The following is a 72,089-nucleotide window of genomic DNA, read 5'->3' as shown; positions in this document are numbered from 1 at the left end:
AATTAAAAAGCCTAGGTTTTTAAAAAAATTATTAGGTAGAACAAATTTTATGTTGCTGGTATGACAGGAGGACACCCACTGACCCTGGCTCAGTTACAGCCCTGCACAAATACTATGTATGCTGTTAACTTTTAAAGAGATTCTCTTTCCTTACGCTATTTGAAATAACCAGTCTTGCTTCCTGAAAATGTTCTATTGCTCCCTTATTGGCAGTTGGGATAGAATTCTGGATGATTAGCCCCCACCAGGGCTTTTTTTCTGGGAAAAGAGGTGGTGGAACTCAGTGGGTTGCCCTTGGAGAAAATGGTTGCATGGCTGGTGGCCCCACCCCCTGATCTCCAGACAGGAGGGAGTTTAGATTACCCTCCGCGCCACCGAGCAGCGCAGAGGGCAATCTAGACTCCCCTCTGTCTGGAGATCAGGGGGCGGGGCCACCAGCCATGTGACCATTTTCAAGAGGTTCCAGAACTCCGTTCCACCATATTCCAGCTGAAAAAAAGCCCTGGCCCCCACCCCAATTAAATTGTTAATAAATTTTTGGTGTATGCAGGAAGGAAAAAGACAATGGTGAAGTTAAAAAGAGGATAATCGGTGTGTGAATTTAATTTGTTCCATTTATAAATAAAAAGTTCCAAATAATAAACTGGAAATTTTGTGCTCCAGTCTCAATCTACTTATTGTTATTCATCTGGCAGAATTTAAATCATCATTTCAGTTCCTTGACAAATTATCTGATATGGTCAGTGATTAATAAGGATATTACAACTGGGCAATTAGAACATGCAACAAAGGCTGAGATGCATACTTCGCCAGAAAATGAAAAAGAAACTGTTCAACAAATTTTAAAACATGAAGGCATGACTTTTGACTTGCCAACCTCTTGGTGAGGCCTGGTGATCTCCTGGAATTACAACTGATCTCCAGGTTACAAAGATAAGTACCTCTTGAGAAAACAACAGCTTTGGAGGATGGACTCTATGGCATTAGAGCTCAGTTAAGTCACTACCCTCCCCATACCACACCCTCCCCAGGCTCCACCCCAAATCTCCAGTAATTTCCCAGCCTGGAGGTGGTAACCCTACTTGTCTTTCATGTTTGCATTGTGTCAGAAATTGAGCCAAGGTTTTAATGTTCCAGGGGTTCACTGAATCATTATTGTATTATGTGTTTACAAGCAGGGGATCTGAAAGAACTTTTAGGGAACATCTCATTTTCCTGTTTCCCTTTCTTCACTTTTCCATCTTTCTCCCTTTTTCTTGCTTCCTTTTTTTCTTCTCACCCATCAGCAAACCTATCTTTTTCTGTGTCCCTGTCTTCAGCTTTCCTTTCTCGCCTCCCCCAGCAACTCTCTCCAGGTAAAGTCTGGCCTTGTTGTGCAGTAGTCATTGCCAGGCCCAGTTGTGATGTTGCCTCTACTGGTGCCAGGCCCAGTAGTGCAGTGGCTGCTGCTGCTAGGCCAGACCCAGTTGCATGGTGGCTGCCTCCAGGCCAAGCCCAGTTCTGTAGGAGTGCCATCACCAGCCCAGGCCATGGTCTGTTGAGCAGTGGCCACTGTCAGGCTATGTTAAATTGTGTGGTGGTTGCTACCACCAGGCCTGGTCCAGTTGCATGGGAGCAACTGCTGCTAGTTGCAGCACTGCCATTGGCATTACACTATCACCAGAGATGTGCTGAAGTCACTCCCCAGGCACCAGGAAGTAACATCAGTAGATCCCCAGAATACTCTGGTATTTCTTTAAAACAAGCAGGGGTAGTTCTTTTAGTAGTTCTTTTAGAACTACCAGAACATCCCTTGCCACTTTCATTTTAAACCAGGTGACACCAGTGCTTTAGTGCAACACAAGCTCCAAGCTTCCCCCTCTTTCCCTTACCCAATTTCTCGCACCAATGCCTGAGCACAGGCAGGCATTGAAACCAATCACCAGGTGACCTCCCACCATAAGTGGGCACCTGGCAATCCTCATCCCTTGTTATATTTTTCTGATCTATTAATCCACATTCTGTGTCCCAGTTAAAAATTAGATATATATTACAGATACAGTATGGAGTTTTAAAGATAGCATAAGAGTATAGGAAATTCTGCCATACACAGCTTCTAAAGGTACCAGAACTCCACCTCTTCCCAAAAAAGAATTTTTAATTGAAAATTAATAAAACAACCTAAGACAAACTCAGAAGATCACACAGTTACAGTTTAATACCCTTAACAATTCTTTCTAGTCCATTTTATCCTACCAAAGATTCAAAGTCGCATTCATGGTTCTCTCTTCCCCATTTTTACTTTATAGTGGGTCAGTAGATTAGGCTAAATTACTGTGTTTGGCCCCAAGATCTCCAACCAAGCTTCATGGTAGTGTGTGGGATTTAAACCTAGGTCTCTCGCATCCAAGGCTGTTTCCACACGCTGTTAAAGAGACAGCCCACTCACTGAACTCTGACCTTTTTTTTTCACTCACTCCATACGTCTCCGATTTCAAAGTGGAAGTAGGCAGTTTGGCTTCCAGTTTTTCAGCATCTTTTCTGAGAATGGTATTTCCCACACTTTCCTGTGCCAGCTGAAAGAAGCTGAAAAAACAGAAGCCAAACTGCCTGCTTCCACTTTGAAATCGGAGATGTATGGAGTGAGTGGGAAAAAAGGTCAGAGTTCAGTAAGTGGGCTGTCTCTTTAACAGCATGTGGAAATGGCCCAAGTCTGACATGCTAACCATAGCATCACACACGCTGTCTCAAGTCCAAGCAAGCATTTTGTCCCTTTGTAGTTCCGATTCAATAAAACCATACTTGCAAGCATGAGCACTTATAGGCATAAAGAATCTCAGTTTAGTGGAGTACTTCTTACTCCACCATTATCATCATTAAATGGGGATTAAATTCCTGGTTATCAGATCCAATTTCTATTGGAATTTTATACATGATCCCTATTAAATCTGTTTTTTCAAAGATTTGCTTTTCAAATTTCTCAGGTGATTTTCTTGGAGTACTACATGTGAAAAGGATCTAGAGGTCTTAGGAGACTTTATGTTGAACATGAGTCAACATTGTGGCAGCTTAAAAGATAAAGTGATTTTGAGCTGTGTCAATAGACGTACGGTGTTCAGATCACATGATCACTTTGCTTAGACCTCTTTTGGAGTAGTGTGTTCACTTTTGGGCACTGCGGTGTAAGGATGTTTACAAGCTGGAAAGTGTTCAAAAGATGGTTGAGGGGTCTGGAGACCAAGTCCTATGAGAAAAGATTGAAGGAGTTGGATGTGTGTAGTCTGGAGAGGAGGCAACTGAAAGGTGATATGATAGTCCTCTTCAAATATTTGAAGGGTTGTCACATAGAGGATGGAGCAGAGTTGTTTTTTGTTTCCTCAGGGGGTTGGACCAGAACCTAATCATTAGGAAGAACTTCTTGAAGTTCCTTAGTGGAACAGGCTTCCTTGAGAGGTGGTGGGCTGTTTTCGGAGGTTTTTAAGCAGAGGCTAGATAACCATCTGTCAGCAATGTTCATTCTGTGACTCAGTATGAACTTAGATTGTGAGAGGGAGGGCAAGAAGGGGTGAGCCAGAGCTCTCATGACCCTTTCTTATGTGCTCAGGATTATGCCAATTGCCACTTTGGAGTAAGCAAGTAATTTTCCTCCAAGCAAGATTGGCCAGGGATCCAGGAGGGTTTTTGCCTTCATTTGGGCATTTGAGCAGGGGTTATTGGGGAGGGGCAGGTAGCTGTGAATATTCTGCATTATATAGGAGTTGGACTAGATGACCTTTGGGAGTTCCTTCCAGTTCTATGTTTCTATGGTTCTATAATGTCTCAACTTAAAAAAAATAGAAAGAGGAGAAATCTATTCCCTTTTTTGTCCAATGATTGTTCATTATAATTGTTTTAAATTTTTGGCTTTCTGATTAGTAATCAATTTATTCATGTGAGCTAAAGTAACTATAATGCCATCCTGGTTAATATGTCTCAAATAAGATAAAGAGACAAGTGATGAAAGAGAATAAATGCCAATTTAAATGTGTTCTTTCCTCTTAACACATTTAGAAAGCTAACGTATTTATCATTATCAAGCGTGTTCTGTTCTGAAGATAATAACGTGACGTTCAAAGGAGTTTTCAGATATATCCTTGTTCAAATCATGTCCATTAAATATCCCCTTCAGAAACCTATTGTGACAATAAGTATAATTGACAAGCATAATAATACTGTGCAAAAGAAGAGAGAGCTCAACTGTCTTCTCTAAAACATTTTTGAAGTTTATGTCTTACAACCCCTAGCTGCTTATTTTCCCAAACAAAAGCTAATACCATATGTGATAAAATAACTTCTCAACCTGCTGGTAACCTTTGTAAATTCACAGCTTTAGTGTGAAATGTCTAATCCGCCTTCTGTTTATGTTCAAAGGTTAGCCGAAAACTGCCTCTCCAGGTAAGACTAGCTGTTGTGAAACCATGGGGGGAAAGCAATTGATATGTAGATTCGGGCTTCTCTGAGAGGCAGCTGAATGTCACATCCACAGCAAAAAAAAAAATTAAAAAATCCAGATGCTTTTGGCAAAGGAAACCATTAGAGTCTTCTGGAAAATTTCAGCATGTGCTTGGGAAGAATTTGATTAAAAATAAAGGAGGAGTGTTTCCTTTGTTCAAATCAGAATGAGCAGAAACTTTGGGGATGATAAAAGGGAAATTCCATAATGGACCTGATGAAAGAAAACCAGTTACTATGAAGAAGCTCTACATAGCTACATAGCTATGGGGTATATAGCTACAAAGGTATACAACTTAGGAATTAACCTTTTCCCATCTTTAGGACATATTTACAGTATAAGAAAAGAGGATGCAGGCATTTCATTTTTTTATTTTCTTCCTCCACTCAATTCTTGTAAGTAGATATTTACTGCCAGTAAAGTATGAAGCAGCAGTTACTTTTATGTGCTAAGTAAGGACTGAAAATAGCCTACTTAATCCATGCTCACAAAGGAATTAATAGATGGGGGGACATTCTCTTTTTGGACATCAAATTGCCAAAACTGGCTGGAGTCCCAGAAATGTCCCTATACTAGGGTTGCCAGCCTATAGCTTGCAAACAGCAGGAGATGGGGGATGGGACCACTGCCATTGCACATGATGTAAAACCATAGAGTTTCTGGAGATTCCTAGATCAACATGATGTCATTTCTGTGTTTTCCATGGAAGTGAGATCACATCAAGTGCAGCCAGTGATGATTTTTTTTAAAAAAAAAAATTCTCTTGCTGCCTGAAGAAGCAGTGGCAAGAAGATCAAGTTACCAGTGGGAGGTCTTCCATTTGGCAACCTCAGTAAATGCTCTCAGTAAATGCTCAATATAATGCTAAATGACAGAGAAAGAATATATTCTAGAGGTCAGGAAGTCTCCATTCCATATTCCTTAAGTGTTTGTATTGTTTCACAGTAATGTCTGTTTTTAAAAGAGAAAGGGATTCATGTCATGGCCCTGCTCATTACTAACCTCAGCAGTCTGCAGCACGGATTTAGGACACTGAGAGTGTCCTCCAACATCTGTTCTCTAACAAAGGGAAAGGGCAGGACACATCTGAGTTCACATCCTAAGCTATACAGGATACATTGTGGAGAGAAGTGATGAAGGACAAAAGCTGCTGGGATGAATTGCAGCAGGCAGTGAGGATGAATCTTATTCATGTAGTGGAAGGGTGGCCACATAGGAGAATGCTAAGCAAAGTGATTAACAGTGCAATTCTAACCAAGGTTTTAGCCCATAGCTTTAGAAGCGTGTAACTCCGCCTAGGTTTGTGCTGTAAAATTGCTTTGGAACGATCAACACAATGGTCTAAAATCTGTGCAGGGTTGATTCTAGCCCTGACTATTCCTTCTGTTTTGCTTTATCTTAATTTCCCCTTGGTGGGATTTTGACCCTCTCTCTCAATTGCTTTGAGATGCTTATATTCTGGCTCACAAATATGCTTGAGGTTGTACAGTGAGCCTCTTGTGTTCTGCTGAGCTAGAAATAAGATGCAGCCCAGGATGCCTTCAGCAGAAATTGGGCTGCTCTTGCTATTTTGTGCTAGACGCCTGGATCTCTACCTTTCAGAGGACGAGGACCCCTTTTTAACATCTAACAATTTTGCTAAACCTCCCCCCACATGATAGTAGTTGTACTATTAGTACTATCAGTATCCGTTGACTGAGGAAATACAAAATGACAAAAAGATCAAACTGACAATGCTTAGTACACATATGATTCACAGACCCTGCACAAACACTCTGCAGTCCCCCCCAATGGTCCCTGGACCCCAAGCTGGAAACTTCCATGCTAGACTAAGTCTATGGTATTCTTCATTAATATCTGTAGGAAACACAGCCCACATTTGCACCAACTAATTGCAAGGGAACGCATAACCAGTACACTGATACCAACCTACTCTCCTGGCTTTCCGCAAACAATGCAAAACTTAATTATTCAAAAAGGCTTTTTGCTCGAATGTGAAGGATGTATTGTAGGGATGGGTCTCAGATGCTTCGCTAATGAGTTAGGGACCATAGACTTCACCACTATGTTGCCTTACATATTATCTGCTTTTAATATGTACTCCTACATGCTACCTGTGCTTTATGTTGTCTAATGTCAATCCTAGAAGTGATTATGTTCTGTTCCAGTATTTTCTTCTACTTTGTATTGGATTCTTGCTAACGCTATGTCTTTTAAATTTGTATCTATTTACCCTATGGCATTGTTTATGGAAATGTCCTTGACACTATATGGAAATGTACTTGATTCTGTATGGAAATGATATACTGTATGGAAATGTACTTGATACTGATTGTACTAAGCTCATACTCATACTCAGTGAGAAAAGTGGACTATAAATGACATACATACATACATACATACATACATACATACATACATACATACATACATACATACATACATACATACATACATACATACATACATACATACATACATACATACATATGAATGCATCGTGCTTAGATTTCATTCTTGAAGTCAATATTAAATCTAAGAGATGCTATAATGGGGAGGGAGGGAGAGAGGGGGAGAGAGAGTGAGAGAGAAAGAAAGAAGCTTGCCCTTTGCTAGAACTTCTGTTGCCTGACATCTATGATATTTTATCCCCAGTCTTCAGTGATATGAAATCAAAAGTATATATGCTCTGTTCAAGCCCCATTCTTTCTCTGTGTGTAGCAATAAAATCTAGGCTGCTTTTCCCTCTGGCAATAATTCTCAAGTAGAAAGTTTTCTCCTTTATTTCTCTTAGAAATATAGCACAACATAGTACTGGAAGAGAGAAGGAAAGTTATTATAAAGGCAACCTTGCTTATTTTCAGCTCCATGAAAATTGCAGTGCAGGAAACAAGATTTACCAAAGCCATTCTCTTTGCAGGGATATGCCAAATATTTGTGGATCAATCTGAAAAGAGGAAGCACTACACCAAAATCAAGCAGGATGTCAATCTGTGGGAGAAAGCTAAAGAGTCTGGGTCTTTTCTGTTTAGAAGAAAGATAGCTAAGAGTGGACATGAAAGAGAATTATAAAATGATGCATGTAACAGAAAAAATAGACAGAAAAAAGCCTCCGTCTTATAAGATTAGAATTCATTGGGACCTAGTGTGCAAGATGCCTGTTAGATTCAAGACAGACAAAAGAAAATATTTCTTCACATGGTGTGTTATTACTTTGTGGAACTCATTTCACATGATGTTGTAATGACCACTGGTTTACATGACTTTAAAAGTAAATTAGGCAAATTCATGGAGAATAGGTCCTTTAATGGTTTTTTGCTATGATAAGTAAATGGAACCTCCATGTTCAGAAGCAGTATACCTCAGCATATTAAGTGCTAGGAGGTGATAACAGCAGGGCCGAATCTACGGTTGCCGGCGCCCAGGGCAGCCAAAGATTGGCCACATGTGTGCGCTCCCAGCACTGTGATGACATCACTTCCATGATGTCATCACGCAGGGCGGCGCGTACCGCCCCGCGGCAAGCCAGCTGTCCTGGTGCACAGTGGAGCTGGCGGTGGCAGTGCAAGTGGCTGGGAGGCCACCCGTGCTATTTGCCTTCCCTGCAGGACAGGGGGTGGCTGGCTTGCTGCATGATCCTGTCCTGCGGGGCAGGCGAATGGTGCGGGCGGCCTCCCAGCTGCTGCCTTTTGCCTGCCCCGCAGGACAGGGGGCATGTGGCAAGCATGCCCCCTATCCTGCCACCTGCACGCTCCTGGTGCTGGCAGCTGCACCCGGCGCCCCCTCTTTGGTGGTGCCGGGGACAGACTACCACCCCTGCCCCCCCCCCATCGATCCGGCCCTGGATAACAGGGAGAGGATTTGGCCTCCATGCCCTGCATACAAGCCTTACTGGGAAGAGAAAGCCACCCTCCTGTTCCTCTTCCCACCACTGCCCCCTCGCCAAGCAAGGGGCAAGAGAAGGAAGAAAGTGTGCGGCTGGCTGGAGGTGACGCAAAGGAGCAGCCTGCTGGTCTATATAGACCTGCTGAACCAGCAGGATTTTATTGGTTTTGTGGTCATTTGTTTATTTATTTAGGATATTGCTTCTTCAGAGTAAAACAGCATAATATAAAAACAAGCTGTTAACAAAAAATTATAAACAAGCCATTGATCATCAATAACATAAAAACTGTCCATTAAATAGAATAGGCCATTTAAAAAAACTGGTAAGATAAACCCCCTAATTAAAAGCCCGAGTAAAAAAGATGTATTTTGTTTTGAGTACATGCTGAAGGTCACATAGCATAGTGGCACTGATCATATTAATGCTCTACAAATGGGGTTGCCAGCTTTAGCCTGAGAAATTCTGGAGATTTGGGGGTGATGCCTGTAGAGAGGGGTATTTGGGAAGAGTTTTCAACTAGCATCTATAATATATAGAGATTCTGCCCTTTAAACTTGCCATTTTCTCCAGGGGAATGGATCTTTGCAGGCTAGAGGATCAGTTCTAATTCCAGGGGAACTCCAAGCCCCTCCTGGAAGTTGGCAACCCCACCTACAAATAGAATTGGCAAGTTGTAAAATAGACAGCTCAAGACATTCTTTACTCAGCAAGTAATTAAATTGTAGAATAATAAACTGCTAGTGGGCGTAGTAATAGCCACTAGTATAGATTGTTTTTTTTAAAGAATTTTTATTGGATGGGTTTACAAACATAAACATAAAAATCATTATCATTTTCCACCCCATTGCATTTTCCCCATTCTTCCCCCCCTTTTCTAGTGACTCCCAACAGTTTTCCATACCCAACTTAATCTAAAGAATATATCATATAGATTCTTAAAGTCTATAATAATATATATAATATATATCTATATAATACATACTAATCTAATCTATTTACTTGTATTAACTATCTTAATAGCCACTAGTATAGATTGTTTTAAAGTGGATTAGTTAGATTCATGGAAGAGAGGTCCCACGATAGAGCCATGATGACAGATTCAAAGTCAGTAAACCTCTAAATACTAGCACTAGGAGCAGGGCTCATTTTGAGGGGGAATGTGCCGGAATGCAGTTCCAGCAGTTCTCCCAAGAGATCCGTGTCAGGTGGCCCCGCCCACCTGATTTCCGGCCACTTTGGGCCCATTTCAGCTTGGACTGGGGCCAAAATACCCCGGATCGGGCCTCTGACAGGCGGTGGATCACTCTCCTGCTCAGCAGCGGCTTGATCTTGACCATTTGGGGCCCCTTTTCCACCATTTTCAGCCCCTCTTTTTTGGCCCAATTTCGGCCCTGAATGGCCAGGATAGGGTACAAAACAGCCAGATTAGTTGATGTCAGGGGGTGTGGCATATGCAAATGAGTTCCTGCAGCTCTTTTTCTAGGAGTTGATCCCTGACTAGGAGACAACATCAGAGGAAGGCCTTAGCTTCTATGTCCTCTCCAGGGAAACTGGTTAGCCAGACACTTTCTGCCAGAGGAAGAGCCCCTTGTTCTGCTGCAACTGCACACTGGTGAGCAAAAATGGCCTCGGCATTGGTTTGGGTCAGGTTGCAATTTTCACTGATGGAAGGGGATTTCTTTCATGGCCATCAACAAAGACTGCTTTCATACTGTACATGAAACTGACAAACAAAATCAGCCGTTCCTGTATCAAGCTGTCGAACACAGAGGGAAACCACACCCACCGGAAACAGGTTGACAATTAATAGAAAATTTGTAATTATTAAGTGCAATTGAAAGTGCAAAGTGCTACTAATTCATAAATACTTCCATAAATCCATTCATAAATACAGTGTCTCCTGTATTTATGAATGGATTTATGGAAGTATTTATGAATTAGTAGCACTTTGCACTTTCAATTGCACTTAATAATTACAAATTTTCTATTAATTGTCAACCTGTTTCCTGTGGGTGTGGTTTCATACTATACATGGCAGCCTCAGGTGTCCACCCATGTCATTTGTCCAAAGCATGCATCTGTCTATTGCAATGATTATTGTAGGTATCCTCTACTTTTTACTGCATAGTCCTATGCCTTGTAATTCACTTTTTGTATTGTTTATAATATAGTTTGTTGTTCTCGTTCACTAGTTCCGTAATCCAAATCCCAAGAACACATTAAGATGCCTTGTACCAAATCAGACCCTTGGTACATCAAGGTTAGTTTTGTCTACTCTGACTGGCAGTGGCTTTCCAGTGTCCAAGGTCACGTCACCTACTACCTGGTCCTTTCAACTGGAGATGCCAGGGATTGAACCTGGGATCTTCTGCATGCAAGGCAGATGCTCTACCACTGAGCTATGGCCCATCCCTGTCCAATTGAGTTGTTCATTAGTTATCTTATGCTTTCTGATTGCACTGTTTTATACCCTGTAATTCACCTTGAGATCCAGCAGGAAATGCAGAGAATAAATAAAATAAAGAGTAATGCTAAACATAATTCTAAATTCATTGAAATGAATGGGATTAGGAAGGTGTAACTCTGTTTAGGATTGCATTGCTGTCATCTTTGCTTTTGCAGCGCTGGTCTCCTCCTCAATAGGGGCTGTGTTTTTCAAGCATTCTGAAGATTAGGCACTGCACTTCTATGTCTCATCATCACGCATTTAAGACAAAATAGTTCTGGCACTTAGAAGAATTGGAGTAAGAGTTTAACATTCACTTCCTCAATTTCAGCCTAAGAAACAGATCGAGGAAGACTGTTGAATACTCCAAGCAGAAGCTGTTCCAGCAACCATCAGGCAAGACAGAATCAAATTGAAAAATATCTTCCTGATCCAAATGAATTATACATTCCCTCATTAGAAGAAAATTCTGCTTAGATGAAAAGGAGCTGAAAACATGACCCCAGACATTTCAGCTGCTGCAGTGAGAGGTTGTTCCTTTAAGGCGAACTGTTCTCCCACCCACATGGGACTAATTGGCTGCCTTCCCAGTTGTGGGGCTGGATCAGATGGCTGGTTGCAACCAGCAAGAAGTCAAAGTTGGAATTTCAGTAGAAAGTTGCAAAGCAGGAAAGGGTTCTTCTTGTTTTCTGCAACCTCAGATGAGCCCTGGAACAGTTTGATTAGGAGTTTTGTGTTTGAAACTTGAGAAGGGGCCATAACTCAATGGTAGAGCACTTGGTGTTCCTGCAGAAGGTCCCAGGATCAAGTCTCTGACATCTCTAATTAAGAAGATCTGGTAGGGAGTTATAGAAAAGATCTCCAAGCACAGAAGAACTGCTGCCAGTCAGAGAGGACAATACTGGGCTACTTAGGTCAATGGTCTGACCCAATACAAGACAAATCTGTATTTTTAAACATGAAGCAAAGCTGGCAAGAAACATTGACTAACCTGCTCAGTATTGCAGGCTATTAGTCAACACTCAAGGCAATCCTACGCAGAATTACTCCAGCCTAAGTCCACTGAAATAAATTTGCATAGGATTGCATTGTTTGTTGCTTATGAGAAAAATGCAGAGTATGCAAGAGTGTGTTTTAGTCTTTCAAAATTCTGGACACCAGCTTTCACATTAAAAAAACATTTCTTCAGAACAAAACAGGCTACCTATATATCTCTCAGAAGTTCAGAACAAAGTTTTCTTTCTCAGTGGGTGCAGGACCTCAGTCACATTTCTCCGTTTATTCTTCCATTTAAAACTTGCCTTCCAGAGGCCACTAGGTCAGGAGATCTGTCAAGTGTTTTAAAATGAGTCTCCAGAGTAACGTTGAGAGCCATGGTCTTTGTTCATCTCAACACCATGCCACTGATATGGGGTGGAATTGCCTCTTTACCTGGTGTGTTTTCCAAGTTTGTCTCCATAGGATTGTTACTATAATTGCTAGAATTTTTCATCTTGCTTATTCTCTAAGAATAAGCCTAAGAAACAGTCCTCAGAAACCAGAATCACACTGGGTCCTTACAGTCTAGGGTCGCTTTGTCTCTAAAAGCAAAAAGAGTCCAGTAGCACCTTTAAGACTAACCAATTTTATTGTAGCATAAGCTTTCGAGAATCAAGTTCTCTTAGATGCATGATACAAACTATCATGCATTTGATGAAGAGAACTTGATTCTCGAAAGCTTATGCTACAATAAAATTGGTTAGTCTTAAAGGTGCTACTGGACTCTTTTTGATTTTGCTACTACAGACTAACACGGCTAACTCCTCTGGATCTTTGTCTCTAAGAATGTATGTAACCCATTTCCTGTGAATGAAACCAGATTTAATTCGTTTACTAAAAATTCCTCTCAGAAGCCTTTCTGCCTCGTTGTTCTAAAGATCACTACCAGCCGGCTCCAACCATGCTTAGAACCGTAACATGCACATCTGTTTTAGTTTTGATTTTTGACCTGCATGCCTAATCCTTTGCAGTTCAACATTTCAAAGCTGCTGATTCAATGAACAACCACTTGTTCTGTGTTTCTGTTTAACAGCTCTAACCACTGGGCGAGGAAGATCAAGAATAGTAAGAAGAAATGTATGTCTTGCATCAGTGTTAAAGGGAAATTTTTTTCCTAGGCAGTTGGAAACCATACCCCCAGCTAATAGGCACTGCCTAAAAAGCAACTGATTCAAGTAAGAAGCTGCTCCATATTGAATCAGATCTATGGTCTAGTTCAGCATTGTCTACTCTGACTGGAAGCAGCTCTCCTCTTTAATAGGCACAGAGACGTCTTTCCTAGTTACCTTACTGGAGGCCCCATGGATCAAACCAGGGAACTTCTGTGTGCAATGCAAGTACCTTTCCATTAAGCCACTGCTGTAGTTTTTTTTACTTCTTTGTGTGAGAGAAGGGATTAAATCCACACACCCCACCAGCCAGCTAGACCCCAAAATTCCATTTCTTTTACAAAGAAATTGAAATGACCTTTGGGTGAAGTGAAAAACAATACGGGGATTCTCATGGCCAGCTTTTAAGAGGTGGCATGCTGCTCTTTTCCATATAGCTGCTGCTGTCATTTGATTGCTTGAATTTGCGATGCTTAGTGCCCTGGTAGTGCTGCCCTTTCAGATTATTTTCTCTTACAGTATCCCCATTTATCAGTTCTTGTTAAGTAGCCAGGCCGACATGATTGTACAAAGTGATCCATGGTAGCAATTTCACCTATCCAAGTATTACGAATAGAACTGCAATATGCTATCATTTAAAGTGATCGTGTGAGACCAATACTCTCATACATCTCTCATTTCAGAGAGGAAAGGCAGGTTGAGATGGGAAAATATATAGTAGTCATGTACTATTTTGTGTTGTTTGTGTTAGACAAAGTGGATTATAGTCCCTGAAAATTCATGCCATAAGAAAATTGTGAGAGAACAATCCAGCCTAAATTTAGCTTATTAATTAGTTTGAACGTGTATCTCAGAGTGGGAACACTGATTAATGGTCCCATGATTTCAAAAGAAAAGTTGATACAGCTCCAAAATGTCTACTTGTTTCCTGTTAATGGTGGTGGAGAGTGCCCTCAAGTCACAGCTGACTTATGGCAACTCTTGGTGGGGTTTTCATGGCAAGATGCTAACAGAGGTGGTTTTCTCTTATCTGCCTCTGCAGCCCTGGTCTTCATTGGAGGTCTCCCATCCAATTACTAACCAAGGCCCACCCTGCTTAGCTTCTAAGATCTGATGAGATCAGGCTCAGCTGGTCCTGATCACGGTATTTCCTGTGAAATGGCTGTTTAAAAACTGTCATATTATTTCCTTCTCTTGCCCACCCCAATGTGTTTAGTAGCAGGTAGCCACCAGCTGTCAAAACATTTCAGGAAGTATTTTTAAATTATGTAGATAAAGATATAAATTATAAATTGTTCTTCCTCAGCTTGATATGATCCAGTAGTATTCTCCCAGTCCTTCTCTGAATAGAAGCAGTTGTCCTTGGACTTCCGGTTTGGGATTAATGGCAATCTGAAGTAGCCTAGGGAGCTGGGCTATCTGAAATACTGTTTTTGGGAAGCGAGGCGCTCGAACGCCTGCTACCATCCCCCCTTCAGGGAGAAGGGGGTCCTGAACGCTACGCGGCCCCGAGAGTGTGTGATCTCGGTGATGGGGAGGGTTCTGAATCAAGGATTATTCCCACCACCTTGAGGTCCCCTCGGAGAAGGGCGAGCTACTAACTCTGCAGTACCTCTGGAGTCATTGAATTGGCATAAGATCATCAGAAACCAAGCCTCAGTACCAGATTTGACCAACTAGAAACGGAGGAAACAGCATAGACAACCCGAGAAAGCAGCACAAGGTAAAGATTGCTATCAGACTTTTGAACAGAAAAAGCAGGAAAAAGACCAAATATTAAAGTAACAAAAATACTTAATTAAATAGAGGAAACAATAAGGAACAATATTTGAGTAAGAAATCCCAAATTTGGCAAGTTTTTAAGGACAAAAAGAGCAATATAAAGGATTGTTTACACATACTTGCGGTTTGAAGAGAGATAACCGGTGTGAGAGAGGAGGAGGGAGCTGGGAAATAGCATTGAAATATTGAGAGAGGAGAAGAGACTGGGAGAGGAGGAGACAACGCGTGTCTAGAGAGGACAAGAACAAGCGGGAAGCAGGAAGAACAGCAAGAAGAAAGAAGACCCAGAAGCAAAACAAAGCAAGCATCACGAGAAATTGGGACTAAAGGAACAGGAAACACGCCATTGTAGCTGAGGGAAGAAGCAATTCGAGTTACCATAGAGAAATTGCGCCCAACATTTTGGATCCAAATTGGATTTTTTTTCTTTTATCGAGACCAGCAAAGTGAGTAATATTAAGGGGGAAACAATAAAAAAGCAAAACGGATTTAAGAAAGAGAGTGGACACATGGGGGGGGGGGCTCTAAGCCAAGTCCAAGTATGACAAAAAAATTAGATAAAGAGTGGCAAGCCTCAGTAGATGCAGCGATTGAAGGATTGGAGAAGAAAGTTACAGAAGGTTATAAAGAACTGAACCAATTGATACAAAAGATGCACGAAACATTGATAAAACACTTGAAAGAGGTAATTAAAACGGAGGTGGCAGAATTGGCTAAGAATATGAATGGAATTAGAAATGAACTACAAGCAACAAACAAGGTGCAAGAAGTAGAACAGAAGACTAATGATTTAGCTACAGATGTGAAGATGGAAAATCAAGTGATGCAGGAGAGGATGGCAGTGATGGAACGTAAGGCAACGGAAAGACAACTAAGATTTAGGGGCGTTCCAGAATCGATGGCACAAAATGTACAAGACCAAATGACGGATATTTTAGTAGAATTTCTGAATAAACAACCAGAAGAAATTACTGCAAATTTGGATCTAGTATATAGGGTCAATTCTGCATATGCACAACAAAAGAACCTACCAAGAGACATTATTGTGCAGTTAATAACGAAAAGAATGAGAGAAGAGATTATCCAAAGACATTTTGTGAATCTCCTATTACTGGAGGGAAGTAGGATCAAGATAATGAGAGAGGTACCTAGAAGAATTCTCCAAGAGAGGAAAAAATATAGACAATTGACCCAGAAGTTGAGAGAGAAAGACTTCAGATACAGATGGGAAATACCAGAAAGGTTGAGCTTCTACTTTAATGGTTTGAGAGTCATAATTAAATCAAGACAACAAATGGAGGAGTTTCTCTCTGAGAATGCAAATGACTTTTCTAGATCAGTAAGAAAATAGAATGATGGAATACAAATTAATATCATGGACTGTAAATGGACTAAATTCACCACAGAAGAGAAGAACTATTTTTCATTGGCTAAAAAAACAAAATTGCAATATAATTTGTCTACAAGAAACACATATTAAGGATCAAGATGTTAAGTTTTTAAAAAATAGACAACTAGGAATAGAATGTATTGCATTGGCAAAACAAAAGAAAAGAGGAATAGTGATGTATATTAAAGATTTGGACTCAAAATTAGTATTTCAAGATCAAAATGGGAGATATCTCGCTGTGGAAATTAATCTGTGTGACAAGAAGACTTTAATAATAGGTATATATGCACCCAATGGAGCTAAAGACCAATTCTATAGGGAGTTAATGGAAAAATTAGATCAAGATGTATATGACCAGACAATAATGATGGGAGACTTCAACGGGGTTGTAGATTTGCAACTGGACAGAAAAATAAGAGGAGGAAAACAGAAATCCAGGAAGTTACCAAAATCATTTTTTGAACTAGTAGAACAAGAAAAACTGGAGGATATATGGAGGAAAGAAAATCCAAAAGGCAAAGATTATACATACTATTCGGCTAGACATCAGTCATTTTCAAGAATTGATATGATTTGGACAACGAAAGAATTGGCATTACAGACAAAAAAAGTTGAAATAATGCCAAGAGTGAGTTCGGACCATAATCCATTGTTTTGGAAAGCTGTATTGGGACAGAAGAAACTACAATGGAGAATAAATGAAGATTTACTATATAATCAAGAAAATATAGAATACCTACAGAAACAAACAAAATATTTCTTTCAAACTAACAAAAATAATGAAGTCTCAAACTGGTGGTATGGGATACATACAAAGCAGTAATAAGGGGAATATTAATTACTTTAAACAACAGAGATAAAAAAGGAAGCAGGAGAAAGCTCAAGAAATTCAAGAGAAACTACATAAAAAAGAGCAAGAATTAAAGAAGAAACCAGGGAAAAAATCAATAGTACAAGAAATTAAAATATTGCAGGAGCAAGTAAGAGCAATGGAAAATAAAGAATTAGAATGGAAATTGAGGACATTACAACAAAAATCATTTGAAGGAGCGAATAAGCCTGGAAGGTATTTAGCCTGGCAATTAAAGAAAAAAAGAGAAAAGAAAATGATTAGTTGAATAATTGAAAAAGGGGAAGAAATTAAAGAACACTATAGAATTAAATGAGTGTTTTATAAGTATTATGCAAAATTATTTCAAAGGAAAGCAATACCACAAGAGAATATAGATCAATATTTGCAGAGAATAGATTTACCAACCATATCAACTACTATGAAAGAGAAACTGAAATTAAAGAAACTAAATAGGGACAAACAAGACTATGCTAATGGCAATATTTATAACTGGAAGGAACGGGTTACCAAAAAACGGGTTACCTGGGCTCCCTCAATTCCAGGCACAAGCGAATTCGACACCACTGACCCCTCGGATACTGACCAATCGGGTGATGAGGGGCGGACCCTCAGGAGCCGTACTGTGCCTTTCCAACCGCCCAGACGAGCTTTTTTAGGGAAGGGCCGCCTCTCACGCAGGGGCAGATACCGAACATAGTATTTAATTTATCCAGTCGGATACTTTCGGATTTGGAGGTACAGGTTTTGAATAAGGGACTAGGGTTTGTCCCCTGCCCAAAATATAATGCTCTTAATACCAGGATTGACTTGTATAAGTTATTCCGACAACTTAAATTAAAGAAGTTTTTTGGCAACACTACTTCGGTCTCTTTATGCGCTGGTCTTAAAAGTAGGTGGACATGTAAGAAAGCACAAAAATATTGGATAAAGATACATGAAGAGATGCAGAAGATTCTCAAGCTCAGGTTTGAGCTAACCCCGAAAAGTATGCTACTAAACATTTTACCAAATAATGTTACAAAAGAAAAGGGAGATCTTTTCCAGAACATGGTGACAGCTGCAAGAGTACTATATGTAGCTAAATGGAAAATAGATTTGTGCCCTGACATGGTAGAGTGGATAGACAAGATGTGTGAATATGCATCAATGGTTAACTTCCTATGTGCACAATAGACCAATAGTGGAATTCTGGAAAAATGGAAAGATTTCTTTGATTATTTAGGTTAAAACTAAGATAAATTAAGGTAATTATGTTGCAAAGATAAAACACAGGAGAAATGACATTAAAAATTATTTACATTAAGTTTGGGTATAAGCAACTAAGGAGAGGGGATGAGAGCTATTATACACTTTAGTTGTGCTGTTATATATTCTGAATATATCTTTCCATTGGCTTAAATTAAATTCAAATTTAGTGATTGTATAAGTTTCTATGCACTTTCTATTGTTACATCTTTTCTTTTTAAATAAAATCTTTACTTTAAAAAAATGGTCTCACTTGCTGAATCAGGATGTTGACATGTAACAAGCCTTTTATACACATTAACATGATCATATATTATAATACATATTATCTGTTATTAGTTTACTTGAAAAAGAAGTGCATAGTACTCTATGCTTAAAACAAACTAGGATTTGATCAGTATGCCACAAGACTCCTGGCAGATACTATCCAAAAACATCTCTCCTCTGTTGTGAAAAAACTGCACAGGTTGCTTGTTACTTTCTGGGTGCAATTCAAAGTGCTGGTTGTTACTTTTAAATCACTGACAGTGCAATCCTAAGTCTGAAGAAGGGAGCTCTGAGTTTCGAAAGCTTACACTCTGAAAATCTTGTTGGTCTGTAAGGTGCCAATGGACTCAAATCCTGCTGTTCTAGTGAAGACCAATACGGCTGCCCACCTAACTATCCTCAGCTGAGTTAGTCCCATTGAAATCAATGCATGAAGTGTTATCCTCCTTAACAAATATATACATGGGCAAAAGTAGGTCTAAAATGAGTCCGGAAGATCTTGCAATCCATAATGTAAGATTGTTCCATTACTATGCAGAGAAAACAAGATCTATTTGAGTAAATGATTCAACCAGATTTGCCATGGACCAGTCCCAGCAGACAATGAATTGGCAAAGCAAAATGAATATTGTACAGACGTGTGTAAAGAGGAACAATAATGCCCCTCTCCATGTTTCCTTTTTAAAAAATATTTGATTTGAACACATGAAGCTGGCTTACACTGAGTCAGTCCACTGATCTATCAAGGTTGCTATTGTCCACTTTGACTGGCAGCAACTCTCCAGGTATCTAGAGGTATTTCACGCCTGCTTACTGCTTGATCCTTTTAAATGATAGAGACTGAAGCTGGGACCTTCTACGTGTGCAGCAGATGCTCTACCACTGAACTGTGGCTATGGGAGACCAAGGTAAGATTTGCCTTGTACAGAGGCATTCCAGTTTGGTCAAGATAGATTGCATATGGTGTTCCTGGCGTAAGGTGATGCATATCACAGCTGAGATGAATAGGTGAATGAGCCCATGATGGTGGTTCGTGTTAGTGCTCCTGGAATAGATATGGGGAGAGAGTTGGCCCTAGAGCTTGTCTTTAGGTTTGTGTCCCTATTGGGTGATTCACTCTTGTTGATGAATAGTTGATTTAGATTGAATAACTGTAAGCAAGGGCAGGTCTTAATCTATTCCTAATTTATTAATGTATTTATTACAGGGGGGAGAGTTAGCACAAAATAAAAACCCTCTGGTCTAGACACATTCTGGCACAGAACATCTTATTCTTCGGAGCTGCTCTGCATCATTTAATTAAAACAGTGAACCCTCGAATAATGAGATTTCTCTGTTGTCTATACATTGTCAGGTCTGTTCAGCTACAGGCACATTTTCCTCTTAGCCTCTGCCTCATTAGTCATTCTGCATGCCCACAGGTTTCCATGACAGCAAGCCAAAGGAACACAGTAGAATCGAGCTGTTCTGCTGTTAGAAAATGACACCCTTTTTTGTTGACACTGAACTTGATTCTTTCATTGATATTTTCAATGAAATCTTCTAGCTGTCTAAAAATAAAAGCTATATTATTTGTTCGTGAGTTATAGAATAAATGAATGGGTGAATGAATGGATGGAAGGACGGGATGGTATTTTTACTTCAACCTTGCCAAACAGTGTGCACTCTACTGAACACAAGGAAATGTACTGAAGTTCTCCAATGCCTGAGTCTCCAGAGGTAGCTTTTCTCCTCTGGGAAGAAGTTGTTTTTGTATTAAAGAATACAAGGCGTGGTTTCTTCAAGGGATGTTAGGTAGGATGAGCTTACTGTGGACACCTTGTGCAATACAAAACACAGTGAAATCTCCTGAATTACAAAATAAATTTCATAGCAAGGGGCACAGTACCCTACAAAGGGTGCAGGAATTTTGATCTCACCTCCAAGTCACAGGAGTAGATATTAGCTCAAGCATATTCATATTCATGGCTGTCACCAATATGCTGATGACACCCAACTTTATCTGTTGATGGACAGATGGCCAGATACTGACCCTAGTTTGGCTAGGGTTTTGGAGGCTGTGACAGGATGGTTGAAACAGAGCCGACTGAAATTGAATCCTACGAAGACAGAGGTCCTGTACACGGGCCGTGGGCTCTTAGGCTCTGTGATTTGACTCCTAGACCTTGATGAGGTGCCACTTGCACCAGTGCAGGTGGTGAGGAGTCTCAGTGTGACCTTGGATGCCTCTTTGTCAATGGAGTCCTGGGTCGCAGCAGTTGCTAGGTCTGCATTTTTCCTCCTTTGTCAGATCAGGCAACTGGTCCTTTACCTGTCAGCCCCTGACCTTGCTACAGTGATCCATGTGATGGTCACCTCCAGACTAGATTACTGCAACTCACTCTACACTGGGCTGCCCTTGGGCCTGCTCCAGAAGCTGCAACTGGTCCAGAGTGCAGTGGCACAGGTCTTGACCAGAACCCCATTCCAGTCACATATAACGCCAATACTGCGCCAGCTGCACTGGCTTTCAGTGGAGTTCCGGATCTGGTTCAAGGTTTTGTTTGTAACCTTTAAAGCCCTTAGCAGACTGGGACTGACATACCTACGGGACCGCCTCTCACCACAAGTTTCACAGAGGGCCCTTTGTTTGGCAAATCAACATCTGCTGGTGATTCCCGGCCCCAGGGAGGTCTGTCTTGCCTTGACCAGGGCCAGGGCCTTCTCAGCCCTGGCACCAACCTGGTGGAACTCTCTGTCTGTGGAAACACAAGTTGGGCAGGATTTACTATGTTTTCACCTGGTCTGTAAGATGGAGATGTTCCTCCATGGGTATGGTGGTTGAGGTGGGAGGACCCCTTTTCGACTAGCCTCCTGCCGGGGGGTATACTGCCCCAGTCTGTATAACATCTGTTAGTTTTCAACCCTCCCCCATGAGTTCTAGAGAGGCTTTGTGAGGGAAGGACAATGTGAATGCCACTAGATTTTTATAAACTGAAATTAGTTTTATTATGCTACCTGTTTTACAATGTGATGTAATCTGCTCTGAGCCTGCTCTGCAGGGAGAGCAGAATATAAATATAATAAATAAATAAAAGCCTCAAAACAAAAGTATTTTATGTATCTGTGGAGAGCATAAGAACTGAATACTGTGCATGTTCTGATTTTACCTCATAAATTTTCAACCCCTGATTTCACCTGAGTTTTCTCTTCTAAAATAAATAAACTAGTTAGTCTTTTTGAATTTTAAAAATGCCTTAGGTGCCATTTCTACTTTTTAAGGATGAGGAAATATGCTATTATTTTTTTAACCAAGTGTAACAACACAACTATGGCTTGGATCCCACAATAAATCTCCATGGACAGGAGGGATTTGTGTCAGAGGAGTGACTTCCTTACCTCTACTTTTCCCAATGAAGCCCAAAACTTCACCACAAAGGCTGCTTCTGTGGGACAGGGAACACCCAGGAACAGCATGAGGGTCCAGTCAAAGGACTGCAGTGAGAGGAGGAAACTGGGCAGGGGAGCAGCAGGGGCGGCATTTTGAGCTTCAACATGGGTGGAGCAGAGGAGATGAGAAAGTCATATTCCATGGGAAGAAATCCTTCTACCCACAGAAACTCTTCACTGGATTCAAGACAGCTTTGAATTTGTGTAAACTCACGGTTATTAATGTTTGCTTCACAATTAAACCATACTTGATTTGTTTTCTTTTCCCTAATCAAATATTTCAGTTCAAGCATTTGTTGCTATTACCACATGAATTTAACATGAAATACTTCCAACTTTTGTTTTCTAAGTAAGTCAAAACAAAACATGCTGTATCAGGGCATTATATGTGTCGTGACTACTATCTTTTAATCATGTGGTTAGATATGGTGTGTCTTTAACTTTCTTGTTAGTTCTCTCTCTCACTGGGTATGTAACGCTGCCACCAGGAATTTAATTCCAATCCAATTAATTAACCTTTTCTATAGTATTGTGCCCAAGCTCTTAGGCTCCTTCGTTGGACTATGTGGTCCTGAGGATGAGATTGTTTTATGGGAATAGCATATGACTCTAAGTTTTACCATAAACAAAATAAAACTTTATTTGTAGAAGAAGCATATTGGTTTCAGGATGTTTAGCAACTTTTCTTCAGTAAATAAACCGTGTATTTTAATAACTTTGGACTGAGTTGTTGCAATCTTTTATTTCACAATCACCCTTCTCTCTCAAATCCTCCTTTCTCCTCAGAATGTACTTTGTTCAATCACAGAATCACAGAGTTGGAAGGGGCCATACAGACCTTCTAGTCCAATCCCCTGCCCAGTGCAGGATCAGCCTAAAGCATCCCTGACAAATATTCATCCAGCCTCTTCTTGAAAACTGTCAGTGAAGGGGAGCTCACCACCTCCCTAGGCAGCTGATTCCACCTTTGAACTACTCTGACCATGACAAAGTCTTTCCTAATATCCAGCTGATACATTTCGGCATGTAATTTAACCCCATTGCTTCGAGTTCTATCCTCTGCTGCCAACTGGAACTGCTCCTTGCCCTCCTCCACATGACAGCCTTTCAAATATTTAAAGAGAGCAATCATGTCCCCCCTCAATCTCCTTTTGTCCAAACTAAACATTCCCAAGGCCCTCAGCCTTTCCTCGTAGGGCTCAGTCTCCAGACCCCTGAACATTCTCGTTGCTTTCTTTTGCACCCTCTCAATTTTGTCCACATCCTTTTTGAAGTGAGGCCTCCAGAACTGCACACAGTACTCCAGGTGCGGCCTGACCAAGGCAGTATAGAGAGGGACTATGACCTCCTGCGATTTTGATGCAATGGCCCTTTTGATACAACCGAAGACTGAGTTTGCCTTTTTTGCCACCACATCACACTGACTGCTCATATTTAGTTTACCGTCCACTCTTACCCCAAGATCTCTTTCGCATACACTACTACCCAGAAGTGTATCCCCCATCCTGTATTTGTGCTTCACATTTTTGTGGCCCAGATGTAATACTGTGAACTTATCTATGTTGAATTGCAACCTGTTCACAACCACCCACTTCTCCAGAGTATTCAGGTCTTGTTGAATTTTAACTCTATCTTCTTGGGTGTTTGCCACTTGTCAAATTTAATGAGTAGCCAATTTACCCCTTCATCCAGATCATTGATAAAAATATTGAAAAGTATCGGGCTCAGTTAATCTCTCCCTTTTAAATTCAGGTTTCTGTCAGCTTCTTCCCCTCACATTCTTACAATGCCCTGACAATATTATGATTTGACTCTCTCCTGCCCCTAATATGTCCTCTATAAGTATTCTACTTTCTTCTTGGAATCTTAATGCTTTTCACAGCATTACATGGGATTCTAATCAGAAAACTGCTTTCTGGGTTCTGTTGACTGCTGACTCTCCAACTGGAAACTAAGGACTCTCTCTCCTCACACACTTCTTAGCTCCATCCATACACTCTCAGTCACGAACTAATCACCTCAGTCACACATCCTCCTCTTTCACCCCCCTTGTTCTTCTGAAACTTATTAAGTATTTAAAGAAACACACTTTAAATCATTACAATATGCTATTGTGGCCATTAGAAAATATTGTCATTTTTCCAAAAAAATTACTCATCATTACATACACAGTAGTACCACAAATGAGACTTGAGTCCATTTCCATTTGTTCTATCCACCAATACCAATATGGTGATTTTATTGCAAAGGAAGATGCTCGAGTTCAGCTCTGGATTTGTAAACTAGATGAGATGTGAAACATATTAATCCCAGAATCAATCTAATTCTCAACATGGCGAAATCTGGGGATATTTAAATCTGGAGACTAAAGCTCTGAGAAGGCAAGACATATCTTTCTACAAACCAGAAAATTCCAGGTTTTCAGAAAAATCTGAAATCTAAACACACACACAGACACACACACACATGGGGGAATTTAAACCCCTCCTCCAATGATTAATGGAGCGCTTGGAGCTTTAAGAAACTAATGTATTTGATGGCTATTGTTAGGCAACCACAACAGTATTGCTAGCCTTTCTCACTTGGTTTCTGTTAGGAGGATGGGCAGACCCTTTCGGGTTTATTTTGACTTTTGAGGGGGTACTTTTTGATGCCAGGGTTTGCAGCAACCACTAGGCTATTTGCTATCACCCAGCTTGCATGACTTGCTCAGGCCTGGCTGCTTGCTACTGTTCAGTAGCAGCCACTCCACAAAAAACAGTGTGGTATATTGGTTAGCGCTTCAGACCAAGATCTGGGAAACCCTGGTTTGACTCACTAATCTGCCATGGAAGCTCACTAGATGACCTTAGGTCAGTCACATATTCTCATATTAACCTACAGGGTTGTTGTGAGGATAAAATGGAAAAGAGAATGAATAATAAACATTGCTGAAGATGGGGAGCAGATAAAAGGTCTGTTGGTGGATGTCTAAGAAGAAGGCAAGGAAAAGGGCAATAATGCTGGGAGGGGGTACAAGGAAAATTGACGTGCCCCTCACAAATCCTTGCAGGTTCCCTACTGTGCAACTGGGCCCAGCTCAGTGGCTGGCACAAGACAACTGGGCCATAGTTTTCCTGGGGGAGCTGAAGATGGGGGGGGGGAAATAAAGGTAAGTTGGTTGTTGGGTGGGAAAGAGTAAACGTAGCAGAAAAAGGAGAGAGGCTATGGGATCTCTCAGGGAAGGGAAAAAGCAAGTGGTGGGGGAGGGGGAAATGAGATGCTCCTCGCAAGTCCTTTCCGGTCCCCCACTTGCAGAAGTAATTCTCCATAGGTACAGCAGAACCAGCATCTCAGTCTTCAGGAAGTTCTTCTGTAACAGCCACAACTGTTTCTGGCGACCAAGAACGCAAATTCCATACTTGCGATCTCCTGAGCCCAGCAAGTATATTCCAGCCCACACTCCCACATTTTGAACAAAATGCTAAAGGCAAAAATATCCACTAAAAATAGATGCTGCAATCCTACATTTTGCTTAATCATTCCAGTGTCAATGATTTCATGCTTCCAGCTTCCGTTTTTACTTAAGTTAATTCCAAAGTCATGATGAATAAGCATCTACAAAGTTTACATGCTAAATGTTTAAAAACAATCTATTTATAAAAGCTACTCTGTACCTTAATTAGTTCCAAAGCTCTGGAAGTATTATTTTGACATCAATATGGCAAAAACAGATGGGAGAATTTTTTTCAAAAAAAGAGCAGTGTTACATTAAAGCCACTTATCAGGCTCTACCATGAATGTAGTCGATGTGAAAAGAGATGGTCTGGTCCTTGGTAAAGTTGTACAATGCTTAGAGAAACTACAAACAGGGCTAACACAATGTGAAGAAAAGGCTTTTAAAGGGGCCAAGGTCACTACCAAGAGAACAAAGATGGTAAATGATTAGACATTTCAAACCATGTATTTTATTAACCTTTGTTGCAGAACAATACCAAGATCATCTAAAGGGATAGAAAAGTTGTCCAGAAAGTACCAAATTTCCCCATCTCAAAGATGCAAAAGCCCTCGATGTAGAGACAACATGCACATTTCCTAGATGGAGAGATGCAAAGGCAATAGGGTGCCTCCAACTATCCTCCTAATAGCTGTCCTTCAAGCTTAAGAAGGCTTCCTCCAGCTTAAATAGTGACTTCCTCCAATGGAGGAGCTACTTAAGTAGTTAGAGAAAGGCTCCAGCTAGTCTGCCTTTGGTACATGCCCCCTGCTCACACCACACTAAGAAGGACTGTGCTGCTCTCCCTTTACAGGGCTGCCAAGGAGCATGTGAAGGCACAGTTGTCTTGCACTTCATGTCAGACATCTGAACCTACCCTCAGTCACAGCACGCGCACCTCTCAGTGTGCACTGGTGGCAACACAAAGACCTTCAGAGTGGGTGTTGGATGAGTTGTAACAGTGTCCCTTGCTTCAGTTTGGATGGTTGGAATGGATGTGATTCCCTGGTGTTGTTGGTCCCCTTATTTCACTTTGTTCTGGAGGAGATTCCATTTCATTGCTTCAGTTTGTTTTTGTTGGTCTTTCTTTGGGATTAGCTCAGCTTGCATTTCGATGTGTGCCTTGGCCATGGCAGCCTTGACCCAGTGTGTTTCTTCAATGGGAGTTAGCTTTGACTTTTTCCCCATAGGAAGGAATGGAGTAGTTGAGGCACCTTGACAGAATTGGTCCCCACAGTCCAATCTTCCTGAAAACTGGGGTGAGGTGTCTTTAGAGGACAGTCAGGAGTAGCACTTGACTGATTTGGTAGAGTTTTCTTGAAAAATGACACCCCCAGTCCCCTGGATAGCCCAGATATTTTCTGCTGTAGGGAGTAATGGAGAGTGGATGAGGGCACCTTCTTTGGGGACCCATAAAATTGGCCTCCAGTGTCCAATCTTCATGAAATTTGGGGGTATTTAAAGGTCAGTCAGGAGTAGGTTACGTCCAAATTTAGGAGGTAAATTTAGTAAAGTTTGATTGAAACTTCACAGAGTGATTTTCCCATTAAAAACAATGGCCAAATTTTTTGGAAATAGTCAAACCAAATTAGAGAATCAGTTTGGAATTCTAGGAATTCCAATTTTTTTCTCAGATTCAGTAAAAAAAAACATCAGATTTACCAAATTTCTTTTTGGTGCAGACCTCTACTGAGAGGGGAAAACCTGGTTTTTATTCAGCCAAAGCATAATTAATGAAAGTAATTGATGTGGCTCTCAGAATTAGTCAATTTCATAAGTCTCTCCATTGGCTATGAAAAAGAAAGAGTGGAACTTCTGCATGAAGAACAATCACTCACTGGGACTGTACGCTCAGGAAAAACCACCATGCATGTTTCTGTCAAGTTCTGTTTGTGAGCTTTCTGAAGATACTTTTTTTGGCTGCTGTTGAATGCAGAATGTTGTACTCAGGGGTCATTTTGTAGAAAAAGAGCTGCAGGAACTCAGTAGCATAACTCATTAGCATATGCCACACCCCTTGACATCACCAGAATTGTGTCATTTACATAACTGATTTGCATATGCCACACACCCTGACATCACCTATCCTGGCTGTTTTGGATCCAATCCTGGCCATTCAGGGCCGAAACTGGGCCCAAAATGGCAAAAAGGGGCTGAAAATGACTGAAAAGGGGTGCAAAATGGTCTGCATCAGGCCACTGCTGAGTGGGAGAGTGATCCACCACCTGTCAGAAGCCCAATCTGGGCCATTTCAGCCCCAATCCAGGCTGAAACGGGCTCAAAATGGCTGAGAGACAGGTGGGCGGGGCCACCTGACATGTGATCTCTTTGGAGAACTGCCGGAACTGCGTTCCTGTGCATTCCCCCTCGAAATGAGCCCTGGTTGTACTAGATGAAACTTTGTTGCCAGTATCAGTCTTATGTCCTGTTATTTACTTGTGTGGAAAGCACTTCACATATTTTATCTAATAAATCCATTAAAAGCAACTGACAAAGTTGGTCACTATGACTCCTACTTTAAAGTAAGAACAAAGGCTGAAAGTAATGTATCCAAAGCCACCCAGAAAATCACAGATCAACTTTGCTTTCTTTGGTCTCCCAATCACCATATCAAATTGGCTTTCCCATTTGTTTTCTGCAATATTTCTCTTATCTGTGATTTTTAGCCAACAGTTTTGTTGTCTGATTTATCAGCAGGTTTGTCAACCCTATGGAGCACGGCCTGTTTGGCAGAGAACAGAGTTATAGTCTTAGACCGCTGTGTGGAGATTTGCAGAGCAATCCTATGTATATTTTTACTGAGAAGTAGGTCCCACTTTATTCAATGAGGCTCATTCTCAGGTAACCTTAGTTACATTGCAAAAACTAAGGTAACATTGTAACCTTAGTTTTTTTTGCAAAATCCATTCTAAAGCGGTAACACACTTCTGCATCTGCTAAAAGCACAGCATACGTAAAAGCCGGGGAAAGAAGAGCTGGCAAGACACCAGATTCTCCGCTGCCTGTGTGAACTAGCTGCTCTGTCCAGAAGTATTGTGAGGTGGAAGTCCCACCTCTGGTATAGGGCTCCTTTACACAAACGAGTCAGTCAGCATGGTGTAGTACTTAAAGAGTTCTGGATTAGAGATCCTGATCACTGTGAAAATTGTTGGGTGACCTCAGACCAGTTGCTCAGACTAACACACCTCAGCTGGTTCTTGAAGGATAAAACAGAGGAACTGAGAACTGTGTACACTGCCCTGAGCTCCTTGGAAGATGCTAGGAATGAAAATGTTGCACATAAAAGTAATCTTGACACTTGTGTAGGTTAGTCTGAGAATTCAACAGGCACTGATGATTAACCACCAACTGGAAAACGACATTTTGACACCACATTTGTAGGATATACTCCAATTGGCAAGTGCATGTAACTTTCAAAACAGATTCACACAAATACATTTAAGAGTATAGCGCAGTCAGTAGCATGCCTCTTGATGCTACTTGAATTGTCATCCCCCTGTCTCATTATCAGTACTAGATAATGACAGAATGAAAAGTTGAGTAGAAAAGGGTTTAGGGAAAGAATCTCCAAACCAAAGAGTATGTCAAGATAGCAAAGGATGCTAAAAGACAAAGAGAAATTCTTTAAAGTACAAAAAGGCCATACAGTCTCTTTGGAATAAAACCATTCAAAGCCTTCTCTGACCTGGAGCTCACCTGTTTTACTTTCTTGTCATACTGTACTTGTGCCCAGCAAAATGAAAGCAGAGCCCATTTAAGGGAGGAACAAGTGTTTTAACAGACTAGCTTGTGTGCATAAGGCCCAAGCAATTGGCTGGGATGACACAATAAAAACAGCTATTATTTGGTTTTAGTCATACAGTTGCAAAAACAGATGTGGTAAGGAAAAACTCAGCAATAGTAGTGTCTCCCATTGCTGAAGAAGATCAAAACCAAAACTGTTTGGAACAGGACTCAATTACTCAGCTTATGTGTTAAAATATTGTCCTAGATGGATTTAACAAAATTTACCTAATGTAAATCTCAGTTCAATCTTACTTGTGCAAGGCTTGGGGTGTATATTTTAGGACTATAGTACATTAATGCTCTTGATATAAATATGTATCAGTTCATGGAGTATCAAACTGTCTTCAAAGCAATCTTAAAACTAGAAATAATAAACAACTCAAGTTTTTGCAAAATCATTATTATTAGTCCAGAAAAATGATCACATTGAAAATAAATGGCTTCTTTTTTTACAAAATTATACCGAACTCGTCAGAAACTGACCCAAAAGTCATATAAATATATCCTTCGATTTCTTAGAATGAAAAATTGGGTAGCTAAGAAATGCCCTAACGACAAATGTTCAGTCTAGACAGCCAAAAATATTAGATTATAGGAAATTAGTATAAAGTATAATACACGCACACTTCTGTAGATGCGCTACTGCAGCTGATCTCCATCTTGGCTCCTGCAAGGGTTTGGGGGTTTTGCGTTTCTCAAACAATCTGGCACCTAGAAACAGCAGCCTTTACATGTACATTGACTGCAGCATCTTTTCCTGCCTGTGGGAGTTCCAGTTAAAAGGCAGGCTTGCTCATGTATTCTTCCATTGTCTGCAACAAAGAACAAATCGTGCGATTAGTTTTAGTTGTAACGAAGCGCAGAGACTTTATAATTTATTTAGATACTTATGCCATGTTTTTCTCCACATTGCGGACCCAAAGTGGCTTACAAAATCTTCCTCCTTCCCTCCATTTTCCCCTCATAAACAGACCTTATGTGGCACGTTAGGGGTGCGTGCATGCAAGTGTGCGAGAGAGAGAGAGAGAGAGATTCAATGGCAAAGTGGGGGATTCAAGCCTTCATCCCCCAGATCCTAGCCCAACATTCTAAGCGTTGCACCATACTGGCTCTCCCACTATACCACCCTGGCAATGCCAGAGCATGTAAGTGGTTCAGTACCAAGAGGCACCTTTAGTAGCTCCATAAAATTCAAGAGGGTTGAAGCTAATTGGCATATTTAATTGAAGATCATTAACACAGCATTCATGGCTGCAGTAGATTAGTCTAATCAGTCTTCTAATCTGGCAAGAGTAGCCACGATTCCCAACATTATTCCCAAATATTCAAACACATTCCTCACTTTTATTAAAAAGTTATAATAGTTTTGAAATAACAAGGTGAAGGAGGATTATGAATACAAAGTTCTTATTTGTCTTCTGAATTCAGAACCTTTTCCAAAATACTCCCCTCAAATTTTCATGCTTATGTCTACAATAACAAAGGCCAACAATTTATCATTAAAAAGGAAGTTCAAATTCCGAAAATACTAACTGGTCATTGGATGCACAATTAACCACCATAGGGTAGGGTTGCCATGTTCCCATAGCAGTGTGATGTTTCCTACTCCCAGTGGGCCTTGCCTGATGGCTTTCCAGCAGTTGGAAGGAGAAACCATAGAGGTTTTGGCTATTCCTAGAGTGGCGTGACATCATTTCCAAGGTAATACTTGGCCCATTGTTATGACTTACTAATCACAATAACCTAGTTTGCAATTTTTAGATACTTATATTAATGCTATTAATGCAACATTCTTTGGCTCCTCCACCCCTATGTCACAGTTTAACATTCCAGCAATATATGACTACCCTTGTAGCATCCAAGCCCCACTAATGTCAAGGTTACTGTGCCATATGCTCAGCTTACACCAACTTCCCATAAGGCTGGCTTGCAAAATATCCTTCATATTATCACAAGTAGGGTTCCCTGGCCTCCTGTTATCTGCTCCAAGTGGCAGTGGGGAAAACATAAAATGAAAAATGGCAACATCCTCCATATTAGCAATCACTTCCAGGTACAATCCAGAAGTGGTGGTGAATAGCACTAGGTATCATTGTAAAAATCTATGGTAAAATCACAGAATTTACCATTACTATAGAATTTCCAGCAATTCCTGGAGCTACCCACTGTCACTCCCAGGTTGTACCCAGAAGTGACACAGTAATGTTGGTGCCAATGCCAAGGGCAGCCCAGCCCCTGTCCCTGATCCCCAACCATCCCACTAGTTGCCAGGCTTAGCCTGTAACCAATCATGAGTCATTCTACCTGTTCTTGAATACATGCTCATGTGGATAAATGTAATACATGATTAGGAAATCAGAGGTAGGACTGGCAACAGTTCCTATGGTCATTTCGGTTAGAGGCACAGAAAACCCAGTTCTAGATGTTGCTAATTTAGCATTGCCTCCTCTATCTCTATTGATATATCTGACCAGTTTCTTCTTACCCTCCATGCATCTGACGAAGAGAACTGTGATTCTCGAAAGCTTGTGCTACAGTAAAGTTAGTTAGTCTTAAAGGTGCTACTGGACTCTTTTCTATTTTGCTACTACAGACTAACACGGCTAACTCCTCTGTCTCTATCTCTATCGCCTTTGTTCATCCAAGCATATATCTGGGACTGGTGAGTACAGTGAACAAGAACTATTGCTTGAACTAGTCCTTAGGGTACATAATATTTTCTGATGTATTCTTTTCTTTAACAGACCATTTGCACCTTACTCATATAATTTCTGTAGCTATCTAGGGCAAGTTTGGGAGAGGGATTAGTCCAGCATCAGTTTCTACACAGGCCCCATTAGTGAGGCATTAGCTATCATTGGCTTAACTGTATCATGTACCCCTAGCCTTGACCCAAAAAAGCATGAGATTCGAGGGGGGAGCAAATGTTCTTAGTATTTACTTGTTCATGCCATTTTCTGTTTATGACCAAGGTAATTTAAGAAACAAATCAATTATGGTCTTACAAGCCTCTGAGTAAAGGAGAGAAATTATTGCAAGAGCTGTTAGTGGACAGAATGGTTGCCAGCATACTTTTCTGGTATTAAAGCTCTCGGGCAAGGAATTTATGCTTCCACTGTGCTGCACAAAACAAATCAGCAAAAGTAGTCAAGCACTTTTTAAGACACTAAAAGATTGAGCTCAACATCCATAGGTGTGAAAAAGCTATGAGCACTCCTGCTTTCAAGCTCTGTTATATTTTTTTCTGAATAGTTCAAGCCCAGTTTTCAGAATGCCAAGGCCAGATGGGAAATGGAACCATGAAGCAGGATCTCTCACGATTCGTTCACATATCACAATGAACTCTAATGATAAAACAGTTTGGCAGTGCTGTGCACAAACACAACCTGTTGTCATCCTTGCATGTTTTTACGCTCCTCCCATGTCCTCTGTCCCTCTTCCATACAGAGCTTAATTAGACACTTGTGATTTGATCAAGTCCTCATCTGCTGTAACATCTGAATACAGGCACCTGTGGCAAATTAAGAGTTTGTTTCCTCCACAAACTTGGACTCTAAACCTTCATCTCAATGTAAAATCCTGGCTTAAGAAGGGAAACAAACTTTCTTCTGCCCAGGCTTCTGTCATCGGATATCAAAGCAAATCAACATTTGATCAAACTGAAAGCATCTAATCAAACTTTATGCACAGAAGGAAGAGAAAGGTGGGAGGGACCAGAGGAGCGCACAAACACAACAAACAAGCTATGGTTGTGATCAATGACAACAAACCTCTGTTTAGAGTTTGTTGAGATGTCCAAATACACTTATTTTTGTATAAATATGTATTGGATCAGTTGGCAAGATGGCAAGAATATTAACCTCTTTTTTCTGCTAAGAAAAAGGGATTTTCATTGGCAAATACATTATTGAGAAAAAGTAGCTTAACTGACACCAACAGCCAAGAACTCAAGACATAATATGAATAGTCATATTGGAGATAAAAATTGAATATCCTTAAAACTTTTTTGTAACTTTGTGCTCAAGGAAGAACACAAATTTATTGTAAGGAAAATGATCTTGTTCTTGATATCTCATTTTTGTATTTTCCTGATTATCGTAATAAAATCAAAACAATAAATTTGGAACAGAACTGGATACAAACAATTAAAACAAAACCTTCTTACCTCTTGTAACATGTCTGCATCCTCTATGGCTTTCACTGCAGATTTTTTTGAAGTTTCTTGAATTTCCCCTCCCATTAGAAACTCATCAAGAATAAAGTACGCCTTTTCAAAATTGAAGATAATATCCAGTTCGCAAACCTGGTAAGGATTAAAGGACAGTGCATTCAGGCATGATTTTATTGCACTGAGCACAGTAATTTGGACAGCCTGTAAAGAAAAAATCCTGTTCTGTGTGTGCACCCTTGTGGCGGACCATGAATAAGGGAAATGCAAAACTACACAAGAATTCAGTCTGAGAATGTGTTATGGTTCTGAGAACATTCATATTATTTTCTTATACATTATCTAGTGAGTTAATTTTGCAGTTCTACACACATACATTAATATATTTCTACCCCCATGTTTGTAAAAAAGTAAACACAAATGCAACAGAAATGCATGATGCAGCATAATGAATTAAACAACAGAAGGGATAAACAAATGTTTACTGAACATAGGCGGACTATTCCTAAATGTGCCCAAGGTTTCTGCTGTATCCCTAAGAAATGTATTGTAAGAAACATCGATAATTACATTAACAGCAACTCTCTTACTGGTCAGAATAATCCTATGGGAGAGATGAGGAGGACATACTTAGCTTTTCTCCCTCCAACTTTATTTCTAGAACAACCTTGTGAGCTAGGTAGGTTGACTGGCCCAAGGTCACCCAAAAAGATTTGTGGCTAAGTGCGGAATGTGAACTCAGAGCTCCTCATGGAGAAGTCCAGTACTCTGACCTCTGCAACACAGCAGCTCTTTGTCTGAATGCCGCCCCATGAAGAGGAAACACTGCTGTGACTGATAGTAGTTTACAAGGACAACGTATGATAGATAAAAGGGGTACAAGTGGAGAACCAAAAGATGCTTCCTCCATCCTACCCCTTGTCGAATTTCAGTGGGAGAGGAAGAAAGGAGAAGCAGCAGCAACACTTTCCCCCAGCACTTGTCACTGCCACTTGCCTGCTTTCTCTCTTGTGCAGGGACAGAAGCTGAGGAAAGGGGAAAGAAGCAGCAGTAGTGCAGCCTCTTGGCGGCGGCTGCTTGTCCATTTCCTCTCCCTGGAGGGAGTGGTGACTGGAAAAGGAAAGAAGAGGCTGCTGCTTCCTCCATCTGGCTGCAGCCACTTTGCTGCCCACTCAGCTTCTTTTCTGGCTTGCAGTGGCATCACCATCAACCTTTTTCCTTTTCAGCCAGGCTGTGCCTGCCCACCCTTCCCTTTGCCTTGCTGGATTTTTCTTTGTTCTTGCCTCACTGCTGTCAGCACCCACAATCACCAAAATCTTCTATGTTGTCAGCACAAGAGGAAACGGTGCTTTCTCTTGTTGGGGGAAAGGATCTCATAATCTCCCATCCATTCTTTTAAGCAGAAAAATGGCCCTTGCCCATACCTGGCCCCACTGTGTGAGTTTTACGATCAACACTTTGTGATCCAGACTCAGAATTAGGCAAGACATGCGGTTCCACGAGAATCATACGGGGAATCCTATTCTCCTTCTACTGCCTTTTCACAATTCTCCTCTCCCGTGCAGGCACTTTCACTCCATCTTCCCCATTTCTTTCCCCTCCTCCTCGTTCTGCTTCTGGGGTCACCTGGCTATGTTACCTCTGTTGCCGTCCCACACTGTCATGCCCACACACCCACCAGCCAGCCTTTCTCTGTACCTGACCCTAATCTAAGGATTTAAGGATCCTCATTTGGAGACCACATTTAGATTTAGATACAATGATATATTTTTTCAGCTCCAAATAACCAATGACAGGTAGAAACCATAGTTAAGCAGAAGCAGGCCCTGGTGCAGTTCCCTGCAGCTCCTGTGTGGAAAGCAAGTCAGATCAAAGGAATCCAAGCCCATCTCACTAGAAATCATATCATGCAGCTTGACCTGAGGGAGTGGGATAAACCCCAGTGTAGGGATTAAAGATTTTTCATTAACTCTCCCTTTACTGGCAAGGAACAGAGAGAAGCAGTGAACCTGTTACTATGTTATATAGCAGGGTTTGTTGGATTGATTTTGTAACCGTGCAAAACTGTTTCAACGCAACAAACTTGTGTTCAGCCTGCCAGGATGGAGGTTTTGGGCATGTATAGTTTATAGACTTGAACCCTATCAGCCACAGTTGTTAAATATTACAGTTAATTCAGTTAATTCTGCTGTACCAAATAAACGCTTGCTCTTGCTGTATGAGTTTCCTTCACATACTTTACTTTGGACACAAGCTTAGCAGCATTTAATACACAAGCCAATTCTATTCCAAAACAAATTCTGCTGGTATCTGTGACTAGAGATGGGCACGAACAGCAATACGAACTAAAAAAAGCCACGAACAGCCCAATCAGCTGTTCGTGAACAAGCTGTTCATGAGGCCCCATTCTAAACGAACAGGTGGTTGTTGCAAGCCTCCTTCGTTGCTGTTCATCAAGCCAATCTGGCACCTGCAATCAATTCCCTTGGCAACTGGAGGCAGGGACTGCCTGAACTCTGTCTGAACTCCTGCTGTTGCCCTGGAAACCCCAATCTAAGTCCAATTTAGCTTGATAAATTGGATAAATTTAGGTCTTCCTTTCAAGTGTGGAGCTCCAAATTTGTTACAAGGAAGCAAAGAGCAGGGGAGAGGGGGGCTCCCAGCTCTGGTTTTGCAGACAGTGAGGGAGAGACAGTTGCTGTTGGCACTTTGAGAGAGAGACAGGGAGAGTGCATTGGAGCTTTAATTTTCTTTGTGTGTGATGGGATAGGGATCTACCTCTCCAAGTTCCAGGGCTGCTGCCAGGCTCTGGGCCAAGCTATTATTTTTTTACTGGTACCTTTCCTGCTACCTGCTCAGGTAAGGTTTCTGGGAGTGGTGCGGTAGGGATCTATCCCTTCAGGTTCCAGGGCTGCTGCCAGGCTCTGGGGCCAAGCTATTATTTATTATTGGTACATTTCCTGCTGCCTGCTCAGGTAGGGTTTCTGGGAGTGGTGCGGTAGGGATCTTGATGGCTGGAGGAGAGCCTGCTGACCCCCATGAACAACAAACAACGAACATGTTTGTGAACAGGTCATGTTTGTCAATGTTCATTGTCCGTTGTTCATGGATGACAATGAACAACGAACACCATGTTCGTGTTTTTTTCTGTTCATGCCCATGTCTATATGTGACCCCTGGGTGGTGTCTTGGCAAGGAGAAGTTTTTAAAGGGAACTGCTCCAAAACTATCACAATGGGTATATAGGCAGAAAGAAACATCTTTCTATGAGTTCCTACATGAAGGACAAGCATTGGGATCCATACACATGGAAATTACTACTGCTCATACATGGCAACATTTTGGAGGAACCTCAGACATTCTGAAGGGGCAAAAACACTGTGAGCTGTATTTTAGGTGTACAGCAGGAAGAAGAAGGGCTGTCTCCATCAAGTTGGAGGCTGTAAATGTTTCCCACAAGAAGGTCAAGGTCTATGAACTTTTTCCCCAGAATCATGAGGGTTTTGCCCTCAACCATTTTCGGGTTGTGTACAGATGCTGAGGGTCAACTACAAAGGTCTCCTGGACAGTGAGCACCAGAGCTATTAAACTGGGAAGGTGGGGCGGGGGAGACGATTTTCCCTGAGATGGGTCATTAAGTACAGATAGTTTCACCACTTACTAAAAATCAAAAACTGACCACTTACAACTAAAAAGCAAAAAGGCAGACTGGTGGTGGTGGTAATCCATTACAGACCCCCCCCCCCCGGGACGCTCCAAAACTGCTGTCCCCACTCAAGGTTAACAATTCTGCTGCTCATGTACACTAGGAAGTGGATTCTCTTTGCTTATAAATTATATTTTATTCCACACACCCCCTAAAAAATTTTGACCATTGGGTGCAAGTTATTCTGTTCAGACTACTAGAGGGAAGCATGAATAGAACAATGTGAATGTGGAAGACGGCCGCCTCTGAATCATAAATATTATATAATGAACCCCTGTGAACTAAAAGCAGAAAACATATTACCCCAAATGGTATACATTTTCCTAACCTATTTTAAAAATTTGAAACATTTATTTGCTCCCAAAACTCTTGTTTTAACAAATTGTATTTTCATGAATATTAAACTTAGAAATACTGCAGTGGATCCTACCCCTACCTTCTGTTCCACTGAGTAAAGTTTGACGCCTTTCTCCTTCAACCTAAGGGGTTACTTTGCTGAAGGAAGCAACTCATAAGTGGGAGGAAGGGTCCCCTTCAAATGTAATTTCATGCCAACCACACATGAAAGTTAAATGCCTCAACTTTGCTGCTTCCTACAGCTTTATCTTTGCCTGCCCTAAGCTTTATTTTATTTACATACAGAAGACCAGGAAAGCAAGATGTGAGCAAAATAGGTGAGCATATCTAGCAAGAGGACAATCAAAGTTCCTTTGTTCTCTGACCAGAAGAGCAACTGTCAAAATGGACAGCAACAATATACCTACAGGTTATGCTGGCAGAACCTACCCACAGGACAGTTACCTGGTGGCAGCCAGCACTCAGAATGACAAAGGGTTGAGTCCAACCAACCATGAGTGGAGCTTCATTTGTGGAACAGAGCAGCCCTGCTGCCTCTTCCCTCTGAAGTCCACTGCCACTCCTGTCCAAGCACTGCTCCAGGGTACAGGGCACCCCCAGGAACAGCACTGGACAAGACATGGGGGTCTGCAGTAGGAGAGGGAATCGCCAAAAATCACATATACACAAACACACCAGACGAAATGCTTTCCTTTCAGTGGAAGATGACAGATGGATATAATCCAATGTCTTCTCAGCTGGTGCTCTGCTGTAGATAAATCACGTCCTCTAGTCTTCCATGCTGGCAATGTACATGGAGGTATGCCAGAGAGCCAGTATCAGAAGTGACAAGGAAACATGGGACCTCCTGATAGTGAGGGTTTCCCAAGATCTTTCCGGGCCATAGTAAAGGCAGCAGCCCAGGTGATATCAGACCACTAGCCTGGCTGCTATCCCCTCAGCCCAACACAAATTATTCCCACTCCCCATTGACTTGTTTGGTCAAAAAGCTGAAATATAACGTTATGCAGGAAATAGTTAACAAGTTATCCTTGGCTCAAACATGCTGTTTTTAAAAAAAACTCATAATGTACCTAGAATCAGTTCTGTAGATAGGAACAACAAACATCTGGTAAAAAAATAACTTTACTTACATTGCCAAAATATCTGTCCAACAGCTCTACATAACGATGGACGACCTCCAGGGTCAGGAGCTCATTATCTTGGTCTTCAGTGGCACAGCAGAAATATAAACTAGCATACCTAAAATTTTAAAACATGAGAAAATATACAACTATCAAGACTATATCAAGGCTGTAGATCAATATAATTATATGATCAGTTACCCTGAAATGATCGTTTGCTGCAATGGGTTGATATATGATGAGATAATTAATCTTAAAGTGTCTAGAAGGGTCCCTCATTAGTACTCCTGACTTTTATAGAAGTGTGCTTCTGCAAACAACAGGATGACCATCATCTCAGATAGAGAAAAGTGGATGGTGAATTCAGTGCAATCATCAGAAATAATGAGCGTGACAGAAATAAACGCTTACTTGATCACTGCATAAATTTTTCTTACAGCTGTGTTCCAAGTGAGTCTGAATTTGTTCCTCTCTCATTAGGAGTTACACTAGATTTTTAAAAAAGAAATCTCTGTAGCTTTAAGATTGGATACAGACAATAGCCTTTCAGAAACTTGAAGAACCCAATACAAAACTACACTGAGAAGGAATACGACATAGTAGGTCTGAAATCTGGGTCCAAATCCTCTTGGAAGTTCTCAGGGTGACTTCAGGCCAATCACTCTCAACCAACCTACCTCACAGGGTTGGTTTGAGGCTAAAATGGAGAAAAGGAACCATGTATGCTTGTTTGAGCTCCTTAGAGGTAGGGTGGGATAAATATATAATAGATCGATCAACACATTCTTACAATAGTCTCCAGTCAAAAGGCGTCTTTTTAGTACTTCGTATTGACATGAGAAAAATGAACTCATGAGCAATGATTGCTTCCTCACCCAGTTTTCAAATCTTTGAAGAACTATTGTCTGTATCTGATCCTTGTTGGATATCTTCCCACTATTCCTTCAGCCATATTCACCAGAAAGCTGGCTTCAGAATGTTGAGCATGCTGGTACTTCCTGTCCCATTAATAAAAATTGTGAAAGCATCCAGGCTACTAAAAGAAGAAATGGAATCCACTAGATGCGATCCAGAGAAAGACCACAGAAATCAAAGGGATGTAGGTGCTTAATGGCAAGTTTAATTTAAATTTAATTTTCATTTAGAAAGGGGCTCAAATATATTTTACTTTCTTTGGATGGTGCTCTAAATATTTTAAAATGTTTAATGTATGCCAAGCTAATACTTGGAACTATGAGCTAATACTTGGTTCTCAAAACAGCCTGCTATAAATTAGCAAAATTTAGTAGACTTCATTCAATACAATGGCTATAACTCCTGATGGCATTTTGTGATTGCTGAATGGAGCTGATTTCATTTTGATTAGCAGTTCAACCAGCCAAAGCAGACAAACCTAGTCTGATTTATAATCAAGCTGTCTTGTATTAACAGGGTTTCTCTCTCTCTCTCTCTCTCTCTCTCACACACACACACACACACACACACTTTTAAAAGCATGTAATCTTTTTCACTTCATGCCACTCCTCTGAAACCTCACTGGAAAGGATACAATTTGTGGAAAAAGCTGACTTATAAAACTACTCACACCTTTTGTAAACAAGCTTGAGGTCTTTCCAGTCAACAAAACTGCTCATTTTGGGACTGCGAGCAAGAATAATCTGCACAATTTCTCGGGTGATCTTTTTCTTTTCTTTCTCAGGCAATGTAATAAACCACTTCTGAAGTCTTAATTTCCCTTGTCGGCTGAAGAGGAGTATAAAGTGTATCTAGAGTAAACAGAACAAATTTGGTAATACAGAGACAAAATCCACAGTCAGACGCCTTCCAATAAGACTGCGTTGCAGCTAAAAAATTGCCAGTTAACAAGGAAAATGGGTGGAGACTGACATTTTGTCCTTAAGTAGAGGATGAGCAAAAGGTTTCTTGGATAACATTTCCAAGAGAAGGTAGGGTTACATTCAGTACTTCCCCTGAGCTGTGCTACATTGATTGGCTGATTCTCTTTGTATGAGAACACATTGGAACCTTATGGTTATTTTGCTATATTTGTTATCTTATCAGATATACAAATAGAGCAGAGGTGATAGCAAAGAGATACTTGTACAAGACACACCTGTCACTTTACATCAGTTTCCCACAGATAGAAACTGAAGCACCAGGGGCCACATGAGCAGCTCAGAGCAGCCTCCGTCTGCTTCTCTCTTGGTCACTTCTATAAACAAATATGGTTGTCCCTTCACCAATACACATACCTTCCCCTCCCCTGAGCTAGGAGGGGTCACCTTCACCAACTCTCACAGTACTTGAACAGAGTTATCAGGGGATAACTTTTAACAATTAGCTTGGAAACATCAGACAACCATTCTGGCCCATTAACTTAACAGAGGATTAATGAGCCAGCAGCAACAACTACTATAGGCTCCCACACTAAATTCTCTCACACAATAAAACTGCAAAGAATGCCACTTGCTTCGAAGCAAATTGAATATCCTTTATTTACTTACAGTGTTTCCACCGCCTTTCTCCCATATTTTTTCTATTATTTTTATTTACAAAACTTATACTCTATCAGAGCCACCAAAGCAGCTAACAGATTAAAAACATACAAAAACGTATCGACAACAATTAAAGACATCAATGAAGAAGAAATCATGGAGAGGGTTGCCAGATGGTTTCCCTGCCCCAAACCAGACGGGCCTCCTGGTACTTACCCTGTTTTCTTTCATTCATGGGCATGCAAAGTGTTGATAGTTCACCTTTGTTTCCCCTGGACAATCTGGCAAAAAATCCAGACTATCCGGGGGAAAACTGGGCACCTGGCGACCCTAATTACAGAGGGAATGCCTGAGGGCAAGGGTCATACAATCAGGTGGTAGGCTCAAACCTCCAAGGATCCTGTCCACATCCTCAGATTGAATAAACCAAAAAGTATCCCAAATCACTGGACAAGTCAGCACCCTGGCACCATCTGACCCTGTTATGGATAATGGATGCGATTTTATCTGCAAAGTGTAGATCAAAACAACCACTATGGGTGACTGTGGATTGGCACGCATGGCATGAGCTCCTGGGAGTGCAACATCATCATTTCCAAAAGTGATGTCATTATGCTGGCCTTAGGAGCGCTCCCACATTTTGTTCGGGGCCTATTTTGGCCCCAAACAGGCAGAATTGACCCCACACAGAGTACAGGAACACTCCCGTGGCGTGATGATGTCATGTCTGGAAGTGATGTCATCATGCAAACGCTGGAGTGCGTGTGAAGAGGGAGCATGCAATGGAACAAAGTAAGTGCTAGGTCATCCCCCAGCCCACCAGGAGGGCATAGGGACCTGGCAACCCTACTCTAACAGCTGAGAGACAGTGTCTAGGACCCATTATGGCAAATGTCTGGGTCATTTCCTCATTCTAATGGTCAACCATGACATTGACAGGAGCATCAAACTCATCAACAGGAAAAATCCCCTAGAACTGTCAGAAAGCCATTCTTACCCATCTGGCTCATTTTAATAGATCCCCCACCCCTGCAGAGTCTTGGTATCTCTGTAAGTCTAAAGCCAAGCAAACAGTGATGTGTCCATGACAAAGGAACCGTCATCAATTCCTCCACCCTCAGATTACATTCCTCCCACCCAGAGTAAAATACCACATCAAGCGTGTGATGGGCACAATGTGTAGAACCACATGTAAAACATGTATAGCGTGATGGGCACAATGTGTAGATATTACCTGAGACAGGCCCACGGTTACCCCGGAGGCCATGAAATCCTGGGAAACTCCTGACAAGGCAAATTCAGCATGACTGTGGAAGTCCCCCAGGACAACCAGCCTGGGGCCCTTATACATCACCCCTGAGACCCCACTATCAATTCAGTCATGGAGGTTGTTAGGTGGTGGGAAGGCAGCATTAGTCAAATTATATGATTAAGTTTTTTTAAACCTTAACTATGCACACACTCAGAAAGCGTCTCCAGTTTAAGCCCAGTGATTTATTCAGCAATGCTGCTGAAATAGCTAAATTAGCAATGCTTCATTTCTAGATAATTAACAGTTAGATGTGATAGAACACTACAATACATTAAAAGAAAAGTGTTATGTAGTTAGTGACCCCAACAGTTTTGCATACGGGATTTTTAAAAAAAAATAGACACACACTTTTTCATAAGTGTCTAGATGAGAAATAATTTATTTTGCATTCTTACCCCACATCCACCCACACACAAAACTGCTCAAATAAAATACAATGCAATACATTTATACTGGCCATAATGTATGCAAACAGATTACAAGCTATTACACACAGGGTCAAATATAAAACAAACCAAGACCTGTCCAGTCCTGTATCTCTTCTCAAAGTGGTCATCCTAAGATATATGCAGATAGAGTTTCGTATACGCTTGTGTGACTGCTCAAATTACTTTACATACATGATCTTAGTAATTCCGTAACCCTCGAATGAACACTGCTATTATCATCAATACATTATATACATAGTAGGGTCATGGTAAGTTTGCCAAGGGCCACTCCATGAGTTTACAGCTGAGTCTTTGACACATGGAGCAAACTGCAAATGTGATTAAACTGAACGCAGAAAATTCTGCATACACTTCCTCCTTAACCCCAAGTGTCTTTCCAAAATATTAGGAGGGTGCTGTGATAATCTATATCAAGGCCCTTGATTTGACTGGTGTTATCATTCTACATAGCACAGTGATCCTTCCGTCTCCATTAAAATGTTTATATAATCAAAAATTAAGATGTTAATAAATCAGGAAGTTATTGTCATGGAAATGGCTCTGAAAAGAGAGATGTTCCTAACTTTGCAGACTTGAAAGGAGAGGACAGAAACTGAAAACTCGTATGGCAACAGGAAGAAGCAACTACTAAATCGAGATGTGGTGGCATTCAATCACGTTTTAAACTGTTTGGATGGTATACCGATTGTTTCCCACTGCTGCTAGGACTACATAAAGGGCTATTAACATGCATCCTGAGAAAGAGCTGAACTGCTTGATAAAGAAAGGTGACAGAATGAACAATGACACAGCTTTTGATGTTGTGACAATACACAAAGTGCCAAGTATATAGTATAAACAAAGAAGCTGTGGTTGAATTAAACAAAAAAAGTCTAAAATGCAAAGTTTAATTAGGTACAAAATACATGTATTCATGTTTGGCTGATCAACTAAATTAGGGAGTTATGAACTTTAACCAAATTCAACCAACTCCATGAACATTTGAGATGCTGGAGTTGCTCAACAATTCTCAAAGGCAGTGCAAGTTTGGACACATTTGTTTGCTTCTGGATTGCACCTCATCAAAGCCCTTCAAATGACCTTAATTGTATCATCTGTGTATACCTCCCACACTGGTTTGGTGCAGCTTGAAGTAGGGTTGCCAACTCAGGGTGGGAAATTTGTGGATATTTGGGGGCACAGCCTAGGGAGGATGAGGCTTGGGGAGGGGAGGGACATCAGGGGGTTATAATGCCACACAGCCTACTCTCCAAAGCAGCCATTTGTAATGATCAGCTGTAATTCTAGGAGATCTCCAGGCTCCACCTGGAGGTTAGCAGCAGCAGCTACAAGTGAAGGAAAAACAGTGTTTCACGTACGTGTAACTGATGTTCATCAAGGTCTTCCATGCAGGCACACATGGGACTGCGCATGCACAGGCCTGCCGATTTTAGAGAATTCCATAGCTCAAAAATGCTAGGGGGCGCCCTCGCCTTTCGGCGTGCATGCGTGGCCGTCTTTCCCACCGAAAACTGCCACAAAGAGGCGGGGTGCCCCGACATACCCTCAGTCCTCTTTCGCTGCCGTGCTGCAAGTTAAGTATCAAGATTTTAAGCGGGGAAAGAGGGAGGGCATGTGTGCCTGCACAGAAGACCTAGATGAACAACAGTTACAGGTAAGTGAAACACTGCTTTTCATCAACGGTCTTCCTGTGCAGTCCCACATGGGAGATTACGAAGCTTAAATACCTGGGTGGAGGTAACGAAGAGTTATCACAGGAAGATCGACTGCAGGAATGCTGTCCCAACTGCTGTCTCCCTTCTGTCCAGGACGTCCACCGCATAGTACTTGACAAATGTGTCAGCTGAAGCCCATGTCACTGCCTTACAGATGTACACCTTTCAGAAGATCGGCTGACAATGCCTGGGACCTGGTGGAATGGGCATGAACTCCCAACGGACAAGGTAGGTTAGTAGCCTCATAACATTTCAAAATGGTCTGAACCACCCACCTGGCTATGGTTTGAGGGGTCGCCCTTCTACCTTTCTTCTATCCTGAATAACACAGAAATAGATGGGAATCTACCCTAAAGGGCTTAACATGATCCAAATAAAAAAGGAGCACCCTAAGCACGTCAAGCAAATGCAAAGCTTTCTCCGCATTCAAATTCTGAGTGTGGAAAAAAAATGGTAAGGCTCTCTCTTGAGAAAGGTGGAAACTCAAAACCACTTTAGGCAGGAACTCAACTTTTGTCCGAAGGACCACTTTCTCAGCGTGAATTTTCAGAAAGGGGGGCTCACAGGACAATGCAGCCAGCTCTCCCACCCTTCTGGCCGAAGTAACAGCCATCAAAAAAGCAACTTTCATAGAGAGGAAACGTAATGGGCATGTAGCCAATGGCTCAAAGGGCTTAGACATCAATCTGGTTGATGATGGCAATGACCACTAAGGAACGATAGTTCTAATAGGAGCGAATAAGTTATTCAACCCTTTCAAAAATAATTTGGCAGTAGGATGAAAAAAAAACTGTCTTGTGGTCTACCATGGGATAAAAGGCAGAAATAGCCACCAAATACACCTTTATCAAGGAACTGGATAACCCTTGCTGTTTTAATCCCCGAAGAAATCTAAAACTTCAGGTAGAGAGGACAGAAAGGGATCTAAACTCCATTCCGCACACCAACTACAAAATTTTTCCCATTTAAATGCTTAAGATTAGAGAGTTGATAATTGTCTCGCATTCTGCGACACATGAATCACACGAGAGGAAAAAAATAATCCAGTGATCATCCTCGCTGTCAGTTTGAGTTACCCTATCCTGTGGTGGAGCACGCCTCCCCATATCAACAGATCTGGCTCCTCTGGGAACTTGTACATCCGTGTCTGTAACCGTAACAGAGTATGGAACCACGGTTGACGTGGCCAAAAGGGGGCTATTAGGATGGCTGAAGTCCTGTCCACTAACATCTTGCTGATCACCCTGGACATTAGAGGGAATGGGGGAAACGCATAAAAGAGGTGACCCGACCACTCGAGTTGAAACGCGTCCCCAAAAGACACGCAGCCTAAGCCGCCTCTGGAGCAAAATTTGGGAGCCTTGTGATTTTCTTCGGAGGTAAAAAGGTCTATTTCGGGTAAATATCCTGAAGGGACCACTTGTGGTTGTCTCCCTGCAACCTGCTCAAATGATCTGCTAGCGAATTGTCCTTGCTGGGGATGTAAACTGCCTGCAACCACGTCAAATGCTCCGTAGCCCAGGTCCAGATTCTCACTGCCTCGTTGCACAGGGTCACAGATGCCGTGCCTCCCTGCTTGTTTATGTAAAACATAGTGGTTGTATTGTCCGTGATGGGCTCCCCAACCCAGATTAGAAGCATCTGTAGTAACAGACACTTGTAGTCTGTTACAACCAAAGTGAACGCCTCTGAAAAGGTTTGCATCACGCAACCACCAGTCTAAGGAATGAAGGACTTTCCTAGGGTGCATTAAACTTTTTATAGTGCGGGTCCCTATCCGGGGAAAAACCCAAAGTAAACCAAAGCTGTAGGGACCTCATGTGCAGCCTTGCTAATGGAACTACCGCAGTGGTAGATGCCATACAACCGAGTAAGGTTTGGAAGAACTGGGCTGACTGAAAATGACACCTCTTAAGCTTCTTAATGAGGTTCTTAATCTTCACTGCTCTGTCTTGGGGCAGGAATCCGGAATTCTGGGTAACATCCAGATCGGTCCCTATAAATTGTATAAGTTTGGAAGGGGTAAGCTTGGACTTCTTCTGATTAACAAATAAACCCAAGTGAAGGCAAGTGGACAAGGTAACCGAGACTTAACTAGCAACATCCTCAGCTAAGTGCCCAATAAGCAATCAATCATCCAGGTAGGGAAATATACAGCACCCCTGGAGTCTGAGGTGGGCTACTACCACTGCCATACACTTGGTAAAAACTCATGGGGCAGTAGATAACTCAAACGGGAGAACCTTATATTTAAAAATACAGTTGCCATAAGAAAACAAAGGAACTTCTTATGTTCCGGAAAAATAGAAATGTGAAAATAGGCATCTTTCAGGTCCATAACTGCAAACCATGCGTCAGAGGGTAGCAAAGTCAGGACTGCCTGCAGGGTAACCATCTTGAACTTATGAACTCTAATGAATTTATTCAGGCTACAAAGGTCCAGGATAGGCCTAAGACCCCCATCCTTCTTCTCTACCATGAATAATTTGGAATAAAAGCCCAAAAAGTCAGAGTTGTCAGTGACTTTCTCAATGGCCCCTTTCTCTAACGGAGCTGAGAGTTCAGTAAGTACTCCCGATTGAGATGTTTTGGAAGAAAACACAGGAGGATGTAAATAGGGTAACTGTAAAAATTCAACTTTATAACCAAATTCAACTATTTTCTGAACCCAAACATCAGAGGTGATTGAACACCACTCAGTGAGAATACCACTTAACCTGACCCCAAAACACGGGTCAGGGCCTTGTAATTGTCAAAACTGCTTATGTGGTTGGGATTGGTCCTTGGCATGCTGCTGATGCACACCATTTTTGGTCTTCTGGGCTGGTCTCCTTCTGGTGAAGGAGGATTGTGGGCTCTGGTAAGCCTGCTGATTATGGTAGGCATACCTTACCATATGTTGGAAACATTGCTGTTGGCTTCTTTGAAAAGCTCATTATAGGCTCTAAAGTCATCCGTAGGGGATGCATCCTCCAAGGGGCCAATCTCCCCTACTGGAGAGTCTGATAGGGGAGAGTCGTTAGATCTATAACGTTCCGTACCAGCATCCACATCAGGTTCTGAGGGGTGTGGGGTACATCGGGAGCCTGAATAGGAATGGGCCCTTAAAGAAGATCTGGATTCCCTTCTGGAGGGCAGATCTGAATGACAGGAGTCTTCTCTATAATGACGATAAGAGCTCCTCTCATTAGGAAAGTGACACTCTCTCAAATAGCCTCCATAAGAGCAGGGGCTCACTCTGTGTCTGGAACGGCCCCTGCACTCCCGAGACGAGCAAGAGGACCAAGAACCACAGGACAGTGATCTAGGATACCCCAATGGGGTGGCAGGTTTCTCCACCAGAATGACATCCTCCTCATGGCTGCTCCTGGAGTGAGGGGCACTGCGGGGTGATGGGTGATCCCCTGACCCTTTACGTTTCTTCCTGGTGGGTCAGGAACCGACATCCTCCGAGCGCTCTGGAGGGTTTGGTGCCAAGAGGACACTTTCTAGTCTAGCTTTATCATTTTGGGATGATTGATGCTTCCTCTTTGTTTTCTTCTTCCCTTGGTCCGATTGCGTCGGTTCTGGAACTGATGTCGGATCTGAGGATGCCGGAACTGAAGCAGAGTCCCCAAGCTGGCGTGGAGAAGGCCGATCCGAGATGATTGGAGTCAAAGGCATTCCACTTTGGGGAGTCTTGGCACCGGAGGCCTGCACAGAAGCATCATCCTAACGGACTCGAGGGGAAGAGACGACCACAGTTGACATCGAGGATGTTCAACTCTGAGGAGGCTTCGAACTCGATGGCCTCATATCCGAGACAGTAGGTGTCGGTTCCAAGGTACTTCAGACCGATGTTGCGGTCAAGTGCAGTGGTAGCCTGGGCTCCGAATATGAAGAAGAGTGGGAGCGCGGCGTCTTTGAGCTGATAGAAGCGGGGCCAGGTTGGGTAGTAGAACCGGGCGAGGCAGAGGATTGTGCCATAGCTGGTGGGTCAGTCGCCTCCATAGCGCATTTCCACAAGCCTGCAGTCTACCCACCCGCTCAGATCTGGCCTTTGAAGTGAAGGCTCGACAATGCTTACACAACTGCGTGTTAAGGGTCTCGCCCAGACAGTAACGGCAGCTTGAATAGCCATCTGATTTAGTCATCTTTCTGTCACAGGAGATACATCGTTTGAAAAGGGCTGTTTCCGACATCGTTGAAGGATTGCCAACAAGCAGAAGAGCTATGAACCTCTCTCATCGGCAGCAAAATTGGAACTGAGGGTATATCAGGGGCACCTTGCCTCTTGGGGGCCATTTTCAGCAGGAAATACTGCCGCACATGCGTGCTGAGAGGCGAGGACGCCCCCCTAGTGTTTTTGAGCTATGGAATTCTCCGAAATTGGCAGCCCTGCGCGTGCGCAGTCCCATGTGGGACTGCACAGGAAGACCATCAATGAACTTCTTAAGTTCATGACTAAAGACATCAAACAACAGCAGGATACTGATGTGGGAGAACGTAAATGTATCTGCTGCCAGTGCCAATGCTGAGTAAGGGTCTTAATAGACCATACATGAAATGTGAGTTGAGTTGAGAGAACCCCAAGTCAACCTCTGTTTAATGTGTGACCCAGCATTCATCTTAAAAATTGTGTGGAGGGCCAAATCAGCTCCCCAGCACAGCATAGAGGTGTTTCAGTGTTCCCTCCATTCCACCCCATGTACTTTCACTATAAAAAATGGCTGTTGGGGCAGGCTGCTGATTCCACGTCTCCAGGAATCAGCAGTGGGAAAAACAGTCTGTCTGGAGCTGACCCACAGTCATTTATTTCTAGCTAAAGCACATGGGGTGGAAGGGAGGGAATGCTAAAATTTTCCCCCCACCACACTACACTTGGGAATCGATTTTTAACATGAGTGCTAGGTCACACATTAAAATCAAGTTGAGTTGGATTTCACTCAACCCAACTTTTATTTCACATATCATCTAATCCAAACTTTAGTCACAAAAATATCTCCAAATGTACTTATGCTGTTTAGAATGGAAGTATCCCTCCTGTGAGGTAACGTGAGACAAATCACCTCAAGTCACAGATTTAGGGGTTTCATTAAAAGACAACAAACTGTCAGCTATTTATTTTCTTATATAACTAAACTTCATGGAAACTATATTTTCTATCTCAAGCACCAAAATGTCTTGAAATGCTTGTAGGATTGCCATTCCCCCCTGCCACCACTCACCTGGTCAGTGGGGGAAAAGTCGTGAGAACGGGCATCCCAGGGCATGCTCCCAGTACGGTGCGACAATGTCATTCCCAGGAGTGACATCATCGTGCAGGCCCCAGGTGTGCTCCTGGGTTACGCACCAGCTGATTTGTACACTTAACAAAAGGACAGTGCTGGGTATCCTTCACTCCCACTGGGAGAACCCTGTGAGAAATGTTACATTGAGGGATCACATCATGCCCAAAGTCAATCAATGAGCTTAATGGTTAAGTGAACATTTGAACTCAGATTTTCTCAGTCCAAGTCCAACACTCTAGCAACTACACCACTCACTGTTATATTTCATTTGATTTAATTCTTTTAGTTGAGAGCACAATTCTGCTTTTTAGTCACTTTGGGACAGTTACACATAATTACTCTAAGACTCCAGGGTATAAGCTTTCGAGAGTTAAGTTCTTTTTGTCAGATATGAATGGGAATGGAGATCTGAGTCTTTTTCATCCTGGTCAGAAGGTGGGAGGGATGTTGCAAAGAAGCAAAACAGGAGATGGAGGTACAATGTGGCATGTAGTTAGTTTGATCAGAGTAGGGAAAGAAACACAGAAAATTAGCATCTGCAGTGAGAGAAAAATGCTGTGTCCCTATTCAACCTGGGGTGGGGGGTGGGGGATTGTTCTGAATTTGTGATTGCTGAAATTGAGTTCAATCTCACATTGTAATCTCCCCTTGAAGCTTCTCTGTTTGAGGATGGACACTTTTGGTCAGCAGTAGAATGTCCTGGAAAATTATTATCTTCTCCCAATGGTTTTGAGTGTTGTGATTTTTAATATCAGGTTTATATCCATTTATTCTTTTATGTAGTGACTCAACACAAAAACAGTGGGACAACATTTTAACCTTTCGGGACATTCCACTGCTGACCTAAAAGTGGCTGTCCTCACACAGAGAGACTTCAAAGGAAGATTATCGAAATTGAGTTCACAAATTCAGAACAATGGTCCCTTCTAGGGCTGAATAGGGGCACGGGATTCTTCTCTGACAAAGGGAGCTTGAGTATTGAAAGTTCATACCCTGGAAACTCTTTGTTGGTCTTTAATGCTCATCTACTTCAGGCCAACACTGCTACCCACCTTAAACATAATCCCTCTGCTACTGAAATCCAGGGCTTTAAAATACGTAGTTTTGGCTGTCTCATGCCCACTACTCTTTAGCTGTGATATTTATATAGACAATTTTGTGTGCCTACTGTTGTACTCTTGAAAAGAGAGTCATGATTCACACTAAAATGTGGACATCACTTGTATTTCATTAGCAGCTCCAGTGTACAGCTCCATTTGCTCATTTACTGCCATTCCAATCAAAAGGAAAATAAGACAGATACCCTTTGAGCATTTGAACAAACAATTATCATATAACTGGGGAAATGAAAAGAAGTGGTGTTTACTGAAGACCCCTACCCCAGTATGAAGACTGACATTTTTCAATGGATTTTCACCAAAGTTCCAAATATGCTGTTCCTAATAAATCACAGTGATATAGGCACTGATTCAGTGAGACTGCTTCCCACTGAGTGAATGACTTCTTCCCACAACACTGTCAAGATTTCCCGGCATGCAAAAAAAACCCCAATGTGTCCAAGATTCATTCATGTTAGGTAAATATGTATTTAGAGAAAAGGTCAACCAACACTGAAGGGGAAGTAACAGAGAGCTCTTGCTCTTTCCTCCCTCTCCCATCTTCCAGCTCTACTTCTACTCCTCAGGGACACTGTAGTCCTGTTCACAAGTTACAGTGAACGCACATACAATCTTTGCACATTGTGCACTTGAATTTTCTTTATACTTCCATTAAGTAATTTTCATGTTATGGTCAATGCATGTATAGCTGAACATGTGTCTGAAACTGCACATTTATCCAGATACTGGTTCCCAGTTTCATGAGTAAAGGGAATACATGTTGGCTCTTTCTTGAAAACACATGTATACATACACATGGAGGATGTGTTCACTGTAACACATGAATAGGACTTGTACAAAAAAGGGTTGAACATAGGTACGGAATTAAGACAGGGCTGCATACCATGCCCTAGGATGCCCTGCCAATTCCCCAGGTTTGCACAACAGAAGTACAACATAACAAATAGTCCTATGCAGATCTACTCCAGTCTGAAATGAATGTTCTCAAACTAGAGTAACTCTGCATAGACTTGTACTGCAAAATATATAAACAAGGTAAGTGAAAATAATGCCTTCGAACATACTGCCAACAAACTGATCATTGTAAATTCATTTAAGAGGTATTTAAGTAAGGAACACAGTTAAGTACAAGCAACTGAGAAAAGTGAGAGCTAGAGTTAGTAGCCCAAATCCCTTAAAGTGCTTTGTTCTCAAACCACCAATTTTATGGCCCTCTGCTTGTTAACTTGAGCAAAAATTTAAGAAACTCAGCAGAATTTACCCAATTTTCTGTACACATGACGCTTCCTCATTCTACTGCATACATTGAGCACATACGATGCTATCATATGGCATAATTAAAAGACAGAAATAGCAGCCTAACACAGTGAAGACTTGCTGCTTATCCTTGCCTTGTGCTCCAGGGCTGAACTTTCTGGGCCGCAAGCAAAGGTGTTTGTTGATTTAAGGATGTGATTCACTCCCATTTCAATGACACCTCACCCAGCTGATAGTACATCTCCGCTTGGGGCAACCAATTCATGGTTCAAAAGGAAGGTTCAAAGCTGTGAACAAAAGAGCAGACTGTGCTTTTCTGTTCTCTGTCTATTCATGTATCACAATGACATAATTAAAAGAGAGATACAACCAAGTTCATTAAGAAACAATCTACTACATTCATTTGGGCTCTTGTACCTCAGCCTAATTGCGCATTCATTTGCAGGAGCTCCTTGCTTCAGGGCTGTGGTATCCATGGGAGAGTGGCAGAATACTGGATATAGATAAAAGCATCTATTTAAGAACTGCAAAAGAATTACATTTTTTTAAAAAAAATCCATTTTGCCTTGTAAAGATCTTAGAATTTCATTTATATAACTTAATAACTAGGGTTTGCCAGAGGGGGTCCAGAAGAATACCAGACCATGGGGAGAGGAGGGGGTGCTTCGCTTACTTTTCTATTTGTATTTGTGCTTGCTGCCAACCCAGCGCAATGATGCCATTACTGGAAGTGATTGCACCACACCGTCCCCACTTCTGAGCGAGCAGTCTGGTCATTTCCAGGCTGCGCTGCACAAGATGCCAGGAAGGCAGGCTGGCTGGCCGCTTCCATAGGCCGGTGGTGGCGTTCAGGAGGCTGGGTGGCTGGGCTGGGCAGGCAAGCGACGGAGATGTCTGGACTCTGGAAGCAGGGAGGAGGAGGTGGAGCCAGACATCTGGTATTTTAACTATGTTTCCCCTGGACAGTACACCCCAAAAAACGACTGTCTGGGTAAAAACCTTCCTTCTCTCTCTCCTTCCCCCCCTCCCCTCCACCTCCTTTGAGAGCATATCTTCTCATCACATGGGAGACATTGCATCACCCTTCTACCTTTTCATATAGCTGAACTTTCTTAGGTTAAAGTGCCATTTTATCTTTACTGCAGATTGATGTAACACACTCCTATACATTGGAAACCAAGCCTCAGGCTGGTTTCTGATTGGGTTTGGAGAACCTGGGGGGTTAATTAAGAACATGTTAGGGAATAATTTTCTAATTTGGTACATTTTTTCTTTAGAGTGCAACAATAAACAAAGAGCAGTGTGTGAATGCAGTCCTGGGTCTACTGCAATATTTGTAGTTTATCACACAATACTAGAGGTAAATTCTGATCCAGTATTTTACCTAGAATAATTCTAGCACTTAATAATGGACTATATTATATTAAAAAAAATTTCCTCCCCCCTTCTTCTTTTGTTACAGCTCTAGATAAAACACCGGGAGCATTGCATGATTGGTTTCTATATGTGTGGGTGTGTTTGATCATAAATTGTTTACAATTGACCACTGAGGACCACTATATATATATAGGTTGTTACATCAGGGGAGTTTTGCTCCCCTGAAAACCGGACACCTGGCAATCCTTCTAATAATCATGTGGGAGCATGTATGGATCTAGGCTACCTAGGGCTAGGAAATCAGTCTCTGAAAACTTGGGGAAAACTCTAGGTTAGCAACAAAAAAAAATGTTTTCCATATAATAAATTTAGACGAAGGAGAGAGGGTTGTTGGAGATGTCTCTGCAAATACTTGTTTTTTAAAAAACATAGTTTTAAGAACAATCTTGTGTTATTTCTATGCAGCATTTCTCATGATCCTCAAAATAAAACAAGTTAAAACAGGGTAGGTGGCACTCTGACGGTCCCTTGAAAACAGCAGAGAGAGCTTCAATGTGAAAAAGAAATGTGGGCTAATAATGGGGAGAAAACAGGTTACCCTGGACTGCCAGGAAGGGCGATTTCACACAGATCCGCATCTGTAATCAGGCTAAGATGGAAAACCAGCCTGGGGTGAAAGCAGCCCAGGACGATTCTTCCCTGCCTCCTCCTTCCTACTGCAGCTTGCTTTGCCTCCTGAAATGCAACTCTCTGGGTGTGTGGTGTGTGTGTGTGTGCGCGCGCGCATCTGGACTCTTGAGAACAGCATAGGCAGAGGAAAATTAGTAGAAATCTAGCACAAGTAGAAGTGACCCACAAACAAGAAGATGTCTTGTTGATCAGGAAAAAGGAGGACGAACTGGAGTGAATGTGGTATTTTCCCACCAGATTACCAAGCAAGAAGTAGAAAAGGAAGGTAGAGAATTCAGAGAGAGAGAGAGAGAGAGAGAGAGAGAGAGAGAGAGAGAGAGAGAGAGAGAGAGAGAACAGCTGAGAAGGCCATCCTCAGCACACAGCAGGGCTCTCTTTGTTTATTATGTTCAGCAAATGATGTGGTACTTAGCAGTGGCAACCACTGGGAAATTGCATATGAGCCAAGTCTAAGGGGATCGTGATGGTACTGAAGCAATGCTGCTGTTTTCATAGAATCATAGAGGGGCCATACAGACCATCTAGTCCAACCCCCTGCCCAGTGCAGGATCAGCCTAAAGCATCTCTGACAAATACTCATCCAGCCTCTTCTTGAAAACTGCCAGTGAGGGGGAGCTCACCACCTCCCTAGGCAGCTGATTCCACTTTTGAACTACTCAGCCGGTACCTTTGTGCATGTAATTTAAGCCCATTGCTTCGGGTCCTACCCTCTGCTGCTGGAACAGCTCCTTGCCCTCCTCCAAAAGACAGCCTTTCAAATATTTAAAGAGAGCAATCATGTCCCTCCCTCAACCTCCTCTTCTCCAAACTAAACATTCCCAAGGCCCTCAGCCTTTCCTCGTAGGGCTCAGTCTCCAGACCCCTGATCATCCTCGTCGCTCTCCTCTGCACTTTTCAGTACTCAATTTGGACATTTCATTTACTGATAGGAAAATACAGGAACTTGGCTTTGCAAGTTATTGCTGTCTTGACATGCTGCTATCCCACCTGGCTAGCACAGAGGCAGCCATGAGTACGTTATATATGCACACCAATTATGTACGCTATATAGCAACTCTTGCTTGTCTGCAAGGCCCCTCTCAATGCATCCCATCTCTTCCTTTCACTGGCTGAGCTGCTGTAAAAGGATATCACTGGAAGGGGGCAGCTGAGTAATAAAATATTAAGTACTGCCACTTCTCTGAATGAGATTGTTCCAGTTTCACTGGAAGTCAACCCACACACACTCAGGGCCAAGGGATGTAAGGTACTATATAGTGATGGCAGGGAGGGAAAGACACAGTGACGAGAAAGTGAAAAACAGGAGATTAGTCAGATGTTTGGACAGATCCGAGTTATTTGCATACCATTCACATGAATGCATGGTGAGAAGGGATACAATTGTTTCCGATAAAATGAGGCTAAGAAATAGATTGTACACACACAGGTTGCTTTCGCCTTATCACACCACCTGTCATGCAATATTCTTTCCCTGTTTGTATTCTGCTTTTCCTCCTTTTCTCCCTATTATGGGATGCTGCTGTCCTGTTATCTTTTCTATTGAGACTGTATATTCCCTATAGCCAGGAACCTGTATATCTATGTTTGTTTTGATAATCAAAGAGCAAGTTTGCCATGTGTGAATGAGCAAATAACTCATGAAATTGCCTAACATATAGCTGCAAATCACAAGGCAGCCCAGTAAGCATTTTCCCCCAGCCTTCTGCTAATCTGGTTGATTCAGAAATAGCACAAACAGTGTAGTAGCCATGCTCAAAGGCAATCTGCTTCTGATTCCCAGATGCTGGAGGAGAAAGAAGATGCAGGGCCATTACTTTTAGGTCCTGATCCTGTGATCCTTCAGAGGCAAGTGGCCACATAATATCACAATAGGGAGAAAAAGTGGAAAAGTAATGGCCAAATAATGTCAAGACAGACTACTGACCGGGTGATGTTTTGGTCTGATGCAACCAGGCAATTCTTATGCCAAAAACAATTATATCCCTGAATAGTGAAAACAGTATTTGACAACCACCTAGTTCTATGCACACTTACTTGGAAATACATCTGACTGAATTCTATGACATTTCAGGTGTGCTCAAACCAATTCTGAAAATTATGCTCAGGGCAATTTTGAAACTAAGACTGAGTTAAACATTCTTTAAAATTAAAGACCTGTTAAACCTCCTATTCTCTTTTAGGTCTGGTCACTGAAACTAGTCTGACTAGAAAGACACAGAGAGTTCTAGAAGATGCTGTTTGATATCTTCTGGTAGTATCTTCATGAATTATCTACAAAGTTCAGCTGAACTGTTCAGAAGTTTTCTATATCAGCAATCAAAATCTCAACTGAAAAGGGAAAATAAATTTTCAGTGAAGTTTTGCATGACTACATTAGAGTAAGAAAGAAATAATCTAATTTAACTTCATGTTACTGCATACTAGCCACTGTGGTGTAGTGGCTAGAGTGATGAACTAGGACCTGAGACCCAGGTTTGAGTCCCCACTCTGCCATAAAAGCTTGTTGGTGACCTTGGGCCAGTCACATACTCTCAAGCCTAATGTACCTCACAGAGTTGTTGTGAGGAAAAGATGGAGGAGAGGAGAATAATGTAAGGGGCTTTGGTTCCCCATTGGAGAGAAAGGTGAGATATAAATGAAGTAAAAAAAAAATTAAAATGAATTAAAAGCATGCCATATCTATCTGATATAAGCATGCAATACGACTATATGATTTACATTTGCTGGAGATGGAATTGGGGTTAACTCTCAGTTTAGGCACATACTTGCTCAGGGAAACCACTATACCTCAGAGCGGAAAGCACATTATCCGCCCTCCCCTCCCAAGAGCTGCCATTGCCAATGCTTTCTGTTTTCCTCCCAAAACAGAAAATCATACCCTTTGTCCTTAAGTCTTCACATCATGCATTTCCCTGTCTCTGCCAGCAGCAGCAAATGGTGTCAAGCTGGAGTGGGGCAACATCCAGAATGACATAAAAACAAGAGAATGGATCAAAATTACCTCAGGAGGTATAAAGCTCAAGGAATGGGACTTCCCCACCTCTTCTTCCAAGTGCAGCCCCCAAACCCCTGACATTCTGGAAGCAAAGGGACCCTTATAAACAGTGTGGGGGTTAAAGTGTGGGTCTACAATGGGAACTTGGCAACAGTCTTTCCCCGTACTATCAACAGAAGCTATTCTTCTAATGAAGATGCCATTCTACCAGTGGAACTGCTCCAATCTCTCTCTCTCTCTCTCTCTCTCTCTCTCTCTCTCTCTCTCTCTCTCTCTCTCTCTCTCTCTCTCTCTCTGTGTGTGTGTGTGTGTGTGTGTAAAGTGCCATCAAGAAGCAGCCAACGTATGGCGACTCACTCAAGGTGAGTGTTGTGCTTTATTTTCTTGTGCTTTATTTCCTGTTGCAGAAGAGGAGGAAAGAGGTCACTTTTCATCATGTATAACTCCTCCCTCATCCTCCCTTTCCAACTTACACCAGTTTGATGTAGTGGTTAAGAGCAGCAGGACTCTAATCTGGAGAAACAGGTTTGGTTCCCCACTCCTCTGCTTGAAGCCAGCTGGGTGACCTTGGGGTAGTCGCAGCTCTCTCGGAGCTCTCTCAGCCCCACCCACCTCACAGGGTGATTGTCTTGAGGATAATAACAACATACTTTGCAAGCCTCTGTGAGTGGGCATTAAGTTGTCCTGTAGGGCAGTATATAAACTGAATGTTATCATTACCTCACATACATAAAAGACAGTTTACCCCTTCTGTTTCTGTGTCATGCTGAACTTCCATAGTGTCCAGGGATGGAAGAGTTGAAATGCCATAAAGTGGCTGGCAATGTGGAAGTTAATTTGGGAGGGGTAGCAGAAGAGTGAATCTGCCACTCTTTCTTAACACCCCTCCCCAAGACGCCTGTTACTATCTGTAGAAGCCATTCAGGCAGTGACCTTAATGGTACATTGGGAACCTCCTTCATCACAAATCCACCACTCCTTTGCCTGCAATGTGATGCTCACTGAAAGCAAGGCCCAGTTCCCGGCTAGGGGAAATGTATTTCTATTGCACCATAAATGCATAAGGGAAAAGGGGGGCCTTCCCCAAACAGCAAACAATTTCAAACTTGCTACAAGAGATACAACAAGCAGAGAGGTAGTGGCAGAGATAAATGAGAAGAATTGGCATCCATTCTGCATTCCTGGTAACCATCTGGCCATGTGCCCTCATATTCTCTAAAAGGCTTTGGCACTCTTGGTTATAAAGAGGTTATAAAGAGAAACTGCTGAATTACAACTGATAATGAAGTTCAAGACAATGATCCACTTGGTTTGAATAGGCTTCTTGTCTCATTATCAATGCTGATTTCTCCACACTTAATCCAATTTTGCCTGCTATTGTCATTTACCAGAGATTGTAATTTACCTGCTATTGTCATTCGGCTTCTGAAATCACTCCACTCTCCAAGATATAATGACAGGGACTCACATTCTAGTAGTATCTGAAGTAGTGAGCTGTGTCTCACAAAAGCTCACACCCAACAATAAATTTTGTTAGTCTTGTAGGTGCTACTGGTCTCTTGTTCTTTTCTACAAACGGACTAACATGGCTACCCATCTTGGTGTACCCCTGTGAACCTAAAACAGAGGACTGCCTTCCCTTCCTCTTGGACCCAACGTATGGAAGGTCAGAACCTGTTTTGGTGCTTCATAACAGATGAAAGAATCAGTATGTTCTAAAACTGCACGATTCAAACTCCTTTATGAGCACTGCCAACCAGTTTGCTCTTTAGGATAATCAAATATATGTACGATCCACCCACCGTTCATGCATTGGTTAAAACTGTTTGCTAGCACAGAAATTGTACATGTTATCTGAAACACATAAAGCAAAGTTCATCCAAAAGGAGAGGGGGGGGGGCTGTGTGGGCAGGAGATGATTGAAAATGTTTACAATACAAAACATGCAAATCCAGGATCAAAATCCACCCTGTGCCATTTCATGCCCATCAGCTTACAAATGACGTACGTAGCACCACATGCAAAGCGGAGGCAAAAGGCCAGCCAGCCAATAGGAGCTTTCTCAAGAACCAGGAAGAGCTTGATTTGAGCTCAGGAATGCTGTCAAGCACCTTGGCTGCTTGGCCACCTCTGTGGCCTGACCTGCCTGCTCTTTTATTTTGCCTGTCCTTGAAGATTTCCAAAAACTCTGTCATACTAACAAACTTGTGGTGCTATTCTATGTAGTGACACTTTTCTATGCCCACTAACTTCAATGGACTCAAAAAGGAATAACTTTGTGTAGTAGAAGAAGAACTGCAGGTCTACATAGGCAAAAGTGCACTTTAAAACTGGTACAAAAATAAAGACGCAGAGCCAAAGCAGAACTCCTGAGGATCTTCTACAGGGTTAACCAGGCCACCAGTAGAAAAGCTGGGTGACCAAGGTACACAAACGGGACCCTGGAAGACGGGCAAAGCACAGCGAATGAGAGTTGGAGGATAACCTCTTCTAAAGGGGACTAGCCAGTACTTGGTGTGAAAGAAAACCAATCCTAACCCACTGAAAGTTTTATCACAATCCGCCATCATCCTGTCTCCTATCTCTGATGCCCCAAAATCAAGGCAGAAGAAAAACCAAGAGTCCATCGTCTTAAGAGTAGGTGAGGAAATCCACTTCAGCGCCGCTTCCTTTTCACAGGAGCTTTAACAAGAAGTTTCATGACCGGCAGAATCCCGGCAGGTACAGCCTTCTCCAGCTCAGCCACTCCATGCTGGAGAAAACTATCCTGCTGAACCTCTGCCCAGAAGACGACATTTGGGCGGCTGATTCTTTCCTCCGTACTCTTAGCTGTTGCAGTTCGCTCGCAATAAAACAAAGTTAAATCGGATTTTCTTCTCAGCAATCGATACCCTCCATCCCTAAACCTACTCTCTTTCTTTTTCTTTTTTTACAGACTGCCTGCCCCCAGCAGATTTGATCCCCGGTCTCCACAGCACGGGAGGCGGGAGACTAAGCAAATGGAACAGCAGCAGCTCCTCCGCCCGGCGCGATCCTCCCTCCCTCCTCGGCACCGCATCAGCAACAGGTAGGGAAAGGCACAGCAGAGATAAGCGGCGGCCACTGAGTGGGGGAAGCGAATGCCTTCCCTGCGCCCCCCTGAATCCTCTGGCGGTGCAGCGCGATCCAGGGCGGCGGCGAGGAAGCGGCTTAACTCTGTCGCGCCGCGCAAAACTCCCCGCAGGCGCACGCAGGTCCCGCGCCCCTGCCAAGGCCACACAACTCGGCGGCCGTTTGCTCGCAGCGCAAGAGCTCGTGCGGAGCTGGAGGACGAGGCGAGAGGCAGCCCAGCCTCCCCGGGCCGGGCTCCCACACCTGGATCAGGTGTGTCCTCCGGCTGACAAGCAGAAGCCCCCAAGGCCGGCTTCCCCCCTGCCTCCCCGCCCCCTGCAGCGCCGCGCACCCCGCTTACCATGGCTGCCGCGGCCCGGCTTCCCCGGGAGGCTCCCCCCGCCCCCCTGCCAAGACAGGTGAACTCCCAGCCGCTGGCCCAGCTTTCCCGTCATGCCCTCCACTGGAAGTTTTTAACTCCTCCCCTGCCCGTGTCGCGCGGCCAACGCCCCGGGGCCGGGGCCGCCGCGCCTGAGCCGAGCTGCGGAACTGCCCTGCAGAGCCCCAGCGCGGGGACGGCGTCTTCGTCGCCCTGATATTAGTGAGCTGTTTTGCTTCCCAAGCGGTGTGGCGCTTGAAAGAAGAACAGGAGCCAAAGGAAAGGCTCAGCCCCGAGGAGCCTGCTCGTTCTGGATGACCTCTTCAGCCGTTTGTTTATTATCTATGCCTCACTTTTATCCCCAGTGGGAAACCAAAGCAGCTTATATCATTTGCCTCTTCCCCATTTTATCCTTGCAGCTACCCTGTGAGTGGCCCAAGGACACTTAGTGAGGTTCCGTGGCAAAGTGAGGATTGGAACCCAGGCCTCCCAGATCCTAGTCCAGCACTTAGCCAGTACAACACACTGCTCCCTTCCTCCAAGTAGCTGAGTGTGGGTTTCTTTTATCCTCATAATAGCCCTGAGAGGTAAGTTAGGCTGTGACTACCCCAAGCTTCATCATGATGGAGTGGGGATTTGAACCCTTGCCTCCCTGGCACCTTAACCACTGCACCACTTTGTCACTTTAGCCTGGGAGAAGGCAATAGTCTAATACAAATGAGCATCGGTTTAATCCACTTACCTTAGTGGGAGAACATTTTAGTCTGCCAGGACATTCCATTGCTGACCTAAGAGTAGCAGTTTTCAAGCATAGAAACTTCAAAGGAGAATTACAAAGTGAGATTGCTGAAGTTGAATTTATTTGCATATTCGAAACAATGGGCACTCCCCTCCCCGAGCTTAATAGAGAGACTGATTCTGCTCACTACAGATGCCGACTTTCTGCTTTTCACACCCCAACTCTAATTCAAGCTCTATCAAGCTAATGCTTACTTTAAATACCCCTCCCAACTTCTGACTGGATAAAACTACATACTTCTAAATGAATCTGAAGAAGGGAGTTTTGACTCTTGAAAAGTTCATACCCTGGAAATCTAGTTGGTCTTTAAGGTGCTAGTGGACCCAAATCTTGGTGTTTTACTGCAAACAAACACCACTAGCCACCTGAAATTACCCTGTGCCATAAACCAACGGTATTTATTGTATCTTACATTTCCAGAATGGATAAAGAAACCAAACTATTGCAATGTTTAGAAGTCACGTTGTATATGAAGGTAAACCCATCAGAGGCTCTTGCTCTACACAGGATGAATGCAATGCCATAGGGTTTCAACAATGCTTACATTAAAAGAGGACAGCAGAATGATGTAAACCGCTTTTAGTCCCCTTCGAGGAGAACGTGGGGTAAAAATGAATAAATAAATCCATTAATTAATCAAGGCAAATTGAGGGTCTGATCAAAAGCCAGCCCTGCCTCCCTGATAAGTAAATCTGAATTATATACCTTTTGGCAATCATATGATTATTAAATTTGCAGTTTACATTGGGGGATGTACACCTAAAATTGTATGAAATGCTCTTTTAAGCTTCTCTTTCAGTGGGTCTGAGGACAAATAGGTCAGTTCTGATCAGGGATCAGACCAGAGAGGACAATTGGCATCAGATCAGTTCCAAGAGGGAATTCCATAAGAGATTTGCAAAAAGCCCACCATATGTAAAGAAAACAAACACACTTGTTTTTGAGTTCAATAGTCTTTTCTGCTAAAAAGGGTTCAAAATATGACGTTTAAAATTTTCACTTCCCCACAGCTAAGAAACTCAGTTATACCATGCTAATTTTAATATTTGCACATTTGTAACATTGCACAAAGTTTTGTTCCCCAGTTTGCAACATGCTCAAGCTCAATATATGATGGCAGAATTGGCAGATTCACTTGATTAAGGAAGGAAAACTTTTTTCTGCTACACAAAATAGGTATAACATGGCAGATACATTCCAGTATAGTGTGCATGATAGCTTGGGATTGCACAAGACTGCACAATTGTTTTGTTAGTTCAGCTACTGTGTCTGCACAGTCCCTATAATATATTCAAAGTATTTATTTTGGCCTTACTGCTCAATCAACAAGCCTATGAAGGTGGAGCTTTCAGTTTTTATCCCACTTAGGCCAACATTCCTAAACGGCCTTAATCCAGACTCTCTAGTTGAACTGGTTTGTAGCTTTCTTTATAATTGTCTTATCCATTCCTTTCATGTTAATCATAGCAACCACAATTGCATTTTCCTTTTTTTGTGACTTAATCGCATCTTCCTTCTTAGTTGCCCCAAATATGACCCATATAATGCAATTTGGAACACTGTGTTTACAAGACTGGAAAGACATCTATCCCTAAACACTGAGTACTGGGACACTTTCTGTGCCATCCTAGTGTGCAGAGGTCAATGGCCTTGAAAAGTGTAAAACTTTGCTTAGGATGGCACTGTTTGATATTTAACAACCAGGTCTGCTTCATTCAACTTGGCCACACAATTAAGACATTGTTACAAATATTTTTATTTATTTTATCGTATTTCCGTCCTCCCCGCAAGCAGGCTCAGGGCGGATAACAGCATTAAAACATTTAAAACATTTCATATAAAACATTTAAAAGCATTGTACAAAAATATTTAAAAAATAGCAGCACTCTTTTTCTTCATACTCTACAAGAGCAATAGAGAGAGAAACTGAAATTTGCAAAACAAACTTTCCTAAGTGGCGTCATATAAAAATTGTAAGAGTATAGAAATGCAGTGTTTGTATCTTTGTATCTCCTTTTGCGGGAGGGTGTTACATCCCAGCTCTTTTCTTTCATCATTTTAGTAGAAATTAAAATCATCCTTTGATTTTTTCCCATTTATTAACATTGTTTACTCCGCATCAAACATTACCAAATTGGTTTGTTCAGTATGTGTGCATGTGTGGGCAAATAATAGCTCAGCGGCCATATCCAGGTCATAGGAGTGCCTATTCTGGGTTGGGAAATTGCTGGAAATTTGGGGGCAGAGCCTGGGGGGGGGGAGATGAAGTTTGGGAAGAAGTTCAACAGGGTATAGTGCGAGAGTCTGCCCTCCAAAGCTGCCCTTTCCTTCAGGGGAACTGATCTCTATAGTCCGGAGATCAACTAATTCTTTGACAACTCCAGGCCCCAGCCTACTGGCTCATGGCTGTTTTTCCCCCAGCACCCAAACTGCACTAGAAAAATTGTTAATCCGCTTGAAGGTCAAGGACTATTAAAGAGCAGCAGAGAGCAAAGGAAGCCATATCTGGAATTCCACTCACTTGTGAGGGCTTACTGAATTGGCTGTTGCCTGCTGGCTCTTCCTGTTTCAGTGCTGCCTGCTGCCACTGTAGTCACCATGCATCTTGAGGCCCTCAAAGAGCAGAGAGTCCCAGATGTCACCCATAGAAAGCAATATTTGGCCCCAAATGGCCAAGTAAAGGCCTTTGTGGTGCGCACTAATTTGCATAGCTCCAGTTCCTCACTACAAGCAATTCTTTTTTTTCTTTTTGTGCCATCAAGTTGCAACCAACTTGCAGCAATCCTGTAGGGTTTTTAAGGCAAGAGATGTTAAGAGGTGGTTTGCCATTGCCTGCTCCAGGGAGCAGTCTTGGCCTTCCCTGGTGGTCTCCTATCCATGTACTGACCATGCTGAACTTCTGAGATCTGATGGGATCAAGCTACCTGGACCATTTAGATCTTCTCATAGCGCGTAAGTACATATTTCCAGAGAACCGGTCCATACTCCTAAATAAATAATAAACCTTTGCATAACAACTACATCATTTGTCTTGGCTATTGCTTATTTTTGTTTTTAATTATAACCAAAATAAGTCATCTATAAGCATTTGTTTCATATTCATGAAACACTTATTCACGTATAATCATTGTTGTTTTCTTTTTCACAGATACTAATGGTTTTTAATGTTACTGTTCATTTCTTTTGTTTTTCTTCCTAGCCTTTGAAATATTTGAAGGGATTTCCATTGAAAGGAAACATTTGGTATTCCTTATGCTTAGCAGCAAGCATCCTTGACTTTGGTTGTTGGGGGTTTTCCGGGCTGTCTTGCCGTGGTCTTGGCATTGTAGTTCCTGACGTTTCGCCAGCAGCTGTGGCTGGCATCTTCAGAGGTGTAGCATCAAAAGACAGAGATCTCTCAGTGTCACAGTGTGGAAAAGATGTAGGTCATTTGTATCTACTCAGGAGGGGTGGGGTTGAGCTGAGTCATTCTGTAAGAGTTTCCCAGGGTGTGGAATGCTAATGGCGGGAGGCTTCACTGTATCCTGAGGCGGTTCTTTTGCATATGGATTGGTGCTTGATGTGCTAATCTTCTCTGCAGGGCTATTGTCCAGGTGTGGAGTGTTTTGTTGGCCTGGTGTTTTTCAGAACTGGAGCCCATGCTCTGTTCATTCTTAAGGTTTCTTCTTTCCTGTTGAAGTTTTGCTTATGCTTGTGAATTTCAATGGCTTCCCTGTGCAGTCTGACAAAGTAGTTGGAAGTGTTGTCCAGTATTTTGGTGTCCTGGAATAAGATACTGTGCCCTGTTTGAGTTAGGCTATGTTCAGCCACTGCTGATTTTTCAGGCTGTCCAAGTCTGCAGTGTCTTTCATGTTCTTTTATTCTTGTCTGGATGCTACGCTTTGTGGTCCCGATGTAAACTTGTCCACAGCTGCAGGGTATACGGTATACTCCTGCAGAGGTGAGGGGATCTCTGCTGTCTTTTGCTGATCGTAGCATCTGTTGTATTTTTCGGGTGGGTCTGAATACTGCTTGAAGGTTATGCTTTTTCATAAGCTTTCCCATCTGATCAGTAATTCCTTTGATATATGGCAAAAACACTTTTCCTGTAGGAGACTGTTTTTCTTTGGTTGTTTGATTCATCCTGGGTTTGATTGCTCTTCGGATTTCATTTCTGGAGTAGCCATTTGCCTGAAGTGCGTGGTTTAGATGATTAATTTCCTCATTGAGAAAGCGCGGCTCACATATCCGTCTTGCACGATCCACTAATGTTTTCATTATGCCTCTTTTCTGTCGGGGGTGGTGATTGGAGTTTTTGTGTAAGTACCGATCAGTGTGAGTTGGTTTCCTGTAGACCTTGTGACCTAACTGAAAGTTTGCTTTGCGGATGACCAAGGTATCCAGGAATGAGAGTTTTCCCTCACTTTCTTTCTCCATTGTGAATTGTATGTTCAGGTGGATGTTGTGGATTAATTTTCTCAATGAGGAAATTAATCATCTAAACCACGCACTTCAGGCAAATGGCTACTCCAGAAATGAAATCCGAAGAGCAATCAAACCCAGGATGAATCAAACAACCAAAGAAAAACAGTCTCCTACAGGAAAAGTGTTTTTGCCATATATCAAAGGAATTACTGATCAGATGGGAAAGCTTATGAAAAAGCATAACCTTCAAGCAGTATTCAGACCCACCCGAAAAATACAACAGATGCTACGATCAGCAAAAGACAGCAGAGATCCCCTCACCTCTGCAGGAGTATACCGTATACCCTGCAGCTGTGGACAAGTTTACATCGGGACCACAAAGCGTAGCATCCAGACAAGAATAAAAGAACATGAAAGACACTGCAGACTTGGACAGCCTGAAAAATCAGCAGTGGCTGAACATAGCCTAACTCAAACAGGGCACAGTATCTTATTCCAGGACACCAAAATACTGGACAACACTTCCAACTACTTTGTCAGACTGCACAGGGAAGCCATTGAAATTCACAAGCATAAGCAAAACTTCAACAGGAAAGAAGAAACCTTAAGAATGAACAGAGCATGGGCTCCAGTTCTGAAAAACACCAGGCCAACAAAACACTCCACACCCGGACAATAGCCCTGCAGAGAAGATTAGCACATCAAGCACCAATCCATATGCAAAAGAACCGCCTCAGGATACAGTGAAGCCTCCCGCCATTAGCATTCCACACCCTGGGAAACTCTTACAGAATGACTCAGCTCAACCCCACCCCTCCTGAGTAGATACAAATGACCTACATCTTTTCCACACTGTGACACTGAGAGATCTCTGTCTTTTGATGCTACACCTCTGAAGATGCCAGCCACAGCTGCTGGCGAAACGTCAGGAACTACAATGCCAAGACCACGGCAAGACAGCCCGGAAAACCCCCAACAACCATCGTTCTCCGGCCGTGAAAGCCTTCGACAATACATCCTTGACTTTATTTTCAGCCTTCACCATGTCTGCAGATTGCTTTCCCACCTTCATTTCTTTTTTAAAAAAAATATTTATTTAATCATAACAATTGTAAAAACATACAGCATATAGCATATCAAAACTTAAGATAGTAATACAACTTAGGAGATGTGTTTTACAGCTCATTATCAACTAGAATATGTACAGTGCTCACAGAGAACTAATTTCAGTACAGAGATCATGCTATTAATTGTTTAGTTACACAAATTTGACATTAAGCTATTATTTGGTGATATCTATAAATTGAAAATATTTTGATATAAATGATTTGGAGATTGTAAATCTTTTTTGTTGTCGAATTTGAAAAAGGGCCACCATTTATCATAGAATTGTGTTGTGCTTGTAGATACAGTGTTTTGTTGTAAATTATCTGTTATTTTTTCAATAATAAATTGGTCTCATGCTTTTGAGTGCCATTGATTTATTGAAGGGGGTGTTTGTTTGTTGCAGTGTGAAGCTATCAATGTCATTGCTACCACTAACATGCTATTTATCAGGACTCATCTTGTTGCTGGGATATTGATACCTTGCCATAAATCTAAGAAAATTAACTGGGGATTTAGTGGGATTTTGTAGATTGCTATCTGTTCAATTTGATACAAAACTTCTTCCCAGAATTTACTAATTGTGGGGCATTGCCACAAACAGTGAGCATATGAACCGATATTACCACATTTCTTCCAACATGAGGGTGGGTGAATTGAAACAATTGTGGATAGTTTTTTTTGGTGTGAAATACCAGTGTGGCATAATTTTAAAAGTCTATGAAGCTTCATGCTTGGGAGTTAGACTAGAGTACCAAATTTCTTTCCATTGGTCATGTGTTATAGTTGTGTTGCAATCCTGTTGCCATTTGGTTTGGTAATTAAATGTTTTAGGATTATTAAGGTGTTTGATTATTTTGGAAATGAGTCCTTTTTTAAGTTGTTAAACTCTAAGATTTCTTCAAATTTTGTCTTAAGTTTGCATACTATGTTTATTTGAGTTGCCATGTACGATAACTGAAGATAAGTAAACCAAGGAATAGTGTTATTCAATTTCCTTTCTAATTCATTTTTAGTTAGAAGACCTTTATGTGAAGTTGTATCTATTAGTCTTATAGTGTCAGTTTCCAATGATTATGATTGGTTTGTTTCCTGGAGGAAACCATTCCTGTGATCAATTGGTCGTGTATCTTGAGATGCTAGGAGTTAGTTTCGATCTGTAAGTGTCCCAAATTTGGAGTAAATTTACCAAAAATATGTTATTGTTGATTTGAGTTGGACGAAGATTGCGCTTACACCACAAGATCTCTTGTAAAGACATAGGGGTTCCAAAATTTGAATCCAGGCAGAGTGCTCTTTGTTTCCTAATATCTGTGCTATTTTAGAAAGATGAACGGTATTTAATATAGTGTTATGTCTGGATATTTAAAGCCTCCATTACAAGTATTTTGTTAAAGTATATGAAATGAAATTTGTGGTTTTTTATAATTCCCAAGGAAATTATTGAGTAGGGCTTGCCAGTATTTTGTTATGCTATGGGGTAATGAGATAGGTATAGTGAGGAATGAGAAGATTAATTTTGGAAGAATGAAAGCTTTAATTGAATGAAACCTATCATACCAAGAATGTTGTTGTTTATTCCAGTTTTGAATATCATTTTTTATCTCTCTGATTTTTTGTGTGTGATTGTATTTTATAAGATGGTTCAAATTGGAGGGAATGTTGATTCCTAAGTATGGTAAGTATTTAACGACCCAATGAAATGTATAGTTTAATTGAATTTTATCTTTAATTGATTGTGACAAATTGATAGGTAGTATTGTTGATTTTGATGTGTTGATAGTTAAGCCAGAAATTTGAGCAAAAGCGTCAAGAGATTTTTGTAGATGAGGTAGAGTTATTTCTGGTTTAGTGATATACAAAAGCATGTCATCTGCGAACATGCTAAGTTTGTAAGTATTAGATGTAATTTTTATTCCATGAATTTAGTTATTCCACTTTCATTTCTTATTATGACAGGGAAACTGAAAGTGGGACTTCCGGGCTTTAGCACACCTGAGTTTTACGTGTATGGATTTGTCATCTCCCCTATCCTGGATCGGCCTAATTTGTATCTCCAGTTGTTTCCCCTTATATCAGACATCATTAGTGAGAGCTACACGGAAAATCATCTCCGCATGGAAGCAGACCAGATGAGACCTGTTTCTGACTTCAGTCCCCTGCCTAGTGCTTCATGAGCATGCCACACCTATACTTTTCTCAGTCTGGAATATCCCTTTTGTTCCTTAAAATGAAGACTAGAATTTTACTTCTTCATCTGGCTGGCACCCTCTCTTCTTTGCAAATCAAATCCATTCATCCATTTGGAGGAACTCCAGAGGGAACTAACTGGTGATTGCATTTCTATAGCAGCACTATGAGCCACTATGTTACCCTCTGTCACTGCTCATTAATTAGGCACCACTTCCTCTTTGTTTTCTTCTCTAGAATTAACCTCTTCATCATTTGCTGCCATCCTTTAAGCCAAGAGGTATTTCTATAATGCTTTTATTAGGACTAGCCCAATGAGTCATAATAGTGTACAGGCTTTCAAGTTCCCCAGAAAGTCTGCATAAGGCTGGAATGTTAAAAAGCAGCTTTTTAAAGGGAAACAGCAGATTTTACGTATATTCCAAAAAGGAACTTGAGCCTTGCTGATCAAGGGAGAAGTTACTCTTGGAGGGGAACTGTTGCTATAGAGTGTTTTGCTCTTCTGGCCCCTGGCCTACAGCGCCCTGATTCTTCTTTGCCTGTCCATAATCCCACCAGATGCTGGCTTGAGAAAGTCTTCATAACAGCTTTACCTGAAAAATATAATCTGCCTTTTCCATCTTTATTTTGTAACATCAGGCCTGATAGCGTTCTGAGAGACTTGACAGGGTTATGCATCATTGGGTCGGTCCTAATAAAGGCATTACATGGATTGCGTTCATGGCTTTTTGGCTTTTCCTTTTGGACCAACTCAGCTGTAAACAACTTGCCGTCTTTTAGTCAGGCCTGGTGGTGAGAGACAAAGGAGGAAAGGACTCCTCTGGTACTTGAAACAGTACTTATCCCTGTGAATTCCAAATTCTCATTCCAGTGATGAAGGCACAGTGGTCTATGCCTACAGTGGCTATATATATTATAGGGATGTGATACCTCAAAGTTTGGAGGTGGTGATGGACTTTATCAAGCTTGTAGTATTTCCAGTTCTCAGAGGGTGAGTTCACACACATCTTTCATACAGGGTGATAAATTACTAATATAGAGAGATCTGATTCACAGATGTCATCACTCAAATTTTCATCTTTTGATGTCTTGTAGCTCAAATGATTTCCACTGCAAACTGTGTTTAAAATGATAGGAAAGCTGTATGTGGGGTGTTAAATATGTGAGGGATATTTCTCATATGCAAGTTATTGCTTGTCATTGCTTTTATTGAGTGATGAATGTGCATATGTAATCTCATCTGCATAGACCTATGAAATCCAGCATTCCAAATGAAGATTGTTACTGAACAGCTGTTTAAAAGTTTGAACAAAAACATGCTCATGATAATGCAAAGGAACCATATAATAGTTCAATAGACCTGGAACATGATTTTTAAAAATCCTATAACATAACACACACACACTTAATATCTCATTCCTTTAACTGGAAACTTGCTATGGGTTGAAAATCTCTCATTCAAGAGTTAGTGGGAAAATGATTTTGTACCTTGCCACCCTGTGGTTAGACAAATTCTGCAACAGCAGCAGGGATATCAAGTATTGTTACAGATGCAATAAATATGCCATCACCTCTGATCTATGGCGACCCTATGAATGAAAGACCTCCAAAATGTCCTATTGTTAACAGACTTGCTCAGATCTTGCAAACTGGAGGATGTGGCTTTCTTTATTGAGTCAAGCCATCTCGTTTTAGGTCTTCCTATTTTCCAACTACTTTCCACTTTTCCTAGTATTACTGTTTTCCGGTGAGTCTTGTTTTCTCATGATGTGACCAAAGTATGATAGCCTCAGTTTTGTGATTTTAGCTTCTATGGAGAATTCAGGCTTGATTTGATCTAGTACCCACTTATTTGTCTTTTTGGCCATCCATGGTATCCACAAAACACTACTCCAGCACCACATTACAAATGAATCAATTTTCTTCCTGTCAGCTTTCATCATTGTCTAACTTTTACATCAATACATGGGGCATACCACAGCTTGGGTTATCTTGATCTTGGTCCCCAAAGAAACATCTTTATTTTTAAGGATCTTTTCTAGTTCCCTTATAGCTGCTCTTCCATGTCTCTTCTGATTTCTTGGTTGCAGTCTCCCTTTTTGTTGATGATTGAGCTAAGGAATAGAAAATCTTGAACAATTTCAATTTCCTCATTGTCAACTTTAAAATTGTGTAGTTCCTTAGTAGTCATTACTTTTGTCTTCTTGATGTTCAGCTGTAATCCTGCTTTGGCACTTTCTCCTTTAACCTTCGTCAGTTGATTCAAATCTTCAGTATTTTCTGCCAATAACATGCTGTCATCTGCATATCTCAAATTGTTAATGTTCCTTTTATCAGTTTTCACTCCACCTTCTTCTGAATCTAGTCCAGCTTTCCTTATGATATGCTCTGCATAGGGGTTGAACAGGTAGGGAGATCATATGCATCCTTGTCTGATACCCTTGCCAATTGGAAACCATTGTTTCCCCATTTTTTGTCCTAACAGCCTCTTGTTCAGAGTACACAGGTTGCGCATCAAAACAGTCAGATGGCGTGGCACCCCCATTTTTTTTAACACTATCCATAGCTTTTCATGATCCAAAATAGCTGTAAGTATGAATCTGAAAAGATCTGAAATAAGCATCCTTTTGAAGCCCACTCTCTAAGGATATGAAATCCCACAAAGAAGAGTTGCTTCAATCACCAGTTTCCCCCTTGTTCAGGACCACAGACCAGCACAAATGGTCTTGGTGGGGGGAAATGGACAGGTGAATCACATGAGCAAGAAAAGCTAAAGCACAGTGCATGCATTAAAACTTAAGACTTTAAATCAAATTTATTATATCAGCTGACTATTCAATGGTGGGTTGGTACAGACCTTTTTTTCTTCCTTTATTGGTTATGTACATTTCTGTTCTCATATTGAGAGTTAAA

General features: G+C 41.8%; 1 protein-coding gene and 1 non-coding gene across 3 annotated transcripts; both read right to left on the bottom strand.

Moving 5' to 3' along the window:
• Window positions 1-10,694: 10,694 nt before the first annotated feature.
• Window positions 10,695-10,771, bottom strand: TRNAA-UGC (transfer RNA alanine (anticodon UGC)). The gene has a single exon. It is a non-coding gene; the product is annotated as a tRNA-Ala (tRNA).
• An 18,801-nt stretch (window positions 10,772-29,572) lies between these two features.
• Window positions 29,573-60,745, bottom strand: AP1S3 (adaptor related protein complex 1 subunit sigma 3). 2 transcript variants are annotated; one of them, XM_054983253.1, is made up of 5 exons: window positions 60,662-60,745; window positions 40,120-40,298; window positions 38,542-38,650; window positions 33,343-33,480; window positions 29,573-29,989 (listed from the first exon to the last, which is right to left on the bottom strand). In XM_054983253.1, exons 1-5 carry the CDS (start codon window positions 60,662-60,664, stop codon window positions 29,954-29,956), a joined length of 465 nt encoding a protein of 154 aa, XP_054839228.1. In that variant the 5' UTR covers window positions 60,665-60,745; the 3' UTR covers window positions 29,573-29,953. The 2 variants fall into 2 exon arrangements, with proteins under 2 accessions (XP_054839228.1, XP_054839227.1); XM_054983252.1 differs by lacking the exon at window positions 60,662-60,745 and adding an exon at window positions 52,283-52,418.
• Window positions 60,746-72,089: the final 11,344 nt, after the last annotated feature.

Source organism: Eublepharis macularius, chromosome 6, assembly GCF_028583425.1.
Source record: "Eublepharis macularius isolate TG4126 chromosome 6, MPM_Emac_v1.0, whole genome shotgun sequence".
NCBI lineage: Eukaryota > Metazoa > Chordata > Lepidosauria > Squamata > Eublepharidae > Eublepharis > Eublepharis macularius.
Note: the sequence above shows the minus strand (reverse complement) of the source record. Positions and strands in the feature narration are given on the sequence as shown.

What these genes read in the sequence shown, in the direction of transcription:
- AP1S3 (XM_054983252.1), bottom strand. Translation starts at nt 52,357, where the DNA reads ATGGGAGTGAATCACATCCTTAAATCAACAAACACCTTTGCTTGCGGC. An exon ending in TGGACAGATATTTTGGCAAT is followed by an intron (nt 33,481 to 38,541) that starts GTAAGTAAAGTT and finishes AATCCTTACCAG; the next exon opens with GTTTGCGAACTGGATATTAT. An exon ending in ATGCAGACATGTTACAAGAG is followed by an intron (nt 29,990 to 33,342) that starts GTAAGAAGGTTT and finishes TCTTTGTTGCAG; the next exon opens with ACAATGGAAGAATACATGAG.